Source organism: Phoenix dactylifera, chromosome 12, assembly GCF_051530095.1.
Source record: "Phoenix dactylifera cultivar Ajwa chromosome 12, Ajwa_hap1_PhDact_Kaust_v1.1, whole genome shotgun sequence".
NCBI classification, from domain to species: Eukaryota; Viridiplantae; Streptophyta; class Magnoliopsida; order Arecales; family Arecaceae; genus Phoenix; species Phoenix dactylifera.
The window spans coordinates 20,484,911-20,546,062 of NC_143201.1; the positions used below are offsets into that span (position 1 = coordinate 20,484,911).

The 61,152-nt window shown below is 39.5% G+C and overlaps 3 protein-coding genes across 9 annotated transcripts; all 3 read right to left on the bottom strand.

Moving 5' to 3' along the window:
- Positions 1-4,776: 4,776 nt before the first annotated feature.
- On the bottom strand, positions 4,777-40,161 carry LOC103701791 (protein ALTERED SEED GERMINATION 2-like). 6 transcript variants are annotated; one of them, XR_015972160.1, is made up of 21 exons: positions 39,769-40,152; positions 34,922-34,990; positions 30,810-30,887; positions 29,147-29,281; positions 28,959-29,066; positions 28,590-28,718; positions 25,255-25,370; positions 25,018-25,135; positions 24,646-24,751; positions 22,645-22,787; positions 22,379-22,549; positions 22,191-22,301; positions 21,940-22,051; positions 19,069-19,415; positions 18,443-18,533; positions 12,621-12,716; positions 12,469-12,539; positions 12,273-12,400; positions 5,648-5,957; positions 5,466-5,572; positions 4,777-5,151 (listed from the first exon to the last, which is right to left on the bottom strand). XR_015972160.1 is itself a non-coding variant. In XM_008783963.5 (20 exons), exons 1-19 carry the CDS (start codon positions 39,838-39,840, stop codon positions 5,491-5,493), a joined length of 2,283 nt encoding a protein of 760 aa, XP_008782185.3. In that variant the 5' UTR covers positions 39,841-40,161; the 3' UTR covers positions 4,777-5,151; positions 5,466-5,490. The 6 variants fall into 6 exon arrangements, 3 of the variants coding, with proteins under 3 accessions (XP_008782185.3, XP_008782186.3, XP_088565060.1); XR_003384644.3 differs by lacking the exon at positions 5,648-5,957 and adding an exon at positions 10,060-10,186; XM_008783963.5 differs by lacking the exon at positions 5,648-5,957 and having other exon boundaries at positions 39,769-40,161.
- Positions 40,162-43,438: 3,277 nt separating this feature from the next.
- LOC103701792 (transcription factor SAC51) lies at positions 43,439-44,889 on the bottom strand. 2 transcript variants are annotated; one of them, XM_026802495.3, is made up of 2 exons: positions 44,749-44,889; positions 43,439-44,662 (listed from the first exon to the last, which is right to left on the bottom strand). In XM_026802495.3, the coding sequence occupies exon 2, from the start codon at positions 44,624-44,626 to the stop codon at positions 43,676-43,678; it is 951 nt and encodes a 316-aa protein (XP_026658296.2). In that variant the 5' UTR covers positions 44,627-44,662; positions 44,749-44,889; the 3' UTR covers positions 43,439-43,675. The 2 variants fall into 2 exon arrangements, with proteins under 2 accessions (XP_026658296.2, XP_026658297.2); XM_026802496.3 differs by having other exon boundaries at positions 43,439-44,651; positions 44,749-44,886.
- Positions 44,890-51,131: 6,242 nt separating this feature from the next.
- Positions 51,132-54,670, bottom strand: LOC103701895 (DCL-like protein). The gene is made up of 2 exons (XM_008784112.4): positions 54,091-54,670; positions 51,132-51,663 (listed from the first exon to the last, which is right to left on the bottom strand). Exons 1-2 carry the CDS (start codon positions 54,583-54,585, stop codon positions 51,334-51,336), a joined length of 825 nt encoding a protein of 274 aa, XP_008782334.3. The 5' UTR covers positions 54,586-54,670; the 3' UTR covers positions 51,132-51,333.
- Between the last annotated feature and the right edge of the window lie 6,482 nt (positions 54,671-61,152).

Genomic DNA, 61,152 nt, shown 5'->3' on the forward strand with positions numbered 1-61,152 from the left:
ACTCCGAGACTCCGCGACCACAAAGAAGACAGAAGACCAAGTTACTGCCTCTGAGATTCGAGTCGACTCCCAGACAGCTAGAGTCGACTCCAAGGCAGCTTCACATCAAAAAGGCAGAAGACCAAGTTTCGGAAACTGAGAGCCGAGTCGACTCCGAGGAAGTTCGAGTCGACTCCAAGACTGGACGAGCCAAAAAGACAGAAGATAGGGAGTTCGGGCTCTGAGCGCCGAGTCGACTCCCAGGATTGACGAGTCGACTCGAGTGGACCAAATTCAAAAATAAATCCACGGACTCCATGGGATGAGCCGACTCCGAGAAAGCCAAGTCAGCTCCAGAAGTTGGCGAGTCGACTCTGGGTCAAGACGAGTCGACTCCCAATCGCGAAGGCAACTTTAATTCAAATCTGGAACAGTTGTCGAGTCGACTCCGGAAAAGTATGAGTCGACTCCCGCTACAGACGAGTCGACTCCTGATCGCGCGAGTCGACTCCAACCCACCAACGGACACATTGTCAGGCTGTGCAGAGTGTGCAGAACGGGCAGAAAAAGGTGTCTAACGGCTAGTTTCCGTGGGGGTTGGTTTAAATAGCCACAGAAGACTGTAGCAAAGCAGAGAACAACCATTCCACTCCAAGTATTCAAGCATTCAATCTCTGCAACCTGTTCTTCAACGAAGAAAAGAGGGAGAGCTGCATTAACTGCATCCACCTACATCTTTCCAGCAATTAAAGAATCCTCCTCCTGCATTCAAGTCGACTACACATTCAAGAGGAGACCCGAAGTTTAAGAAGCCATTCCTCTTCTCCAACTTAAAAGCGTTTGAGGGCTTCTAAACTCTTTTCAGATTATATTGTTTTCCATCTGCTTTTGAGAAGCTTAGTTTTCTGTTTGTCTATTTTATTTACAACTTGTATCTGCTTGGTTCAATCGGGGGATTGAATCAAGGGTATTGAGGTTGGTTGGTGAGCCGAGTGTAAAACCAACGTGTGTAAGGGTTCGATTGTGATCCCGGGAAAACAATCGGGGTGGTTCTAGTCGGTGAGCCTGGAAAAACCGACCGAGTTCGTTGTGAGCTCGTAAAACAACAAGTTTGGTTGTGAGCTTGGAAAACAACCGGCTGTAATCCAAGGGGGTTATAGTGAATTCCCAAGTGAGACTTGGGGAGTGGACGTAGGAGCAAGGGTTAGCTCCGAACCACTATAAAACTTGGTGTTTGTGATTGATTGTCTCTCTTCTTCTTCCTCTCATATCACTCACAGCACATAGCAATTAATTAAACAACTTACAATAGTTTTAATTAGTCATTCACAACGTGTTAAATAGCTAAATTATTTTAAAACCCAATTCACCCCCCCCCCCCCTCTTGGGTTGTCTATCTGGGCAACAGAGGAAGATGGGCCAACATGGGTGATAGGCAAATCTGAACCATCACCAATGACTACCTCGTCGGTGCCATCATATTCTAAATGAATGGATAAGTTTTCCAGGTCAGACGTTATATTGTGGGAGGCAGCAGAATCCACCAACCATTTCTTTGGATCAGCCATAGGAGAGGTGGCAGTATAGTTTGCATGAACATCACCAGCTTTGGCTTTAAGCATCTGACAACAGGTGCGAGCCGAGTGACCAAACTTATCGTACCACTGGCAGATGATTTGTGGTCGAGAATGTTTGGAGAAGGATGGTCGTTGGCTGGTAGGAGCAGGATGACAAGACTGCTGACGAGAAGAAGGCATGTTGGAGGTAGGCTTTCGATGTGTGTTATTGGCATAACTACCAAAGGATTTACTGGACTATCCAGCCGTCGAAGATATGCCTCATGGGACACCAAGAGATCATGAAGTTCTTCGAAGGAGAAGGGTTTCTCCCTGGCACGAATGGGTGCAACAATATCACGAAAATCAGAACCCAAACCATTCAGAATGTAAAGGGTAAGATCATCAGGAGACAAGGGAGAGTCAATGGCTACTAGCTCATCTGCAAAGCCTTTAACTTGTTGTAAGAACTCTGTGACAGTCGTTGTTCCTCACTGGGCCAAGGACAGGGACTCTTTGAGTTGCATCACCCTGGAACGAGATATGTTCGCATACAGGCGAGTGAAGGTCATCCACGCCTCATGAGAAGTTTCGCACATTGCAATTAGTGGAATGACTGTCTCAGAGACGGAGGAAAGGAGAGCATGGAGGATCAGCTTATCTTGCCATAGCCAGTGAGATTGAACAGCAGAAGAAGCATCATTTTGAGAGAAGGAGACACCAGCTGGACGTCGAACTGTGCCATCAATATACCCCATCAGATCATAACTAATTAAAAGGGAAACAAACTGAGCACGCCAAGACGGAAAGTTCAATGGCGTAAGCTTAAGAGGTAGTTGTGAGGATGCATTCACAGCTACTAAGGGGATTGTGGTATTAGCAGAAGGAGGGGTATGCAATATGGGATGGGTTGAGGAGCTAGAATCTGTCATGAGATAAAGCCAAGGATCCTTGTTGTTCGTGGGAACTTAAGGTGGCTCTGATACCATAAAGAGGAGGAGGAGAAGATGCTTTCTTATTCATCAGTGAACTGTTACAGTGAAAGATATATAGATGAACATATAAACACTGGAACCGTGGGAGAACAGAATGACGCGTCTGGTGCAACTAATCCATTAGCTTCCAGCGAATATACCACAGGAGTAAGAGAGAGGGAGAAAAGGTTGTTACAGTGAACAGCTCATTAGGTTAGATCTCTGATAGGGTGGAGATTAGCTTTTTAAAGAGGTTGGTCGTGACGCTCGCATCAAGATGCAAGTTTCTGGTTAGTGGTATCAAATTCATCGATAATTAATTTTAAAGTTCATGGAAAGCTCCATCAACTCAAGTATCTTCACTTTAAGGGGAGAGGGGGACTCCGGTTCTTTAGAAATTCAATACACCAAAGAAAACAGTGTTTCTTGTCATACCCGTGATCGGATTTTATTTACTTATATTTAGAAAACAATGACAGAAACATGACCCCTTTGAGCCGAACTCACAAGAGATTGGTGTAATGTGTCCAACAAGACTTTGGGTCCACTCATTGGCGCCGCTCTCAGTGTACATATTTTGAATTTGATTATAACCTTTCAAATCAAATGCACATATCGAGTTAATGCTTTCTTTTTGCTTTATTTTAAAATTTATTATACTTAAGTCATCACATTGACTGTTTTAAATAGACTAAACCAATTAGTGGCTCATTTGACATCTTGATCTTTGATGTCATTCGGTCTCCTTCCGGTTCAAACTCAGAAACTACCAACCTACTAAAATCTTCAAAGACTCATTTGGTTCATGAAAAAAGGTGTTAGAATAATTTTAGGGATCATGTTACAACCTTCATCACTTATAATATTTTTCTTTATCAGAATGATTTTGTGTCAACCTATATATTAGTTTTATTTGTTAGCGTAAACTTGCTAAAGTAATTTTAGGAATCACATGCGACATGTATTACGTATAATATTTTTCATTGTTAGTGAGATCCTGTATCAGCCTATATTATTTTCAATGTATAGAGTCTATACACGAATACATATATCTCCGAAGTTGTATCATATATGATAGAACAGAGAAATAAAATCACTTTTCTCTCTATTTTTTTTTAATTTTTTTTTCTTCTTCTTCATATATTTCAATATGGTATTAGAGCCATCGATCACATACTTGCTGCCATCATCTCTTCTACCTTTATTGTGATCGTCTTCACCGCTCGCAAATCCTCTATTTCTTCTGGCTCGTTGTCCTCGGCGGCTTTCAAAGTCCCCTCCTTCAAATCTAAGAGAAATCGAGCCTTTTCTTCTTCTTCCAATCTCTACTGCGTTCATCGAGAAGAGATGTCGGCCCTGGCCTGCGTAGACACTGCAGTCGCCCCTCCTCCCAGATCCACCGTCCCAAGCTCCCCCGTCAGGCCGTCGTCGTGTCCTCCAAGTTCGCAGACCATCCTGCCGTCAATGGGACGGTGCCAATCAACCTGACGAACCGACTCCACCAGGTGCTCCGGTGGGCCCCCGGCTCCGTAGAGATCTTCTTCTCCAAGAACAAGGCCATCGATCCTGACCAGCTCGCGCCTCAAGTTCCTCCAGCGCATCGCCTACCTCAAATGTTGGCATCCACCTCTTCACCTCCGAGCGTCGGACTCCTCCACCTGCCTCTCGAGCGCCTCGAACATGAGCTCGGGCTCGTGCTGCATCGCTCGCAGGACGTCCGCACACGACGGCCCTGGCACCGCCTGCGTTATCGTGAAGCAGTGCGGCCTCTCGCTCTGCATCACAGCTTGTGCTGGCCCTTGGGCGCCTCCTGCGGGAGGCTTGGTTACTTGCCCCCCGATGAATCGGTCTGCCTTGTCGTCGCTATCGCAGGTCAAGTCCAACAGCACCCCCTCAACGCGTGGCTGCTGGTCGAGCCGATGGATCGATACTGCCCGATCACCCAGAAATCCGGCATCGAGGTAAAGGACGAAAGATTCACATGGTACGTCTTGACTGGATTAAGCCCCCCCCCGATCTCGTTCGCCACCAGCTAGCAGAAGATATGCTCAGTGATTGTGTGCGGTAAAATATAAGGCATCCAGAAAGAGAGAGGAGAATGAAACTGCCTTGCACACATCATTCATCAAAAAATGGGCTTTCACCCATTGTTCTTCAACTATTTCAATTTCATTGATTCATTTGTACAACACAATCCTACGACACGTTTCATGCACCATCGCTTTGTCTTAATGAATGTACTATTCTTTTACACTGCTGTACAAAGGTTTGAGCGGTTGGAACATTAAAATGATAATCATGAAAGCAATGACGGTCTACAAACAAAAATTTTCCATGTACTTTAGAAAAGATACCGACAGATGGAAAAATAAACCAACAAAATCACCATGAAGATGTTTATAAACAACATAAGAACTCCACACTCACTGTACATGAACAACTCCAAATTCTAAGCCTTGGGATTTTCTGGAAACATAATCATGCAGTTAGCACTTATTGTATTATCATATTGTCAAAATGCAAAAAGCATATTGAGTGGATGCTTTGCTCCTACTGCAGCAATCTCAAATGCCAGATTGCTCCGTTCCTTTTTTTCCTTTCTCCAACATCTTCAATTATCAACAGTCAACTTGGTTCAAGTCCTGCTTTGGATAAAAAATAAGGAATACCATATAAGCAAAAGACAATGAAAATCATTGTTGATAATAAATCAGGTCTTTCCTCTCGGAATTGCATCACTGCCCAACTATGCCCTATAAGAAAAACCAGGAACCCAGGTAACAGGAAATGTTGGTAGTTTTCCTAAAATAGTGAAATTATAGTGGAATTGCCATTTGAGTAATGGCAACACTAGCGTAACATCTAAGAGACAATATATCATCTGGATGTCGCCCGAGTTGAAGTATGTTCAAGGTAATATCTCTTCAAAAAGAAGAAAAAAAGAAAAGAGGGATACCTGTGCGTTGAGCAGACATAACATATTAGCTCTGGGCACACTCAAAAGGATGTAAAGTTCCTTCAGCAAACTCATGCATCCTAAATCGCTCCAAGAATTCGAAAGACCTGCACAATATATGACCTTATTACTTAAAGGAATATTCCGATATGGAATTATCTGAAGAGAGGAATTATATGAACCAAGTATTCTGTGCACCAACGAAGGCAAAACTCTCATGAACCATCAGGTTTGGGGCATGCCAAACCAAACAGGTGCAGAACCGGAATGGTACTTGGTTTTAGTTTGGAATAAGCCAGGAACAAATCCGAATTTGAATCAGTTCCAGCCACTCCCAGGCCTATCATAGACTAAAACAGAGGCGAAAGACCATCTCCATGCCTTTCTACTCTCATTTATCATCGACTGGCACCTGTCAATATGGTACAGTATGGTACCATAGCAACCTGTTCCTGCCTGGTACAACACCCGATAACAATTCAGGAAACCTTGCTGCACACATACAGATCCAGCCACAAAATTAAAAGGGATTAATGGAGAAGTATAGGGTGGGGCAGAGTTTATTTATAAACTCAGTCCACATGATGACACCCTGACATCTTTAAAATAGATAGCCAATCCATACAAGATTTATGTCCGTTTACATTTAAAAAGGAATATAACCAGTCAGTAACAAAATTATATTTCAGAAAGTATGAGAGTTGGGAGTCAGGACAAGGTCAAGGTGGTAGGATTTATTTTACATCAAATTCTACATAGGATTTAATCAATAACAGGTTCACTATAAATTTATACCAGAAAGAAGTTAAGCTCGCTTTATTGAAAAAGGAAAAAAGAAAACAAGAAAAAAAGAGGATACAACAGAAACCTCTATCAAGTCCAAGGGCAGAATCTTGACTAACCAGAGAAACTTCAGAAACTACAGCGAAGTAAAAAATAACATTAATGCCAGCAAGGAAGAATTAGGAAGTTTATCGACCTCTGGCATAACCAAGAAGCCAAGACAAATACTCTCCAAGAAAGAGAACTATGCCATAGTTTGGAAATCATCAAAGTAACAGCACATGATCTAATCATGCATGCCGCCGATGGCTTGTTTTGCACAAGTGATCAGGCGGCATGATGTACTTCAGATGCTTCAATATACTTCTACATAGGATATAATTATTATTAACCGGATATAATTATGTATGAACAGTGCATAGAAGTTTCATAGAAATAACAATTGAAATGAAAAAAGTACAACAGAAACCCTACATAAACAACGAAATATAGTAACGGCTACTGGTTCTCATGGATTAAAGAATGCCATTGCCATCGAGGGGAAAAAGGATGATCATGGAACTCTGGCATTATCAAGGAACCATAATATGAGCAAAACAAAAGCTCTGCGACATTAAAAAAGATTATCCTAATGATTTTTAAGAAGAACTATCCAGTTGATGATCTTAACAAATTGCAGAAAAGCCCTTGGTTAAAAGCACGGTCCTCATGTTGTCTAACTGCTCTCAGTTACATGCATGGTGAAGTTCATAAATCAATTAACATGCCTGTGTCACATTATTTAGCAACAAAGAAAGGTTAACGATTATAGATGGAGCAAGTTAAACCATATACAAAGCAGTTTGAAAAATCCTGACCAAGATTACTTGCTTGACATAGTGAGGCTTGGTTTGATACAGGATAATCTATGAGGACTGTTTACGAAGGACTGTTCTCATGACACATGGAATATGGAGAACTTCTGTTCAGCCAAGGATTAATTGTAGCATACTTGGTTGGAAATCTTGGTGAATCAACTTGTGACTTGGCCAAGTCTCATTCTCCAAGGATAAGTCAAATTTCACTTGAATGGGCTAGCTTTTGCTTTAGAGAAGAAACATGAATCAAATGACTGGGCAGGTTACTTGTCCAATTTTAAACAATATTTTTTTTACATGAAAAACACAAAAAACATTCAAAACTCACCAAATCAAGTACATATGCTCTTCAGTGATACGTTTCTTTGTAATTGTTATGTTAGGTCTCTGGTAACCATAACATTATTAGATGATTGTCAATTTCTGCTTGGAATCTCTTAATGTTCAACAGAGGATTCAGCTTTGCCTTTTCTTTCATTAGATTAGATCATGAGTCTATTTTATATTTGTAATAGTCTTCTACTTAATAGGTTATGGTTATACTTGTCATTATATATGTAGCAATAATTAAAGAAACACTTAAAAAGTATAGAAGGTTTTTGCATTAACCAATTGATGATTTCAGCATGATTCAAAGCTTCTTCAAAACAACCTGTGGATGACCAAGATCAATCAGGTGAGTCTTCCACTGTTTCTATAGATGATCCTTCCATTTAAAATCTCTTCCAAAACAGTACTCCTTAAGCCAGTACATTCAAACAAGCAGTGAAAACAAAGAGTGGGCTTCTGTTGGATGGCCAGTTACATGGGCTCCGCCCTTATGATTGGCATCTAGAGGCCTCTTCTCTGCATGGTCAGAAGGAAGGATGGAAGAGAGAGCTAAAAGCGGGGAGCTTTACAAGGAAGTTGGCTACTTAATGAGTTCCAAAGAAAGAGAATCAAAGGATGGGTTCCTCTCAGTCCGAGAGATGGAGAAACATGTGGCTTGGTTAGCATCATTCCTTCAGCATCTAAAATAGTTCAAGAAAAAAATATTCACCAAGACATCCGCAAAAAGGAACAAACACAAACTTTGAGCTTTCTGCTGCATGACTGATAAGGACAAAGAGAAGGCCAGCACAATGAGGGCTAACACAAAGCAGGCAGCTGAAAGAGAAACCTAATCACAAGCCAGTCCTCTCCTGGTACCCTGTTTTATGTTCTCTATTATTTCTAGGAGTAGGCTCTCCTATAGAAAGGTACGAGTCAGGAGTCCCCTTGGAATGTTGTAGAACGAATTTATGTTGAAGTAACATGTTCAACAAAAGAAAAGGCCATGTTCATATGGGCACATGAAAAAATAAATAAAAGCTAAAAGTTCTTCCCCTCCATTAATGATTTGCATTCATGAGAAGCACTACATTGGTGATGCGCTTCTTAGTATTTCGCTATAAAACTCATTTGAGCAGCATCTGCTTGACCTGAATTGAGTTTCCTTTAACTTTTCCTCTTTATCAAGTAGTTTACTTGTTCCACCAGCTCTAAGACTGATTCAACTTAAGAAATAAATTTTGTTTTGAAAATAGCAGCGATCTGACTGCTATTTTTGCAATTTCAGCAGTCTTACATATCAGGCAAGGTTTGCCGAACCGTGTTGAATCAGTTACCTACATGGTTCGCCTCTTATATTCCGTTCGGAATCCCCCCCCCCCAATAGAAGACAAGGATTTTCAAGCCCTCTCTCTCTCCCCCCTCCATCTCCCCCTTGCTACAACAGGAGATTGCCCCTATTTCATTTCAAAATAAGAGATGCCTAATTTTTTTGTGTAAATTTCAAATTGAAATTGACAAATGGTTTGTTGACTTCACTCCAAAGAAAGTCGGCAAATAGTTTGCTGATTTCACTTCAAAATTTACAAAAGAAATAAGGCATCCCCTGTTTCATAACGAAATAGGGGCAACCCCCTTGTCGATAAGGGCTTCCGAGCCCCCTCCCTCCCTCCCTTCCTCTCTCTCCCACTCCCTCTCCAGCTCTCCCTAAGTCGGTATGCCCCGGAACGGCACAGTACAGGTACCGTGCGGAATTGGTTCTTGACCAATACCCCCTCTAGTACCGGTTCGACGAACCTTGCTTTTCTATTATCATCTCTTAAATCAACAATCCATAACTCTCCTATCAAACATTCATGGCCGCTAAAAGTGCAAGTACATCTTATGAAATTCCTGCAACCTAAGTAGTAGCTGCAACTAGCATGATGATCACAAGAGTTAAGATTCAGCAAACTTTTGCCATTTGGATCGACAAAATTCTCGTAACACGGGCACTAAAATGTTGTGGCACACCAAATCTTTAGGTAAAAAGCAATCAGAAATTCTAAAATTACCCAATAAACCCATTCCTTTTGTAACTGCTAGTCAATGACCCTTCAAATTTATGTGAATAATGGATTTCTTGTTCAACGATTCAAATGCAGTCTATTCTTCACCTACAGTTTAGAGGTCACTGTTCTGATGCCTCTGGCAAATCCCAAAGGTCCGCAGGATCAATAGTCCCTGAATTCATGGCTTGTATTTGTACTAGAAAGTTTAGATACCATCATCGTATACTGTTCTAACATGTACTGTATTGACAAATGACAAGCAACAACACAGTAATACAAGCCACTAACAGAAGAAGTTTTCAGATAAAATAAATTTTCATTGCTACTTGTGATTCCTTTACAGTGATGCGTAGACATGTTTTGAACAAAGTAAGATCTCTGACCTATCTATGCATATCTATCATTTTAGGTCATAATAAAGATGCATTCCAATAAATGATAAATAACTAAAACAATAGCCACTATAATTCATTAAAAAAAAATCTAAAAATAAGTTGTGATGGACTAGAGCTATATCAGATAAACAACAACAAAGATGACACACTCAAGGAGATGAGAAGGTTCAAGAGGGGAATAAGAACTAAACAAGCTCACGAGTGAAATAGTAAACTTTGGGTTGGTCTGACCATCTTACTGGCCCTTGTAAACTAGTATCCTTCTAGTTGAAGCTTACTGATATGGTTCAAATCAACACAAATCCCTTTAATGTGCTGGTCACATCCTGGAATTGTAAAATCAAACAATGTAATATGACATGGACCAAAAGCTCCATACCAGTTCTGTAGCAAAAAAAATAAATCCAATTGTACCTCATAAAACCAGATGTCTATGCATCCATAATTCGGGGTGGATTACAGTTGAAGGAGATTAAGAAATTGGAACATTCAGCTTGACAATTGTAGCCAAAGACAATGGTGTTCAGAATTATATTCTTAATTCACAGTGTTGGGCTCAAAACTATATTCTTAAATCACAATATTGGGCTCCATATTGATGCCTTATCTGTATGGTACAGTATGCTTTAGTGTGGTTGGGCACACCCCCATTGAGACATGCCTTATCCGGCAAAAAAAATGGTATCATGTGTCAGTATGCAGGCATAACTGGCCCCGTACCAGTGCCAATACCCTTCTGGGATGGTATGCACCAATACCTATCAGCTCAGTTTGGTGCATACCGTACTACCCAATTAGAAGGGTACTTAAAACACTGATTCAGATATTTCCTATTTGGTTATGATTTCTCTTTTTTGGGGCCTCCTATCTACAAAAATAGCAAGAATCAACATATCACCTTGCTTAACAAAGAAATTTGAAAGCTATAGTTGTTTTAGTCTTCTAAAATGATAGCACTAAGCCCCAAGATATAATAGCTCTGAGTGAAGAAGTTTTAAGCTAAATAAAATGAGCGTTAAGATTAAAGATTCGGGTACTGGACAAACTGACTGTACAGCTCATATAGTACCAATCTGGTGAAAAAACAGTACTAAACTGGGTGTCAGTGCCTTGTTCCAGGGCATACCAGGCTGACCCGGTTCATACTAGTCAGTATCAACTGGTATTGAGTGGTGCTGATTGCTAGCTGCCAATTCCACCCAATATTGGTTGGCACCAAGTGAAGGACCCTTTTTCTCTTCGTTTGCTGTGTTTAGAATGATAAAAAGAGATGAGTGAGGGGAGCAAGCGAGTGCTCCCATTTCTTCATATCCGACCACCCAAAGTGCAAATCAACATAGGAGAAGCCTAGAGCTGATTCTAGGAAGGTAACTACCCTCCTTCCCCTCTTTTTTGCCACAAAAAATAGCCAAAATTCTAACAAGAAAGGAAGGAAATCATGCCAAATTTTCTAACATGCTAGTTGCCAGCATCAAAATAATATAACTATTGAGCAAGGTACGCCGTCTCGGTACCAGGCCCTGTACTGGAGCCACCCTATCACTGTCAGTACACCCAATACGAGAGCCAATTTGGTGTACTAAATGTCGGTACGCCACCCGTACCATATACCGGTACCAGTACGGTATGCCTCGTACCACCCGGTTCAATACAGTATGGAGGACCACGGTATTAAGATTGTTGTTTCGGTTGCAACAAGATGACTTAGATGCCTTATCATCCCACCGTTGGAATTTAAATATCCTATATAATGTCATTGTAACTATCCAAATATGGTCACCCTAGAGAAAAAATACACCATAATTCCAATCGGACAAGTATAAGAAGGAAAATCACTGCATTGATCTCACTTGAAGAGTGAGTGCTTTCTAAAAAGAACCTCTAGATTCTAAAAAACACATCTAGAAAAGTGTTTTTGTAGAAAGAGCATGTGCTCATATAATGTATTTGCTCAACTGTAGTGACAAACACTTTTCTTAATTAGAGTCTTTATGAAAGAAAACATTTGCTTTGTAAAATTAAGTAGGTAATAACTTTCTAACTTTTCACATTAAATAAGTTGCTTTTGAATATTCTGAACCAGATGTAGACATTCTATGGCTAAGACATTTGCAAGAAACGAGCTTGTGGCAAGAGATGTGCACCAAAAAGCTCCTGCTAAGGCAAGCCACAAATCCTAATGTCTCCTAAATCCTAATGTCTCCTAAAAGTAATATAAAAATCTCTACTTTTTAATGATGCCCTCTTAGAAATAAGAAATTACTTAGCCAACAACAATTTTTTCCACTAAAAAGGACTTTTTGCCCCTCATAAAGTCCCAAAAACACCTTTATAATCAAGCCAAACAAGCTCTTACAAAAATACGTCAAAAGTGTGGATTTTGTATTGGAGCAGCAGTCATGATAATCTTACAGCATAGCTTCACGGTTGCGGCACAATTTGCGCTGATTGTTTTCTATAGCACTCAACATATCAGCAGTCTCTGGTTCTGCTGTTCCTCCTGCAACCATTGATGGAACTTCTGCATGCGGTGTCCACATCTGCAAATTCTACTGTTAGAATCTCCAGCCAAAAGTACCCATTGCAGATTCCAGTTTATCATACTTACCTTAATTGTGTCATCAATTCCACTAGTTGCAATAGCACAATCAAATGGATGGCACTGTACACAGTTCACAACTAGAAACGATGCAAAACAAGTCATGAAAGAGATAGGATTTTTTTAAAAAAATACAACTAAAACAGAAAGGAAGTTATTACCATGTTCATCACCAGCAAGCATTTTAATTAGCCTTCCTGTTCTCTTCTCCCAAATAAACCACCTACCATCATCACTTCCACTAGCAACATACTCTCCTACACGAGTAACATAATGTATGAGATGAAACATCAGCAAGCATGACTACCTTAGTGGTTAATTCATTAATACACTTCCAATCCTGAACATTGTTCTAGTGCCAAGAATAATGCAGCCAATACATTAAGCAGAGTAATGGACATTTTGCATGAGAAACATTGCACTTATCGAATATGAATGAAAAATAACGAGTGCAATGCTGTCTGGATTTACAAAATCTACACCTCTTTGATGGGAACACATGGACATCGGCATAGATGGCGAACTTTTAAGAGGTCGCCTAAGCATTTGTTGTTAAACGTCAAGAGATTATCTCGTCGAGGAGTTACATGCTGGGGTACAGAATAACATTTTGGATGTGATAACCATTGCCTTGTTTGAGGACAGTTACTATTGGGCTAGCCTCAAGAGGGTTGTGGCATATATTCTTTGCAGTTTAGCATAGCAAATTAGAGGAAAGGAGGCATGACATGGGACTCACTACCAGTGCCGCAAACCCTGTAGCAAGACTTCAGCATGGATTTTGTAATGGGATTCAATTGTTGTTATAATGACATGCTTTTTAAAAAGTGGCATTTTTTGCATCGGTACCGGTACGGTACCGGTCCGTACTGACTCCGTACCAGTCCTGTTAAATGGCCTAGTTTTTGAGTTCCACATATCAGTCCCGTACCAGCCAGTACCGGTCACGTACTGGCCCGTACCGGTTCCGTACCGATTCTCCAACGATAAGCTCCCGGTACCGGATTCCATGCTGATCCGGTACCGGTTCAAGACGATACCGATACGAACCGGTATCGCAGACCTTGGTACTTAGCAATGTATTTGGCATGCAAGATTTAAAAGCAAGCAAAAAAAGCCTCAACTGATCCCTGGAATGGGTGGGTACCTACACCCTGATTTTTCAACCCATCCTTGTGCATCCCATCCAGCATTATACCATCACTCCCATCCATACCTACCCTATGTATATATTACTAAATTATTTTCATAAAGGACACCAACTGGAGACACCCTAGATTGCAGACCATCTCCACACATACAGAAATACACCTATATATATTACCATACTATTGTTATAAAGGAAACCAATTGGAGACACCCTAGATTGCAGACTATCTCCACACATCTAGAAATACACTTGAAGTTTTTGGTCAATTGGTAGGGTTGGTCTTTTCTAGAATGTTTGTTGATCAGAGAGGAGCTAAAAAGACTCGACCAAACTGTACATGATGTACTACTATAGGTTCCATTTCACTGGATAAATATTTCCAAGTCACGAAGAGTTGATGGAGATTGTCTGTCACACCTTTCAAGAATATTAGAGGTGAAATTAAATGGCGAGCTTTTGACCTTGTGATAGAGAGGCCAAGGGTCACTTTAGCTTAAGTCTTTAATGTGAACTTAGCCATTAGAGTTTCAGTTATTTTATTTCCTTCTAGAGCTCTTTATGTTACTCTATTGATGGTCCAGGGACTTAATTTAAGACATCAAAATGTCATATGGTCAGGTTTCAGCCAGGAAGGGATTTTGAGAAATGAACCTTTTCCCTACTTTATGTAGCAACGCCTTTCGTGTTTTACAAGTACGTCGATGAATTTTAAGTTATTCTTGAGCCTTCTGCTTTTGACCTTTGAACAAGGTGCCGGCATGCTGAGAGGCCACCTTCAAAGTGAATCTGAATGTCTTCTTCCACTCACCCTCCTGTCTCCTTTCACCTTTCTATCTTCTTCTCATCCTTTCTTCTGTATGCCTTTTCCTCCACCTTCATCAACTGCATAAGATCAATCCTCATATGGCCATCAAACAACCCTGCTTCATGCATCTTTGCAGCCAGCTGTTGTTGCTGTTTGAAACATAGAAGCTGGCCCTTAAATTCATTAGATCATGCCCATAACCAGTCCATCCAGATGCAGGACAATTTGGCCACCAATTTTTTTCTAGTGCCCTTCTTAAGGAAGTACTCCCTTTCAATTCCTAACCAGCATACCATTAGCCCTAAAGTCAACGACCCCTTCAATTGTTTTATTACCTAACCCTGATGCCTCTTCACCACCCTATTCGCCATTTCATTCCCTTAGATCTCTGCCATTTCCACTATTTAAACCTGAACCCTGCTGATCCCTCAAACAGCAAATTCATAACCCTAGCCATCTAGCCATCTAATCATTTCTCAGACCTGAAGCCAAAGTTTTAATACCTCTTGTCATGATTTGAAACAAACCCCAGCAACCTGTCCTAAGCACTAAAAATACAACTTGATCCAATACCGTGTCTTCCCTAGACCACTTGAGGAGTTTGAGATCATCTAAGGCTTCCATGTTTCAACCAATCGCTTGACAGCTCAGCAACCATATTTATGATTCAGGAGAAAATTTGGTCACATGTTTGAAGGAGGAATTCAAAGGAAGGGCATAATCGACAACATACCGCAGTCAACTTTTTTCTTCTTTTTCTAAGGTGGGAAACCTTTTCGACCCCACTCAATCGGGATAAAACCCCCTTCCCTCGATGCCTGAGGCTGCGTGCCCCATCCACATCCAACAACCCCTTCAGAAAGCTCCCTTTCCATGCAGCAAACCTTTTAGCAAGCCGCCGCCTCCTTTGGCAACCTCCCTTCCCCTTCCACCCCTCTCTCTTCCTTACCTCCTTCCATCACCATGCACCACTATCTTCTCCCCCATCCATTACTAGCCACATCTCACTCTATCTCACACTCAGTTCAGCACCTCCAGCTGCCCAATGTTGTCCCCTTCTGTCTGCTGCTGCCTTCCTCCACCACCACAAGTTGCCCACCTTCATCCTCTCTCTCTCTCTCTCCACCCTCTCTCCCACTGCCTTTCTCCACAATCCACCACCATCACCCACCACCATCCTCTTCCCCCTCCATTGTCAATTACCTCTTTCCTCGTCTTCTGCCTCCCCCCCCCCCCCCAAACATCTTTCCTTCCATCATCGTCTTCCTCCACCATGGCCAACTGCCTGTCATCCTCTTACACCTCTTGCTCAAGTGATCCGATATCAAACATATGACCAAACAACAAGAAATGCATTTGTAATTATAGTCACAGGTAATCAAATAGAAACAAATTTGCAAATACAAATAGTTTGCAGCATTTCTATGTGCAACTGCGAATCCTTTTACATGTAAATTGGTTTGCGGGCAACCAAACAGCCCCCAAGAGTGTTCATAGTTGGTTTTTTCATATGCTAATCTGAGCCGACAACCATGATTGCATCATATTAGGTTTCCTTGTTATCTTACAGAATATTGCAGATATTAGGTCATGCTTGTTGGGATTTTTTATTCTATTTCATGCATTTCATCCTATATGGCATAAGTGTTTATTTAGGTCCATCCCGCATCAAGAGATAGCAGTAGAGCTGATCACAAGCCTGACAGCCCAGCCTGCTCGCCGAGCCTAGCCCAAAAGTCTGCAAGCTTGGACACTAAAAATAGGCACAAGGGACAGCCCTGGGCAAAAAAAAAAAAAAGCCCAATTTGAGAATCGGGTCACGCCTGAAAAAAATAAAAATTGGCCCAACCCGAGAAAAATATATATATTTAATATGTATATTATATGTTAATTATATTAACTAATTAGATATTATAATAATAAAATCTTATACTGTATGTTAATAAATATCAATATCAGGTTTGTTGGGCGGGTCTAGTAATGACCTTTCAAGAGTGGATGGGGCTTGGACAAAAAATAGAGGCCCAATGTCCGGGCTGGGCTTGCCTGGCCTGGGCATAAACATCGGGCCTAATTTATACCGGAGATCTCATCTCGGCCCGGCGTTTGATTAGCTCTAGGTAACAGGTATAAAGATAATATATATTTATATATAATATAATATAATTGTAACAACCCAGGATCTCACCCAAAATGGCTAGCCGGAAGTTACTATTTGGGTTCCTTGATCCTGTATAAATACCCAAAATCTACCCAGCGAATAACCGATGTGGGACTAAACACACGCCCGCACGGGTCCTCACATACTCCTCCCGTTCAAGCCCTGACGTCCTCGTCAGACTAAGGGTTCAAATCCATTCAAATCTAATCACAAACACCATCGGCTCATGGTTAGCCCCAATGGATCCGTGCTGCAGTGTCCCCTAGTCCACATAGATTATGGGCCGGGTCCGCTCTGATACCATTTGTAAGAACCCAGGATCTCACCCAAAATGGCTAGCCGGAAGTTACTATTTGGGTTCCTTGATCCTGTATAAATACCCAAGATCTACCCAGCGAATAACTGATGTGGGACTAAACACACGTCACAATAATATATATATATATATATATATATATATATATATCCATTAATAGCCAAATGATATATTAAAATGATTGGAAATACAAATCAAGAGAATGACAGTGCTGCTTGATGATCTCATCTGAGGGAACTAAATTGAATTTACTAATGTTAGGTGTAACACTGATAACATGAGTACAGCCTACACTTGCATCAGTAGCTACCACATTAAAAAAAGGCAAGAAGCTTTTTTTTGTCAAATAGATGAAGAGAAGCCTATGAGAATGTAAATGGGATTTAAAAAGAAATGAGAAATTTAGGTTAAAAAAAATCAGTATCATGGCTGCTTGTTGTAATGTTCTTATCATTTGGAACTAAGACAAAATCTTAAGTTCTAACAAAAGATCACAAGCAAGCAGATCCATCATTTTCCTCTTCATGTATGAGAAAGCCATCATAATAAATTCTATAGAAAGGATTATGATCACAGAACTAAAGCACTAATGGGGGGTTTTAGTTGCTTGAATTAGTTAGTTCCACATGTTGTCAATATATTCATGTCTTGCATTTGACCTTAGCCAAGAGACCAATAAATAAACCGTAAGTACGTTTATGTTTTTTTCACAAAAAAAAAAAAACATTCACAACTTGCAAAGACTCTCTAAAAACAAATTGGTAATCTTTGATTTTGTTTTTAGGTGTTTTGACAGGTTTGACAGATCAAAGCTGCCTTACTGGTCATCGGGACAAACGAGATTAAAATTGGAGTGACTCATGAGTTGTATGGTCAAGAAAATTTTATTGGGTAACCTTCCTTATCAGAGACCTAATTGCAGAACCAAGAACCACAGCCATTCAATATAAAAGCCATTCCTGCCCCTTCCAATAAGGATCCACTCTTGTTCATTCCAGATGTCCCATTAAATGATGTGGAAACCCACATTACAATGGGTGCATCCTGATCATCAATGAAAATTAGATAATTCTATGCAGTGTATTGTATCTTCATCTATTAACTTTGTAGGTTGATCTCCATGAAAATGGTGGCAAGAGCAAGTATATGTAACATGCATACAGCGTTATAGATAGTTTTCCACAAATATAGTGGTGCTTGGGCTTCCAGGTCTTAATGCTTGGTCTTAAAATGACTCTTGCTCTTTCCCTCTTCCAAGACCAAGTATTCAAGAAAGTGTCTTATTATCTTTTCTTTTTGTTCCGGTGCAGAGAAGTGGCAATTCATATTTACATGAAAATCTAGCATATTTTATTGAAAAAAGATACACGGAGAACTTAATTGTTGGATGAACCTAATCCAGCACTTATGAACAAGAAGAAAATGTAAATAAATAGGCAATCCCTTACATAAAAAACCTAGAATATGAGCTCCAAGAAAAGTTCAACTATCTTAAAATGTAAATTTTCATTTATTAATAAAGAGAAAAAAAAACTTGCTTATATTGTGCACCTTGTTGACCAAGAAAGCTAGCTTGCTTTATATCTGTCCCCACATTGCAATGGCCCACAAATCTTTGTTTCATATCAATCACAACCTCGGGCTGCAGAATATAGAAAAGTCACATACTGTCTGAAAATGAAAAAATAAAATGAAAGGGAAACCAAAAGGAGAACAACTAAATATCAAAACAGCCATTGCACATAAATAGTGCAGTACAAATTTCCATTCTTACAGGCCACTGGACAATTATTTTAATAGTATGATGAGCAGCTGACTGTTGGAACAATGAATAATGACAGTGAATGGTGGTACAGTTCCACATGTAGCTTTGTTAAAACCAGCTTTTTAGGTCATTCATGATCTACTGGCACATGAATTTTTGAATGGATGTCCGCAAACTCACATGAAATTTGAACTGAATAAATCTCTGTAATAAAATAATTATTTTACTCCAATATGCGGCCAATATCGGGAATGAGAGAGAGAGAAGAAAAAACAGCCAGGAACAGATGTATCCCACTATGGCAGAAAAACTTGAGATGTATGGCATGCAAATCTAAAGGCATCTGCAGTGCAAACTACTTGTCGTTACTAACAAGTGAGATTCAGTTAAAAGTTTTTGCAGGATAGAAAACCTGATAAGAAGAATTTTCATGTTGAGAGGAAGATGAAGGAGATCCATGTGAACCATCCGTACTGCAGTTTTCTCTAGCTGAGTCATCTCTTCGATGAAACCTCAAATTTAAACTTCCTCGAAGAATGCTTGGCTCATTATCACGACCCTCATCTCCTGATATTGATGTTTCAAAGTCCAATTCCATTTCTTCCTCATAATCAGAATCTTCTCTGTCATACCGAAACTCTTGAGACGGGCTACTTAGCTCTGACCAGAAGAGTACATCACTCAAGGATCTTAACCTTCCATGCCGTGCTTCACTCTTAGCAGCATCTTCATTATCCTTTTTGCTTTTCTCAGCTTCAGCTGTATCAAAGTAACATAACACATTTAAGACAAAATTTTGTAGACACAAATACACATTTGTCCATGCACAAAAGAGTGTGCTGTGTAGACATGTATATACGCAATAAAAAGAATTCCTCAATTACAAGTTGCATAGAGAATTTATATATGCAATGGACCTGTAGCCATAATATATTTAGATAGTTCATATTACAATGATCAGGATTCAGGACTGATCACACTCATAGAAACAATTTGCGACAAAGTTACACCTCCACTATTTCATGAAATTGTAGATGTACGCAGAAGTAAGTGACTGATTATCATCCATCCATGAAGAACACCTCTCCAACCCACATGAAGAACAAAAAGGAAAAAAGAAAAAGAACAGGAAAATAAAAGAAAAAAAGAAAACAGCTGATGCATGTAAAAACCTACCTAGTATAGCAGACTTCAACATCAGAACTTTAGATGGGCAATCAAAAACACAAGAAAGAATGACAAGTATTATAAGTTTTAGACATGGAGAATTTAAATATAATATGGACAAAAGACTTGAGAAAAGAAAAACAATAGAGAACTCAGAAGAAGAGAGTGAAAGGGATACGATGGTAGGCAAAATATATGGATAAAGGAAAAGGGCACAATGATATGTGAAGAAATTCCAAAAAATGTTTAAAAAAGGTTAAATAGCAAGCGCCATCTTACCTGGTAGGCTACTCCAGCCCATGAATGGTAATTCAATCTACAAGGAATGCTAAATGTATATCATTTCAGATAAGTGCATGAAATAAAGAACTGTTTGACATACCTCTGCCAGTCATGGGTTGGCATGGCATGCTATCATACTGTAAAATATTGTGCCAACTGCCAAGCATATGCTTGGTCACGTGCAAGGACTTGTGGCACAGAAAATCAGCCTACCAGTACACAATATCAGACAGACTGACATGCAAGACACAGAGGCACATTCCTATGTACCATGCCCAAGGTGGGCCGGCGGAACCATCCCGAACCGGATCTTTCCGGCCATTCCGAGCCGTACCGGTGGCACACCGTTACAGTTCTGGCAACGAAAACGAGACCCGTTGCTGGAGCCGGAAAAAGAGAGCGAGCGGGGGAGGGAGGGGGGGCGGTGGAGGCCGCAAGGGGGCGGCGGTGGCCGCAGCAGGCAAGGCCACGACTGCTTTCCTTGTTTTGAATGAAATAGAGGTCCGGCTGCGGCTTAAAAAACTTTGAAATTTTTAAGTAAAGTCGGCAAATCGCTTGCTGATTTTACTTAAAAATTCCGAATTTTTTTACGCTGCGGCTGAACTCCGGTTTCGAAAAAATTGTGAAATTAAAAGCCGACTTCACTTAAAAATTCTAAAATTTTTTGAGCCGCGGTTGGACCCCTATTTCATTCAAAACAGGGGAATCAGCCGTAGCCTCGCCTGCCACAGCCTCCACCGGCCCCCCACGGCCCTCTGCTGGTATCCGCCAACCTCTCTCCCTCTCTCCCCCTTCTCTCTCTCTCTCTCTTCCTCTCCCACGATACCCTCATCGATACAGGCCTGGCACGGCCTGTACCGACTCGTGCCACCAGAAAATCGATACAGTGCCCGGTACCGGTTTCTCCGACCTTTTCCATGCCCATACGGCCATATCTATTCAGCATAGTAAAGAACATACGATATGGATTAGTACAGTACAATATGGTGCCTTAATCCGAGTTGCATATTTCCTCCTAAATAACCAAGCATTTAGACATGATGATTGTTTCAATTGTAATGAGTTTATTAAATCAAAAATTTAATAGCATGGCCTCTCCATATTGGCAAGAAGTAGGCTAATTCCTCTATCGTATTGTTCCGTGACTACAAATTTTGCATACAGAAACAAATAATTATGATGCTAATAAATTCCATATGGTGAGTGGTACAAAAAACTACCAAAAAACAATATTAACAGATAAAAGAATGAATGCATGTGAATGTACAGTTACCTAACATGAAGAGTAACTTGTAAAAGATCATCAAACTATCAGAGGAATAATGAGCTCTAGATAAAAAATAATGGGCTCTCATAAATTAAAAAAATGACAGAAGCATATAAAAGGTAGCATGAAAAATCTAATCAATCGGACACCAGCACTGCAACTGTTCTTATGCAATCCTTGACCAGAGGGCGGCAACTACAGTGTAAGCACATATAAAAGTGACTAGCAGGAGTCCCACTTATCAGTTGAAGAAAAGGATGAACAAGCATCTATTACAAGCCTCAGGGGAACAACAAGTAATGAACCCCCTGAAGTAACATGTCAACATTCATTCAGTCAAGAGTCAGAGAATCATCCTGTTCCAACTGCAGTTACAGAACGTGCCCTCTATTTACAAAGATTTTGTCATACCAAGCACAGCAGGTGTTGTTTCTCAAAGGTCTCTTTTTAAAAATGAGGCAAAATAAGAAAATGGTGGGAAAAGCGTGCCAACAATGGTAAAAGCATGAGAGCCTTAAACTAAAATGCGAAAGGTAGATTTGGAATATTCAAATTCTACAGACTAACCTGCAGCAAAACGATCTTTTATTCTCTTTACCATTTCAGCAGCATCAGAGTTTAATGGAGCCAAATTATGAGCCGCCTCTGCATACTCCAGAGCTTCTTTATTTTTCCCTAACTGCACCAAATTTCAAGCAATTCAAAAGAAATCCATCTAGAAGGATCTAACATCAAAGTCAAGTGATTTCTTTGAGAAGTTTTTCATTATCTAAGTCCACAAAAACACTTACTGATTTACATTAGCTTGAAGGAAGTACCTGAAGAAGTGCTTCTGACATGTAATAGTGCGCATTAACTGATGAAGCATTTATAAATCGAGCTTTGTTGCAATCCCTTATGGCCATATGAACATCATTTTTCCACTTCCTCTGAAACCAAGATGTCATGTTTGGCACATTCTGACAAAATTGGGTGTTATACTTAGAATAATAAGATTATGCTGAACCTTAAGAAGCAATGCTGCTCGAATACACAGGCACTCATGTCGTAGTGCAAGGCCAATCTCAGGACCTTTTCCATCCAGTACTTCATTACACGCTTCTATTCCATAAAATAAGTTTGAGCCTTCATCCAAAGCTTTTGCCGCGTCTTGAACCAATTTTTTGCACATGTCAAGCTACAACTAGGTATTAGCATAGGCATAAAGATCTATATACAAACAAATATAGATATTGAATCATCATTAAATAGAAAAAGGTCAAACTTTCCCACCCTGCGCAAATCATATTTTCTTTCAGGCAAGTTGTCTGAGGAAACTTCTGGTGGTGAAGGTACTTTCATTTCTTTAAATAAAGGATCTATATACAATTGCCTTGGAACATCATCAGCAGTGTATCTCATAATGCTCTGACCATCTAGAAGTTATAAATAAAAGGTACATTAGCAGTCAGATGTGCCAGATGAAAATATGAATTTAAGTACAAATATACTTTCTCAAACATATTAGTATCACCTGCAATAATTTCAGCACCTAAACTAACAAAAGTTTTGATACTGAATGTCGCTGCTATTCACAACCTCACCATGCTTTCAGATCAAGGAACATAGAAAAATGTAGGTCACCCAGTTCCTACAACTATTGAGTTATCAAGATAATGATGTTTTCCACCTTTTAAATGACACTCCATACAAGAATCAAAAAGGAATATCATAATTAGATATTTACATGATGTCCACCATCCCACTGATCATGCCAACTTTTCCAGTGCATGCCAACTTACACAGGTATTCCCTCTTAAAAGTATGAGCATTCACACATGCATACACGTATGTATTTATATGTAGTCAAGTAAGCAAAGACATATTTTGTAAGGGATTATGACAACCATATGTAGAGATATTAACTACTTAATGGCCTTCTGTTCAAGAATTTTGTCTTAAGAAATCATAATGCTGCTAAGGGATCAACAGTGAGTGTGCAATGTCAAATTACTAGCACATATTGGTAGGGAAGAATACAGAAAATGATCAAACTAAAATTAAATATACATGGATATCTAAGGTCAACTTACCTTACTACATTTATGAGATTAGAAATAGGTTTACTCTGTGCAGTCCTTAAGAGGTACGAAATGGGAAGACAACAAGCATTCTTGTATTTTATTAGATTGTACCTACGTTATGTGACTTGGAAGAAGTTTCTTAAAATTTCTTAGAATGTTATAATTTCAGTTGAAAGTTAACTAATTTCATGAATTAATAGTGCAGGGAAGCTCCTAACAGCAAACCAGCAAACTCCCTCTTATTTCTCTTTTCTATCTTCTCCTTCGTACTATTTTTTCTTAATAAATTTTTATATACATATATACAGACTTTATCCATATTATACATGGAAATAAAGAGCGCTGGATTATTATAGAGATGTATGTCAACGACAATGCAGCGCGTTTCACCTTGTTGTGCAGGCACCATGCAAAGCAAAGACATGATAAGTTTCACTTTTTTAACCTACATGCCAACTCATTCTAGAATTTCTCATCTGAGATCTTGCAATCATAGCCAACCTGTGCAAGGACATTAGGTTTGTCAAACAGAAATTTGACAACTTGCATCAAATACTCTGATACAAAAAGAGCAATACCATGATACAAATTCATTAGTTAACTTCAAACAAAGATGAAAATTTTCTCACGGTGAGACATTTCAAATAATTTGATCTCACCTTTTTATCAACATTTTATTAAAGGACGCATATGTGCTATAGCAGTCAATCATTGTAATGATAGAGTTCTTCCAATTCATGTATCTCCTTTTCCTGCTAAAACTCTTGGCATCCCATTTCTCCTATCAAAGAACTTACTAGCTCCCCATATCTACCTTACCAGCCACCATCTTTAAGCGTGTAAGATTCCCACATTTAAAACCATGTTTTCACCACATTGAACATCATATGAAATTCTCAAAGCAATATTTCAAATGCTTTACATACTTGTTACCAACACATCATAGGGCAAGAATGAACAATACTAACAGTATAAATTGTGTAAGTTAATTGTTAGAAAGTACTTTGTGCATTTAACTTTTCATCTACATATGATATGCAAAACATGAATAATGCCGTAGATAATAGACTTTGACTACCTATCATGCATCTTGGCACAAGGCACACATATGTTAGTCAATATACTGGGAACATTAAATACGCACACATGTTAGTTATGCCTTGGAAGGATATAAAGACTTGAAGTAGAGAGTGCAAGATATAAAGCATACCATAGTTAACATCCATTAAGTAAACATGTTCGCCGCTATAACTCAAGAGCAGCTCTTCACTGTTTGGGCTGAATGTAACATGTGTCAGGTGCAATGTTGACTTTCTCTGAAAATAGACAACTTTAAACTTGAAAACAACGGGTTTGACTTAAAAAACAAATTATAATAATCTGATGCAATATCGTGGAGGAAGCAATTCAAAAGGCTAATAATTGTTTCAAAAAAATAAAACAATCATTAAAAAGACAATGATTAGTGTAACAATCATAATAGGTAAATAAGATATAGCGACGAACTGTGAATGCCAAATTTACAATGTCATACTTAGAACATATATAATCAATACATAATGCTGAAAGCTTCTAAACATACACGCTCAGAAAGATGCATTGGGCAGAAATAATTAACACAAGGAGGTGGCTTCATTTTCAACTGGCAAGAGCTCAAGGGTGGAAGCATTCTTCGATCATACAACCGAGCAAACGCATCACTGTGCAAGCACCAACGGCAGGAGAGCAAAAACATGAAAATAAAAATTATTTGAAGTAACAGTCCTCATTTTAAAGTTCAAAACAAGTGTTGTGGGCTGAAGGAGCCCAAAAAGGTTACCTGCCACCAACAAGGAGTTGATGGGGACGAGTGGTACTGATGTCACAAGACTTTAATGCCAGACATTGCTTAGGAGAATCAGCCAGCGATTTCTTTGCTCCGCACCTAAGATCAAGCTGCCACAACACACCAAACATGAAGGGAAAGAAATTAAAGCAACAGCTACAAATATAAAATTAATTTGTAAACATCAAAGCGTAAGAAGGCCCTTGTCATAGCAATCCTTTAAGCACCAAAACAAATGTATGACATAATAATACACAGGCTAAACACATGAACAAATAGCATCACAAGACAGATAAGCTATGAAAGACCATTTAAGAATCCTACGTTAAAAAAACCATAAAACATGACTAACTTATGAAAATCCAAGCATCTCCACCAAGTATCTTGATGTTGATAACTATAACAGTAAAAAATCTGGTACACCACATTAAAAAACAAAATTACAACCAGAATCAAACAATTTCATCCAGTATTAAATATAACAAAATATACTAGATACTCAAATGCAAATTAATACAATTCTCCTTAACAAGAGCAAGTTAACAGCTGCAATTCCTGGTGTATAGATAGAATAAAACCCTATCTAACAAAGTCAGAGTAGCATAATGGCAAATGAAGCACCATTGAATAGGTTAGTTGCATGTTGAAAAGAACATCACACTTTCTGAAACTTAATCACTGGTGGACAATGATAGACAGAAAAAGTGATAGGACTGCTTGTCTGTGGATCTTCTCAGAGCCAATAAGGCAATAACCATAATAGAGGGTCATTAAGTCTTACCTACTTTGGCTAAATCTGGAAAGTTTACTTAACAGTGGGCAGAAACTTCACAAAAAAGCACAAAGATGAGCTAGAGGATGAAGCCAATTAAGTGGAAGTAAAGCACCGTGTAGCCATAAAAGTATCCCGATGCCAGTGGGCAAGCATCAGATAAACAAGAGAGGCCAAGCAAGTTTCCTTCATAAGTAGCTCAACCAAACCTGACTCCATGAAGAAAGATACAAGAGATCACCCAAAAAGGGCTCAAACTTGAGCCACAGGTGCACCAAGAATGGGAGAAAAAATTAATAATCTCATTGATAATCTATAATGCAACTTAGTAAACATACTCTACAATTTCATATTGGGAGCCCAACATTAAAATGCAAAGCTGCAGAATTGACAGCTCACCCTGTTAAGCAAGGCTCGCCGAACTAGTACCAATAGGCGTACTGGTCGGCCACCGGATCGGTTCGAACCGGTACCACTGATTCGGCCTGGTTCACGCATCCAAAAATCCAAAAAAAAATGGCCTAACTGGTATGGGCCAATACTGTTTTTTAACGCCGAACCGGACCGGTTCAGTACGGGCTGAACTGGCATTCTTTGCTGTTAAGCAAGTTGGCAACAACATGTAAACAGATATTATTACATGTAATTTAACTTAAAACAAACCCGTACTTTGCCCACACAGTATGTGCCATACAAAAAAGATCCGCATAGTAATATACTTTCATATGTTGTCTCTGCCCCATGCATGAGTTTGGGATGTGCCTCCATCTCAATTAAGGGTGGAGTTTGTCAACCAGTCCTCCTTGTATTCCATTTGATTTTTATATGAAGAGATTTACAAATGTTTATTACAACTTTCCTAAATGTTTTTTTAAAAAAAATTTAACATTTCTTTCAGGACCTACTCTTATTATTACATTATCAATTCTATCCGAATTGTTTTTCAGTATGTTTATGGCTTTTAATGGTCTTGTAAATACCCAGTCGTCATAATTCCATTCAACCAAAATCAACTTAAGATAGAAAATATTTCAATTCTTCAATCTGAAACTCACAAGCTTTTCCATCGAATTTGATGCAAGGGTTGCTTTATTGATAATAACAACCTAGCTAGATGGTTCACCTACAGCAGTATAACCCTATAGTGTAAATAGTAACTTCATCATTTTGGTAAATCTCCTTTTAGCAAATCACAATTCTTTGTTTAGTGATACTCTATTTTAGTTCATTTTCCTTCCAAAGCAAGCGAACATCATCCTTTTTACTGCATAATTTGGCACTAATTTTCAAACTTTTAAATATTTTTTTTTTTACATGCATCAAGGTAGATCTTTAACCTCTTACCAGTAGGCCTCAATCAGGCAACCAACAATGAGTTGCATCATAAACATGGTATCACTTGTTGCAACTTCTTCCAAAAGAAAAAAAAGGTAACATATTATGGCATGTAAATGTCAATTTAAGAGACAATCGTAGACCAAGTTACAATTATCTCCAAATTACAGAAACGTTCCACAGTTGCCCTTGAATTTGTTAATCAAAACATTCTTTTCCTAATTTTTTTTCCCAAGAATATATATAGCATGCCATTTGATATTTGGCAACTTCATGAATAATCCACGATTTTAATGAACAAACTGTCATTTTTGATGAATTGTTCTGTATCTTGTTCAATTACGCCTACTCATCAAATTAACCAATTTCTATACTCATTTGTTTCAAAGCACAAAATTTCCAGTTTTCCTCAAAACTAACAGCATTTTGATAAGAAGAATTTTGATAAATCCATTGCACAGTAGCCTAACAGCATTCCTGTGGCTGTAGAAAAACCTTTAAATGACAAAATAGAACCTAACTTGATGTCCAGTTCAAAGGATTTGGCAATGTATAGGAATGACTGGGACGTGGCATCCAATAAGCCAACCCCTTGGAAGTGAAGGAATTATTTTTCCCATGTTTCATGATAAATAATATTCCCATTTTCAATCTAATACTTTGTACTTCTCCTGCAACTGTTATATAGGGCATATAAACTGGAGTTCCCAAGTTACTGAATAAAAAATGAAACAAAGAAAAGGAGAAAAAGAAGCATTCGGATGTTTATCGTTGTCTAATGTTATCCATATAGCAAACTTGCCTCCAGTTGAAAGAATACCTCCCATAGAAGGCATTTATCATATAAATACTATCCATATAAGATACTGTCCTTTCATAAACATATGTCAAGTGTATAACTGTATCTGCTTGTCAGTGAGTACATTCATTCTATAAATCAGACTTCATGTATTCTTAAAACCACATAGGAAAACATTAATAACAGAGGGGAAACGGCCATTAGAAACCTTTGATAAAGCAAAAAGGTCAGTAGGACCATTTGCAGAATCGATTGCTGAAAATATAAATCTCCTCAGTGTAGAAAAACTAGGTTCCTTTCTGAATTGGCTTGACAAGAAAGATGCACCTAACATAACATTAGTAGGAATGCATACTTCTCTTGCAGCGGGGATGGTTATTTACATAGACCAATTATAGCATACTTAAAAGATCATTTACTTACTAGTACATTACGGCATTCCTGGTTTGAAGATCCAGCAGGCGGGCATGAACCACTTTCACGTAAGTCATGCTGTCTCACAGTCCCGTCCTCACTCGCACTCCATACTACATTAGGATTTCCAACTTCCACCTAGATAACAGAAGACGGCAGCATAATAACGGCCATTCAACATAAATTCAGAAAATCCAGGTCAAACCAAACAAGTCCGACACATCAAAAAGACTGCAAATTGAAAGACATGTTTAAATATGATGCTGATGCCTCAAGGAAAAGTAGCATTTCCAGATCATGAGTCATGGAATGACCAATCTACAGACAAACCATGAAATTTCATATAACCACATATTATCTATAGAGTTGGAATATTACAGCTAGCTTCTTGACCCTCCTCGAGTGACACTGGTACAATGCTGCAGGTTCTAGAGCAATTTCTTTAGATCTTTTCCCATTTAAACGAGATATATTGAAAAGCCGAACCTACAGCAAGAGTTTAGTAATTACATACTAACAATCTCAAACGACATAAACAAGAATACTTTTGGCAGTATGCGTATAACCTCTGCATCTCCAGCCCCTGACACAACAAGTTCATCAGATGTCTCGGGGACAAATTTTGTGCAAAATATGTTGGCAGAATGCCCAGTCTCAACACTATGCAAAAGCCTCCAGTTGTTGTAACTCCATATATTAATCTGCAGGAAATAATGCAGAGGTAATCATAGACATGGTATGAAACTTCTTTTCTTCAGCTACTTAATGAGGTCATTGTTGGTGAATGAAGCAAACTAGATTAAAAAACACAGTAAAGGGTCATCATAGCTGGAAGAATGAACTAACGTTGTTGATAGAATCCATACGATAAAATGTTATTAGCATCAAAACATGCAAAACACAACAAAGAAGGTGGGAAGGAGGGGGAAGAAGATACACACACACACACACATATATATATATAAAGAGAGAGAGAGAGAGGCAGTAATCTATGCAACCACCTATTGATGGTGAACAGATAAGGACAGATTTTCTGTTCCCCCCATGAAAGATAGGCCATCATTGTAGGAACGAGGAAAAGAAGAAGAATCCGACTTAACAAAAAAAAGTCCTTATCTGGTGATCTTTGTAAAATAAGGATAGGTTTTATTGAAGTTACAAAAATTATTCAAATTTGATATTGCTCATGGTTCAAAGTAGCACAAGAGATAAAAAAACAAGAACATGGTTCTTATACAGGTTTTGACAACATTGCTTAGCAATCTCAACTTCTAAAAATCTACACTATAAATTGCAATTAATAAAAAAAATTAGGATTATGGAAACATACAATAGCTTTTTAACGTTTCATGCATATCGGGCATGTCTATATGATTCAATACAAAGCAGTGTTGATTAATCAAGCAAGGATATGAAAGCATGTATCATGGTGATGACACCATAATATGTTATGTATGTAGCAATATCTGTGGCAATCTTGACATAATAATATGAAAAGGATAGCATTGCCTGAAGCCTTTTAATCACCACCCAATCACAACTCTGTGTAAACAAGGCAAGTTTCAAGTGCCAGCATATGTGGGGCCAGAACATGAACTCAGCATGGGTTGGCACCGCACCTATTAATTCTTCTCTTAAAACACTTTCGTTTAAAAAGGGTTCCAGCCTTCCAGGTTCTTTTTTATTATTATTATGACATGGTGCAGCATGCATGCTAATACAGGAAGGCCAGTGGCCAGCACGCCCACTGCTACCAGAACCTAAATTCTCACTACAAGGCTTACAGGAGTATAGCACTACATCTGTCAAAGAATCAACTTTAAGAAGAAAAGAAAAGGTAACATCACCCTATGATCATCAAATAGTGCACATTGCTCATGTCTTAATAATTTTGTGGAAGAACCAAAAAAAGACAATTCTGGCCTAAAGAATAACCTTTGCATTCTTCTATACATATGTAGGATATCATATGGGTTATTTAGTTTAATTTTACCAGATTTCTTGCACAATCGATACATATATCACAAAGTGTTTCAACAGTATAAAATAACATTCATCATATACCAGACAGAATTGCATAACTCACTTTAAACTTTTAACTTAGTCAGGAAAAATAGTAAAAAATACTGTAGCATATAAGCCAACATCAAAACCAACATATTGACTTAATGCTTTCAGATTAGTTAACATGAAATATTTCTTTTGACAAATAAGTTCAGAGAAATATACTCTTGTATCATCTGATCCAGATATTAGAAGAGAGCCTTTTGAGTTCCAAGCAATTGCATTAACACAGCCTTGATGGCCCTGTCACGAAAGGCCATAAGTAATAATTAACAATAATGGCAATGAAAATGAAGGCAATGTAAACAAGTACAATTAGTTGCTACAAGAAATGACTAACACTACTCAAAATCAAAGTAGGCATTGCAGAAGAGGGTTACAATTAAGCTCAAAACCAAATTGTTCAAACTCAAGATCATATGCTTGAAAGGAATAAACAATAAATGTTAAGCAGCAACTCACTACCAAATGGGAACTAACTCATTTTAACTTGTAAGAAAACAAGTGCTATAACTTCTTGATGCCTGCAAATCGATTTGACTGTAAAAGGATTTGCAGTTGCACAATTTGCAATTGCAAGAACTGCTTTCTTTAGGGTTGTCGGCAACTATAACTGCAATGCATTGGGTGTTGTTTCATTGCATGGTTAAGATCAGATTCCTGTACATATATATATATATATATATATATATATATATATATATATATATATATATATATATATATATATATATATATATATATATATATATATATATATATATAAAACACGCGCACACGCGGAGAGAGAGAGGAGGTGGCAGAGAAGGATGATGGGCAGCCTGCGATGGTGGCAGGAAGCGGCAGTGGAAGAGGAGGAAGGAGGTGTTTGCCACTGGAGGGAAAGTGGATGGTGGCAGACAGCGATGGGAGAGAGAGGGGGGAGCGAGCGAGCGAGAGAGAAAGAGAGAGAAGCATAAGAGGAGGACGATGATGCACAGTTAGTAGTAGAGGAGGAGGCAACAGTGTAAGAAAGAGAAGAGGTGGACAAGAAGGACAATAGTGTGTAGCTAGTGATGGTGGAGAAGGGAGGCAACGGAGAAGAGAGACTGATAAAAAAGGATGAAGGCAACTAATAGTGCAAGGGGAAGAGGATAATTGCAAATGGTGGTGGAAAAGAGAGGAAAGAGAGGTGAGAGAGGACAGGGAATCACCAAACAGGTAATGGGGGGAGGGGGAGAGCATGCTTGCAGCCTGGTGTGCTACGAGAAGGGAGAGTTGTCTCGATCGTGTGGGTGGAAAAGGTTTCGCACCCCACTTGCAACTTAAGTTGGAAAAGCTTTTGCTATCAATTTTACTGCAAAAGATCCAGGAAATTTTTGGCCCCCTTTTTTGGTAACCTAGTTGCAGCATCGCAAACGAGTTGCATATAATCAGACAACTGCAAATAGCTGCCCGCCACTCATTTGATGCAGTTGAGTTTTAAGACTACCAATTGCAAGAAACCAAAAGGCCCCTAAAATCATAAGTGCAAAATGTCCACTGAAAATCTCAAAATCCAAAAGGTTCTTAAACATCAAATGGAAGTGTGGAACAATTCCACAATTATGTTTCAAATATCAGAAGGGATCCAGGTCTAGAAATCATTTACTCATATTTTCTTCTTCACTATTTCTTTTTCTTCTACTTTGATGCAGTTCAAACTGAGAATCACAGTTTCAGACTAAGGGAAGACAAAAACCAGCATCTGGAGGTAAACTTTTAGGCTAAATGTTCTACTTGAGCTTATGATTTTTTTTCTTTTGATGATAAGTTTATGATTTTATAAAATATAAAAAAGTTTATGATATTATATAATTTTTTAAGTGTTCTACTTGGTCTCTTTTATTTGTCGCGGTCCATATTTGAGCATTGGGCCTTAACTTACCAAGTTCAGGATATCAGAGATTAGATGCTTTATGATGGACCCTAATTTTTGCAAAGCAAGGAGGTGCATGTTTGCTATCAATTATCATACCAGTGATAAACATGGGAAGCATCCAATCTCTCTTTGGTGCAAATGAAAAAGGATGAAAAGAGAAAAGAAATAAATATGGGAAGTGAAGAGGGAAGAGAAAGAGAAGGGATGAAAAGAGGAAAGAATAAGTAGAAAGGAAGGTAGCCTACTCGATCCAGATTTCCCTCCCTTCTAATCAATCATGCATCTCCAAAAGGCTTCCTTTTCTTCTTATTGTAGCCATCGGGTGGGTTCTAGGAAGTCTATGTTGTAGGCTCTTGGACTATTTAGAGTTGTAGGATTTTATTATGAAGTGTAAAGTTCTATACTTCTTCTTTCTCCTTCCCATGCATGCTGCTTCCAATGTGTTTAACTATCTAGAGCTTGGAGGCTGGAGGAACCACCTAATGAACATAAAATTATTCCTTGTTGCTGGTTTCCAGCAAAGAAGATCAAGACTGTCAGACAACTATTAATTATGGATAAACCTAAATATTAACCACAATCTCCAACTCGAGGTCCTGGACAAGAGTGGTTGAAAGATCTGTGATTAACTCAACCTCGACAAAATATAGCCAGATCCTTCAATATAGCCAAAAATACCCGCATATGACGTAAACACGGAATTTGGTAAGACACTCAGACATGGCTCCATAGGAGAAATTATTATATATTGAAAGATCCAAAACTTAGACACACACTCAACACAGGAATCTGAGTCTATGTAGCTTAGAATAAAAATCCAAATATGAACTGCAATATCAAACCCCAGGTTGTGGGCCAGATTATTTCAAAGATCAGTGATCCATATATATAACTCAACCTCAACATGATAAGTTTCCTCTCTAAGTTATTAGTGTCAGTAATAAGAAACCAAAGTCCATATATATGACCAAATAACCCTACCTTCAACAAGAATGGCATTATCTGCATTGATTATAATCATGTGTAAGCTAGAGAACTTTCTAGCCCGATGAATAAGCAAAACAATAAAGCAGAATCTTCAAATAAATCAATTTGACAGGCAAATTTAAGGAGAAGCTAGGGTGCTCTACTTATAGCAGGAGGGCTGTTCAGCTGTTCCCTAAATTCCCATTGATGAAGCCTCATATATACCCATGGAAGAAAAAATACAAAAAGCTGGGGCACAATGGACCACACCACTGCTTTTTCATATTTAGACCGACACAAAAAGGAATTGATCATAAAATTGGCATGTCATACTCTATATGATTATAGGTTGATTTACGACATATGAAATAAAATACCTTGGCAAAATTCTTACATGCATGGCAAAACTGGGTTAAAAACTTAAAATTTTATGATAACAGTGTAGTTTTGCTTTTCTAGCACAGACTTACAATTGCAGCAGAAATTTTTGCACAATGAATTGGAAGCAAAGAAGTATCAAAAAGCCTCTTTCCTCTTCTCTTAGTGTTCTCGGTGAAGGATAAAATAAATATGTCATGGCCGTAAATAGGTACCTCGTTAGTGCAGCATATAAGACTACCTTTCCTGGTTGAATTTTTAAGTGCTCCACATAATGCAAGGTAGAGCCATCTGGAATATCTATGACTAGGGATCTTCTAAAGAGTCAGAAGACAAGCATAAAAAATATGGTGGCAACACTAGGAGAAAAAGATCGACTACATGTTCAACCCAGCATGAAGTGTAGATAGAATCACATGATTAAACTTTTTTCCATATAAGTTTGGACGTACATATGTTCAGGTCCTTTTTATGAATATGAAATCAAGTTGTGATAGAGTATTTTGAAAAAGAAAGGTTGTCTAGCTGACTTCTGATTACGAAAACATAAGTACAAATTTAAAAGATGAACAATGCTTGAAGCACTAAATAAGACTCTAGCCCATTGTAAAAATGAAAATCCAAAGTAAACTACAAATAAAGCTAGGAAAACGTGACATTACATATTTAGTGTCTTATCTTGACAAAGTAAATACCATTCAAACTTGTTAACAGCTTCTCTTTAAAGTAACAAATTCCTTTTCTCGGCCCCAAGACCCATAAATTGTTCTAGGGCTTCATTAGTCAAGTCATCACATAATAGTAAAAGCTATGTTAGCTATGTTACCCAACTAAACAATTGATAACCAGAAATACACGAGCAAGACATCAAGCATACAAGGCACAAGAAATTACAAGCAAATAAAGTCAATCTCATTATTATTTTTTTGCCATAGCATTCACTTCTTAATGTTTACAGGATCCAGGAAAGTAAACATTGCTTGGACAAAAACACCATAGAAAAGCAGAATAGAACTTCTATAACAACTCATACCTCCATAACTTCCTCCAGGGCAAGCCTTTGTATCAAAGATGAATGAAGTTGCAATCTGCGATTCACATCCTACATAACAGCACGAAAATTGTAACTCCGAAGCAGCAATACAGTCTACCAAGATCAAACCAAGCTACAAAACTTCAGTAAGCCACTGAAATAAATAATAAGGTTGATGTCCTTCAAAGTGGCTAGAATTCTGATAAATGTATCAGCATGCACTACAATGCCCACAAAAAATAACCACAGTAGGGTGTGAACCGTGAAGGTTATTTGTATAAACAACACCTAATTTTTTACATATTTGGAAGAAACAGCAATGTTAACTGGAAAGTTCGGCATGATAGAGAAAAGAGCTACTTGCATTTAACATTAATTGCCAGGAAAAGCAAATGCTTTTATTACATAAAGAAATTTAAAAGAAAGAAAAGACAGGACAGCAAATCAGGAAGAAAGAAAATTAAGTAAGAAGTAAGGTCAGCACCCAAATTATCACTAAAACAGGAAGAAATTATGCAGCTTGAGAACCTAAGGCTGCTTCAGAATATTTTCATACCTAAAATGACCATAAAAACTACAGAACTTCTATGATTGTTTCCCTTAATATACGAAGAAATTAAAACAATAGTAACGGCAAGGTATTTCGAACCGGTACTGGTAGCCGTACCGGTGGCCTACCGGACCGGTTCATCGTTCTCGGTACCATTTCGGTACCGGGCTCATACCGAGGGCCGGAAGCCGGAGAAGACGAGATGAAAGAGAGAGCGAGCGAGGGAGGAAAGGAGAAGGAGAGGCCTTCGCCAGAAAGAGAGAGCAAGCGAGGGAGGAAGGGAGAAGGAGAGGCCTCCACCGCTAGCGGAGGGCCGCAGGGGGCCGGACGCGGTTGCGGAAAAAATTTTGAAATTTTTTAAGTGAAGTGGGCGACTCGCTTGCCGACTTCACTTAAAAAATTCCATTTTTTTTCCGCGGCCATGGCATCGGCCTCTACCGCGCCCCCGCGGCCTCCACCGCCCCCCCCCCCCACTAGCATTGTCACCCCCCCTCGGCCTCCGCCGGCCCCCCGAGGCCCTCCGATGGCGGCGGAGGCCTCTCCTTCTCCCTCCCTTCCCCGCTCGCTCTCTCCTTCTCTTCTTCTTCCCCGGCTTCGGCTAGGTTATATTGGCACGGACTGTGTACGGTTTTTCATGGCTGAACCGTACCGGTCAAGGCCCAGACTGGTACAGTACGTGCTGAACCGGCCAGTACCGACCGGTACGATACGAACCGGTTCAGCATACCATGGTCAAGGATCGCCAAGCCGATACCTGTAGGCATACCGGTCGGCCACCGGACAGTTCGGTATCGGTTCGAACTGGTACCACTGGTTCGGCTTGGTTCACACACTCAAAAGCCCAAAAAAAAATTGGCCTAAACGATACAGACCAGTATCGTTTTTTAACGCTAGATTGGTTCGATACAGGCTGAACCAGCCAGTACGGATTGATTCAGCATTCCTTGCACACTATGAAACATCCTTCTAAATACAAATATCTAGAATGTTTATAATAAGTGCAACAAGATAAGGCTTAGTGCGGTCCTTGGTGTAAGCCCACTATGACTGGAAATACACTAATGATCGTTAGAGCTCCAGCATACATGTCCCTAAATATCAATACACCAGTTGATTGAATATCAATATACCAATTAAGAAAACCTCTCCTCCTAATTTCTTATGACCTACTTAATTAACGCTCTTGGTTTCTTAGACAACGTCCAATATCTATTACATCTCCAATGTCTCTTGCACATGTATATGGATATATGGGTGTAGTTATAATAAAAACAAGGAGAAAAGAGGTAGGCCCAAATTCATTACAAATGACATATTATCCTTCTTTCGATCCTGTGCATTTGAAATATAATAAGACTATAAGAGTAATCTCGTAACCTAACCGGGCATTAAAATTGTCATCATTTACCATGTGATTAACATGTTTGGATGCACCTAATCCCCGGAATGCCTTTATCCCTTTTTTTCTAGAGACATAAGAATAAAAACATGATATTTAGGTCATGTGGTTATGAGTTTAAACCCTCATTCCCAACCTACTTGCATTATAATTCTGCCAAATAGAATGCATGCATATACATGCATCCTCGTGTATGTACTATACCCATATATTGTGGTCTTTATCATTTCCTCTTAGCGCAATGCAATGTTAAGGAAAAGATTCTTGGATGCCTTGCTTCTTAATATGAAGGTTTTCAAGACATTTTAGAAAGGTCATTGTATAATAGAAAACACGAATTTAACTGCCATGGACACATTATTATCATGCCAATCCTTACAAACACATGGCACTTGTACGACAACCATGCTAATGCATGCCAAGAGTGTCAAGAACCAGCACAGCAAGGCACAAACTGAGCCAATGCCAAACTGGCCCACCACTATCACATGATACCTCAGTAAATGGTCTTAAGAGAATCTGTTTACCTTTATCCCTTATGCATCTCTCATAGAAATTATTTACCATTAGTGAACATTATGAAAAATTAAAATTGTCCAACAAAAGGATTTGTCAAAAGCGCAACTTTTGGTGACTCAGTGAAGTACAAATATTGATCATTGAAAGGCATGCAGAATCGGACTTGAGAGAAGATTTTTCCAACAAGGGCCATCTGGCTTAAGGAAGCAGATAAGCATATTTCCTTCTTCCCGAAAAATGCCAATGGATTAACATCAAATCAAAATTGTTCAGATATGGAGAATGGAAGGGCCATAGGTTTCTTTAAGAGCTGTCAAACATCAAAAATAATTTTATCTGAATCAAGAATTAGATACCTGTGGGAACATATATGGTCTCAAAATATTGATTTTGGAGCGTAGAGAAGGATTTTGGAGAGAATTAATTTAAGACTTTGTAGACAGAATGGCTGGGAAGTAAGGTTTAAATCCTGCTTGTTTTATTTGATTGAACTTCTAAGCAACATTATAGACCCATGACGGTATAAGAATTTTTAATGATGTAAATGCTTTGGTAAGATAAGTTAAAGTGGCTTCCAAGTTTCATCACTCTTATCCTTAAAATGGAGGTATCGGAGAACATCAAATACTATTGACCAATTACTCTTTGAATCGGGTTTATATAATCAAAACAAAGGCCTTGAATTGTTCAATTTAGACTCATGATTTGCCTTTAAGGGGAATAACAACAAATCCTTTTGTAAACAAAAAGATTTGCCTCTGTAGTTTAAATGAAACAGTTCATCCCTAAAAAAGAGCAACATACCCCTATACCTCACTTGTATTTTCTTTTATTTCATAAAAAACCGCCCCCACTAGATTTGAATTTACAAAGATAGGCTCATAAACCAGATAGTTTTTCATCATAGTTTCAAGAGCAATAGCATCATGATAAAAGATTCTCCATTATATTCCATATGTCTCCCGTTCATAGCGCCCCTTAAGTTTGTTTATATATTCAACACTAATTGAAGATTACCATTTACTACTAAAAAATGGAGGTAAGAAAACTTTCGCAGAAATAAAATGTCCCCCTAGCCAAACTAATGTAAAAAGGGTTGTTGCGCAAGATACCTTTTGAAAGGTGAACAGATAAAGTTGACAAATCTTCCAAAATAGCTTTAGGATCAAAGCACAAGTAAACAATTAATTTGACAGCAAATATACAAGAAATACTTCACAAGCCCAATCAAATAAGTGTTCACCATACCTTTTCACCAACAAATGCAGCCTGGCATGTATAAATAATCATCAACTCTTATAACGCTATCTATCATCTAGATGGCTGAGTTGAAATTGTGGGAAATGGTTTTATTTAGCATAAAAAAGTCGTGAGCCTACGACAGTCTAGTTTTCTTTAGGAATATCGTGATTACTAGGCAAACATAGCCTCCTAGGCTTGACAAGTGTAGCACATAAATGCATTGTTTCATAGTTAGCAATCCAATGTGACAACAAATCCATACTTGATGCTTGCAATCCATTATATAGATCTATGTGATTAGTGTATAACCACTTGAACCAGCTGCTTCAAATTTTGAAAACATTAAAAAACCATCTATAGAACAAATGTTAGCTTCGACGACTTTTCAGATATACCAACAATGAAAACACACAGTTTTTATGTATCCACATATGCTTCTACTAGTGAGCTTTTGCTTTCTCCATGAAACACCTCCAAACTGACATCCCCTTCCACTTTACATCCATCATATCCCCCTTTGATCGTTCTCAAACTATATAACAACCTAAAACAGAGATTGGATGCTCTATGAACAAGAATAACCACAGATGCCTCGGCTTTAAAGAACCATAAAGAAGCCCTCCAACCATAAAGAAGCCCCCCAATCATATAGCATCTCCATTTTTCACTGTACCATCAGTCCGATTTTAACCCTTCAATGGAGTCAAACACTAGCAGACCTCTTAAAGTTGAATCCAGAAACAGTAATCAATGCCAAGAACCAGAAAAATTACACAAACGTCGAATACCCACTCAACTCGGAAACATTTGTACCACTTAAAGAATCATCCAGACAGGCCCAATTTTTCTTATCATTCTGCCCAGCAGATCTCAGAAAATCAAGCAATTGAAAACTGATAGTCCGACATTCTCTTGGTGGCTCCAGGACAGAAAAGAACCCAGAACCAGAAAAGAAAAGAAAAGAAACACTTCCAGATCACAAGAAAACCCAGAAAAAGAAAAGAAAAGAAAAGAAAAGAAACATGGAACGAAAACAAGAGCAAGAGCGAAAAGCGCTAAAGAAACAGAAAGAAAAGAAGAATTGTAATACACGGCGTGGTGGAATGAGGTGAGATTAGGAGGGGAGGGCGAGAATACCGGGAGGGAGTCGATGCGCCGGCTCTCCACTAGATTGGCGAAGTTGCCGTCGGGGAAGCTCCACGACTCCATCAGCCACGAAGCGAGGACCAAGATGGGGGTGGGGAATCCCTAACCCTAGCTCTTCCTCCCTCTCCTTCAAAAACGAGCGAGAGGGCCTTATTCTCTCTGTAACCCTGCCGCTTACTCTCTATAAATTCTTTTCTTTAGGTCGGTTTGGGCGCGGCAGCGAAGCAGAGAAGGGAAGAGAAGGGAGAAGGGAGAAGGGAGAAGGGGACAAGATGCCAGTCTCCGGTCTGACGCCACCCGGTTCGTGGTTTGCTCTCATCTACCCCTCCGGTTGCCTCAACCTGCTTCCAGTAGGTACGATCGAGCACTCTTGACAATCGGCCCACCGGATCGGATAGCGACCCGGTAGAAGCAAACCTTTCATCCATTAGTTGACACGTGGCATATTTATAAGGCCCGACAAGCGAGCGACCTGGGCTTGGATATTGGTACTGTGGACCCGACCATTGAGTTACTCAAATTAGAACAGTGATTGGCTTTTAGGTTTCTGTAAACCTAATTGGTTATTTTCAATTACATAAATCAATGTTTAAATCGCACTCAAAAGTGGAGTATTTTCTTTCGCTATAATATTGAAGAGGCCATTATTTTGAACTATGCTTTTGGGAAAGAGTGAATGTTTACTAATCCTTGCTCTTGTCTGCCGGTTATTTTCATTAAGCATATTATGACAATTTAGAGAGAGAAACTTTCTTATGTACTCAATTGAGTTGGTCAAGTGAAACTCTGAAATTTGCAACTTGCAGAAGCTTAAATAGATATCGAGCTAACTAATCTTACTCTGAATTGCATTTTAATCCCAAATATTTCTATAATAATTCATGGTTAAAGAACAGAGACTATTATAAACTTGGTAGCTGGCCAGGAGTATTTAAACAAGAAGTCGGTGTCATAAGAGCCAAACTTATTGAAAATTTTAGGCATGAACTTGAGGCTAAATTTGATAATTTTAACGACGTTTGTACAAAAATTTCGAAGAAACAATCCCCTTCCGATCTAAGTATGATCAGTCATCTGGATGCTCTGTTCGAAATCATGTCCTAAAGGAACTAGATAATGTCTTCCAAAATATCCATTTCCAGATCTGTTAGAATGACTCCTCTACGTGACTACGTCCCATAGATCCCCATAGATCTTCTTATATTTGGTCTTAACTCCCAACACTTCACCCCGAAGAATAGCGAACTTCACGTTCTGATTGCTCAATTGACTATGATGTTCAAATCATCTAGCCGTACTCGCGAGTACTGTCATTTGTGTGTTTCCACATTTTAGGGTGATATTGTAGTTGGATCTCCTAGAAGCTGATTTACGTCTTGGTTGTTTAACTGATAGAAAGAAGTTTTTTTCGAAAGAAAATAATGACTGAAAACTGAAAAGAAGTTAGCATAAACTCTATCACAAGCATCTGATTCGTGTAAAACTTTCCAAGTTTCACTTTTTAACACTTCTTATTAGATTAAACTGTTGCTGAAGGGACAAAGAGAGAGAGATGCCTACCTTGCAGAGTATATTCGAGAAGGTGACATCGTCGTTACTGAAAACCACAAATGATGCGAAATCAAGTAGGGACGAGCAGATGGAAGAAACTAAGCAAGGTGACAAGAATCACCAGCATGGAGGACAATGAGAGGAGCTAAGAAAGTGGTGCTAAGATAGTTTTATAAAAAAAACTCAAATTGAATGACTTTCATAAAAATGAATGTTTGGTTGGTTTCATAAAACCGATTTTTCACAAGATCTATTTTAAAGAGAATACTGTTAAGTTTATCCGTATCGAAAAAATTCCCATGCAATGAAACAATCACTTGGTTTGCACTATTATTTTCTAAATAACCTTATATGGAGCAACCAGCTAGCTAGACTAGTAACACTCTTATGGTTGCACCAAGAGATCTCAGTTCAGATTCTATCTTAACTAAGGCATAGGGTTGCCTGCGTTTAGGAGGGGGTTATTCTCCAAATTGCCTATCAACCTTTTTTATCCCAAATACATAAATAAATTTGTATTTGACATTTATACATTATATAAACACAGAACAGAGATACATACTTTCAAAATAGAGAGCAAAGAAATCGAAAGTATACTCAATCCCAAACTTTCTCATTAAAATTTAAAAGTCTCATAGTCAAATTTATAAATTGCCACAGCATACAGAACTCATCCCGTATGATTTTGAATAACACCACCGCACCCATACCATTTGGCCAAACTGAACCATTGCAATTAGCTTTAATAAAATCTGGTTGTGGGGGCTTCCAGACAACAATGGTGGTTCTTCCTTTAAATGAAGAACCTCTACCTTATTTGCCACTCTTTATGCCTCCCACTAGGCTCTCTACTGGACTTTCCTCGCGTGTTGTAACATAGCAGAGATAAATTAATGAACTTTACCTAATAAATAAAGTTGTACTTCAACTCATGATAAATAGCCTAACATCAAAAATAATTAATGATATCTGTCTGGAGCCAGGATCTGATCCATAAACAGATCTACTGGCAGAGCCAATGGGTTTTGTAACATTTCAGTATACGAACCAGAGATTTTCCTATGCACAGTTTGCGGCCCAACCCTGTGGCTTAGAAATCTCACGCCTCAATTCGCTAAGAGCAGTCGAAAAGAAATGAGAATTTCTGGAAAATATTCATGAATCAAGACAAGATCACACTCAATCACAATTCGCAATTTCTTATGAATCGAAAGCGATATTAAAACAAAATCATCATTCAGACTTGAAGCAGTATCAATTGATCAAATTGGTAGTGCAAACCAGTAACATCGATCAAACAGCTGAACCACTCAAGGTCAACACTACAGAGGGGACAAATGATTAAGACATGACAAATGACAGTGGACGCAGATAGATCGACAAACATAGATCACGCAGATGCAACCGTGGAAGCCAAAGTGGCACTCAGCCAATAATAGTCCTTAAACCATATATATCAACGACAATGCATGGGCACCCACTTTTCCCAGTTCCAGCCCTCGGCCATTCACTCCACAAATACCAATCAGGCCTTCCGACAGGGTCCAATCATGCCACCTCGCATTAGCTCAAAAAAAAAAAAAACATGCCAGTTGGATCACCATCTAGGCCACCCTTGCATCCATGCACGCAACTTTTCTTCATCTAAAACGCCCCCCCAACAAAGGCAAATCATAGAGTCTCCACGTCAAAAGAGAAACAGAGAGATCACCACTCGACTCCCCTACTAGAGACCACCACCAACCCACCTTCCGCTAAAGCTAGATCACAAGCCCAGCAGGGCATCGAAGCTAGGCTGCGGCCCCCGCGCACGCCCTTCCGGAATCCACCGTCACACGCGCACTGCCTGAAGCCCCCCCCATCATGCCCTTTCGGTCAAAAGAAACTGCTCTCACTCTCTCCCTTCGTCACCCATAGGCCCAGCACACGCACGGGCACACAAAGACACTGTAGGACTGCTTTATTGCCCCATCATCCTCCCTTCTCCCCCACCATCAAAAGCCGAGGACACACGCAGAGAGAGAGAGGACTCGCAACCCAGCCAAGAAGTGCTCTGGAGTGCTGATTCCCACCTTCAATCGTTGGAGACGTGTGGAGAGAGCCCGTTGGCTTCTGTCTTTCTCTCACTCATCATACATGGGGAGAGAAAAAGGTCCATTATACTGTTTCTACTGCTGCCAATAACACACACTAAAACAACCACATACATACATACACACACACACATATGCACATATATATATATATATATATATATATATATATATAGAGAGAGAGAGAGAGAGAGAGAGAGAGAGAGAGAGAGAGAGGGGCACTGATAATGGTGGGGCTGCTGCTGATGGTGTTGCTACAGTGGAGTAGCACCCAGAGCCTTGGTTTTCAGCTCGAGGGACATGAGGTAGCGAATGGCTTCGTCGAGGATGGTAGCCACGTCTTTGCCCTTTCCGCCCGGAATAATTCTTCGCAGCACGCCGACGGTCTCTTGTATCCTCGCCCTCTTCAGCCGTTTGTTTCCATGGTTCGAGTCATGGCGTTTTTCCAGCTCTTCTTCTGCCACTCCCCTTTTCTCGCCACCCCTCACGCAGCTCGACTCGGCATCATCGCTGCTATCTTTGGTCCTACAGTCTGCGTGCAATTCATGGTATTGGTCCGCTACCGCTACCACGGAGCTTGCCGTGTCCGCGAGGGATGCGTCAAGTTCTGCATCAACTCTTCTTCTCTTGGCAGCTGGGACGGTAGAGCTAGCAACCTCCTCGGCGCTCCCGCCCGTCATCTCAACCGGGGAGTGCCCCGTGCTGGCTTCTTCTTCCTCGCGGTCATCGTCGGAGTCCGAGTACAGAAGTGCATCGATTTCTTCAGTGTCTTCGTGCATCTCCTCGCCGCCGTGCCCATCGGAAACACTGGTTTCTTTGCTCCCCTGCAGGTCCAGTCCTGGATTCAGGGGACCCGGACTCATAAACAGGGTGCCCGACGGGCTGAAGATTAACCTCGTTTGATCCCCCGAGTGATCGAAAACCAGGAATCTCTTCCGAGGATTAGTGAATTCCGGCAGTCCATAAGCATGGATCGAAGGCGGGGTCAATGCTGTTGTCCTCGCAAGGGATTTGTGCTCTTGAAACACAGGGAAGGGGGTGGCAGCATTGCCGGAGAAGGCACACCCATAAGGATTGAAGAAAGTTGGAAACACCGTGGAATTCGTGTTCGCACCCGGTTGCCGGAGAGTACTCGCCCAGTTCGAGCTACCAAATCGCCATGGTGAGTGCAGCAAGTGGATCCAAGGATCAAAGTCCTTCCCCATCAACAAAAACGAACAAAGAAATCACCTAAAACACCACTTTGGATATAAACACCAACCAATCAGAGGAGTATATAAAGCTACACAACGATTTAAATTCATGAGCTGAAGAAAGCACGAATTACCAGGCAGAAATCAGCTAAGACTGAATGTCTTATCCACAAGAATCCCTTCCGGAAACTGCAAAATTTCCAGCTTTATTTGATGAAGCGGAAGAGAGGAAGCTAATCTACGTAACGGGCTTGAGGAGGTGGCGGAAGTACTGGGCCTGGAAAAATAGAAGGATAAGATTCTTATGCAATTAAGGAAGGCTAGAAAAACTTCAGCTTTGATCTTTTCAACCCTGAAATCGGGTTTTATGCTTCTTTGAGTTCTTTCTCTTCTTCTTCTTATCTTTTACCTGGCAATCCTGTAATGGCTGGAAGCAAGCTATGATCCTAACGATTATGGTGGCGCTACCGGCGATCCCATTCTCATGTTTCAATGCTCGGAATCTCGACTGCGTCGCTGCTTGGCACACCATTACTACTCTCCTTTCCACCGGAAAATGGAAAGAAACCACAAGAAATGGGAAGAGAAGAGAACCCAGTAACTCTTCACAGAAGGCAGCTTAGACGAGTCTAGTAGACCAGAAGAAGAAGAAGTCCCCTTGTTCTCGTCTTTCTCTTTTCGAGGTTTCGATGAGTTAGAAGGGAATATGGCTTCGATGCCGCGTACCAAGAGAAAGGAAGGAAAGCAGTAAAAAGAGGCGAGCAGGGGAAACGGAAGCAGAGTTACAGAATAACCCTACAATACAAGTTCAAGGAAATAACTTTCCGGAGAACATCGACGGAGAGGCTCAGCCACCGCATGCTGTTCAAACTCTTCAACCACTCTTAGATCCCTGCAACACCGAACTCTACATCAGAAGAACACCAAAACTTTCTTCATGAACGAGAAATCACAGTTCAAACCACTTCCAAACCCTTAACAATTGAAAGTAAACAGCTTCGGAGACGGCTAAGCCCCTAAAAAGTTCCAATTTTGAGCGGAAGTTCCAGTAGAATGCCAATAAAATTTCGAATAACCAAGCACAAATCTCATGGAAGGAACCAATTTACTAACCTTCGGCCAAAAAGCTTCACATATCCATCAACTCGGAGCGGGAAAAAAAAAACCAAAAAACAACACGAAATTCTTGAGCATATGCACGAAAAAAATCGATTTTTAGCTGAGAATCCTCAAAAAAAACCAATAAAACCAGAGATTCTAGCATAAACCACAAGAAAAGAACCGATTTCTTGAGCAGAGATCGAAAGACTTCAAACATCCATCAACTTACACCCAAAAAACACGGGAAAAAGACCAATTCCGAGGGAAATCCTCAGATCGCTTCGCCCAAAACGGATCGAGAGAACCCAAGATCCAATCCACGCGCGGAACAAGAGAGGAGATCGGGAAGCGGGGGAGCAAGATCGCGGAAGGGGGAAAATCGGAACCAGAATTAATAGAGAGGGGCGTGGATTTTATCGGTTCACCGGGACTAAACTACCCCTCCTCATTAATAATTTTACGAACCGTTCAGTGGTTCTGAAATGTAATTTTTAACAACGTAGTTGCCCTCGTCGTTTAAATTAATAAATGGGGTGCGGTCAAATAAGGTGTTGACCAGAGGGGAAGGCGTGCTCGGACCCATGGGTTATTGTTTGGGGGTTGGCGGAGGGGGACACGAATCTCCCCTGCGGAAATGTAATCGTTCGATCTTTTTATGCCCATAATACCCATGGGATTATCAACCTAATTTCTTGGGTGCCACGGTAAAGGAGCAGCAGGGTTCACGTGAATGAGTGTGTCCACCACACTGGAGAATTGATGAGAATATGTGATTGCAATTAATATATATTTGGGGCTAGATGAAAATTTTTCATCAAATGATGGTGTTATTGCAGTGCAAGGTGATTGGATGATATTTGAATCTAACTCACCCAATGTTCTTTTGAGACTAGGTTAAGTCTGAGATTCCAGTGAGAATTAAACTGTTCATTAGACAAACTGCACTAGAGCTAGAGCTAGATTCAAGTTTTGAAATGAAAGATTTTTCAATGTAATCGAGCTAACATGTGTCTAAATTCATTAGATCTAACTTTTATAAAAATCATGTGCCGCCAATTTCAATTCAAGTTTTAGTCAGCACCTTCATTAACTATGTAATATGGGTTTGGTAAAAACCAAACCAAATCGATATCGTCCAACCACTTCGATCCTCAGTTTTAGTGGCTCCACTTTTAAGATAACAAAAACTATTGAATACAATAGTATTCTCTGAGACATTTTTTTATACTTTGGTGGATGATAAATTTAAAAAAAAATTCAAAATAATTTTATGATCAAATTAATTAATTCATGCACCCTAACTTTTTCAGCTGTAAAATACTATTTCTTGTGAAATGCATGGAGTATACGGCTATCGGTACAAGAAAATTCACAAATATCTATATAATTAATTCTTAGCCATTTGCTCTATATGAAAGTATTATGAGGAAGGTCATAATGAACATACTTAAACATCTTTTAGGCTCAGTAATTTATTGGACAGAGATTTTGAATAAGATTATTTGAAGGCCAATTTTTTCTCTTTCAACAAACTTTCAAAAAAAATTTAAACAAACTATTGTACATATTCTGATCTTGGTTAATTACAAAAACTTAACTCAATAGGATCAAATATATAATTGAATAGATAAATTGAAAATGCTAGATTTATAACAATTGAAACCACATGGAAGATTTACTAATATAAGGGTAAAATTTGGCCAGTTGAAACGGGAATTCATCAACTATTACTTATTTCTAAATTAATACGATTTATTTCTTTCCTTTTGAAAAAAACTCAGAAATACAAGAATAATCTAAATAATAATTCTAATGTCCTTCATTATATGACGTACGTGATATTAGTTCTTCCGTATTTAATTTACATGTCTTGAGAGTGAAAAATTAATCTTGAAAAAGTATGTGTACGGCAAAGTCGCACTACTTATCCTGGTTTGTTTATTCATTTAATGTCTAGTCTAGTGCATGGCTTATGTCCACTTTGCAGTGAAAATTATACTAAAGGTTTAAACTGCATGTGGTTGTGCAATACTTGGCATACATAGAATCAATCTAGTCATATGATTACATAACTGGATATTTCATCTTTAATATGGAGCATCCATGAGTCAGAAAATATATTTTATACTGCACTCGAGATCAAGAGAATAATTTTCTCTCTCAAAAAAAGAAAAAGAAGATTCAAAAAATAAAATTCCTACTTTGCAATGGAAACAAAGTCAAGGACAGCTTTAGAATCACTTGGTGGCAAGAAAAATTTCAGAGAATCTCTTCGCATGAGGAGGCTTTTCAACTCTCAAAAAACATGAGAAAAATGAACCCATAGAAAATGTCAATTGGTCATACTTGTTAGATCAAGCCATTAACGCACTGTTTTATTTCTTCCATCACATTTGACTCCAAAAGCAGGATCATCACATCATTTTCAGTGTATCAGACTTGCACTGGCTCATTCTCACACTACCCTATGGTACCTGGGGTTGCAAGAAAGCTTTTTGGGGATTTGATTCCCCAAAGGCAAATGGTGACGTTGCACCCTATGTAATAAACAAAGCAAGGAGTCACAATATAAAATAGGAGACAGAATATTGCACAAGTACACATGCCATTATATTAAACCCTGCCGAATCTTAAGGGTTTGGAGAAGATCTGCTAAGAAATAGTTCAAGATCACCTATAATACTAGACTACTACTGTAACTTTAGCACGATCTTTTAGTTTCACGCCCAGAGGGGCGTCCTTTTAAGCTTAAATAAGGAGAGATTACAATGGGGTTCATCATTTATTTTTAAAATTAAAATATATTTTACCTTCTATATTTGATGGTGGATGGCTGGGATAGATATCTCTTCCAAGTTTTCATATATTTTATATTCTGATGCTCATAAACGTAGTTATCCTAGATTGGTATAATAAATCTATTTTATCAAAAACATATATTTTTATTTGTCACATATCTACTACGTAAATTATGGTTAGTAGGCACTCTGTTGGTACGGTTGTTGTGACCCTATGCATGGTTGTACGCAGACATTTTATGAAATCAGGAGGTGTTACCCATCCATTTTTTAACAAATCAAAACATTTCAAGTGGATGATCACTTAAATTGGTATATGATAAAGATTGTTGCGTATTTTGCTATTTTAAAGTTTGTTAAGTACACATTTTGAAGCCATTGGATTTCAGTTTGGTCAATTAAATTCTCAAATAGATTCACTAACATTTGCCCAAAAAATTTAGTTGCCAACTAATTTATATTTCTAAAAACCTCGTTTCAACTTGTTTCTTAATACTTAAAAATTCAATTTTGCTTGATATGTTGGTGCACTTAAAAGAAAGCAAGGATTTTTTTTTTTTTTTTAATCCCGTTGTTTGATAAATGCACCAAGCTTTTAGCTAGTAGACTAGTCTTGTTTCTTCTTCTTAGCAAAAGTAGAACTGATTGTGGTGCATTTTAATTAACGTGGTATCTGTAGAGAGATGGAAGAAGTAGAGTGATTCGTGTTATTAAAGATTTGGGACACTTGAGATGTAGTGTTTAATGCTATCAACATTATACCAAAATCAAAGCAGCATCAAGTGAGTATTTTTCATCACAAGACAATATTTTCAAAGACATAGGGAGATAATTACAATAAGATTGCTTAATAATTTATGTTTAGAGAAGTATTGGGCCTTTTTAACTTTTGGTATATTAGTCGTTCATTTTAAATTTCTATGTCCCAAGTTGGCTTGACCTTGCAAGCAAACCAAGTAAAGTCATGTTGCCGACTAAAGACACACATGACAATCTTCTCTAGGCTCAGAAGTAACACCATATTATACTTGGAGAGGGCCTACCAATAGTGCATACACTCAAACACATCTCGACTCATGAGACTTGTGTGTGAGGCCCTCAGATGAGAATTTATTGGGTGGATCATGTCCACCATAGATCCAAGATGAAAGCATTCTCGTGCATATTGCTATTACACATAAAAAGAAGAAAAAGCAACACGAGCTAGGATGATTTCATCCTAGGTCTACGATGATTTTGTTCTACCTAGTAATTTCTCCTATCAGATATTTTGAGAAAGTATGGAACTATTTAGTTCATGGATTCTCCAACAAAGACACCATACTTGTAAAGCCATTTAACCATGGCCCCCTCCATCATCACCATCAATTATTCGATGTTTTAAGTATCGGGGTTATATCGCATCCTTGGATCACCCACAGCATAGATCTCAAAGCACTTTGAATTCCATCATTCACCCATTTGCACAGAACTCAAAGTATTCGGTGGATGATCTACTAGCAGATCCGCATAAAGGAAGGTGAATCGTTCTCTCTTCCGCATGAAAGGTATAACCCCAACCCTAATATTAGCCGGCCAATCGAAGAATCAATCAGTGGACCCTCGGATCCGTTCCTTCTCTGCCTTGATATGCTTCTTGTTTTATATACGTAGAAGATGAGGCAAGGAGGATGGTCAGCCGACCCGAAAGCCTCCATCATCACACACGTGCAATTTTTGTCCCAAAGGGCATGCTTATTAGTTCGCACGTGCGTACAGAGGAGGCGTTCATGTCAAAGGCTCGCAGTGGTCGTCTTTGTCAAAACTTACAGCGGTCATGATGATGCTTAGGCTCCACAAGTCAGCAGGAGAGGAGAGCATTTGCGCAAGCGTGAAGAATTACCTTGTATTTGTGACTCTTTGGTGCCAAGCAACAAGCCATCATTCGTTTCATCCATGTTATAATTTTGCGGGCGAGGGCCATCATCGTTGGCTTGGTTCGAGAGGTCCACATCCACATGTAATACCTGCATGAAACCAGGGACTGTCGATCGCAGGATGACGAAGCGCGCGAGGGGTCCTTGACATGCCCACACAAACTCTTCTTCTGGTCCCGGCCATGCTGTGAGATGCCCACATCGACATGTCACGCCTGAATGGAACCATAGTTTTGAACAGTAAGGTCACATGAGCCTATGATATGGGAATTTTGCTGTTGATCATGGCTTGGCAAGTCTTTTCTCGCATTTCCAAGCCTCAGGCCATTTAGCTATTATCATAGGATAGATTAACATTACATTAAAAATTTTATTTTTAGGTTAAACCATATGAGAGATTATTCTCCTGTATTTAGAGGAGGTGGGAAGCTATTATCGTCCAAAACTAACTACCAAGTGAAACCCCTAAAAAGTGGGAGACTACTATATTCGAAGAAATTGTTAATTAGGCTTTGAAGGCTCAAGAGAGAACCTCACCCCAAGCCTATCAAACTCTTGAAGTCAAGCAAGGGGGAGAAGTTCAAAGGATTTTTCTTTTTTTTTAATATCCTTCAACTTTCTCTATACATATATACAATACTTCGCCAGTGAGATTCTGAAAACTGGGCAGCAAGCAGTAGGCTACCAGTGAAACTCCAGAAATTAGTCAGCAAGGTATTCTGATTTGGAGAGAACAAAACATAACGTCAACATACAAAAAAAATAGATATATGTTTTAAGTCCATAGAACTAAAGCTGGCATGACCCTTGTTTTAACATGAAACAGCAGAACTCCAGAGCTTTCACTCATAAATAAGCACCAAGTACCTATTGGACCACTTTGTGGCTAAAACAGGATATGATCCTACTTCCTGCCTCTTTTGCCACGGCCTCGCCCACCTTGGCCTCGCCCACCTTTGCCTCCACGACCGCCGCCGCCGCCCTTCTGATGGCCAACCTTCTTGCCATTTGAGGCTGACGGGACTTTCATCTGGTCAGGTAATGGGAGAATCCGATCGATACATTTACGGAAGCTGAAATCATCATCAGTTCCATCAACCCGTACGATGAAGAAGCAACGACTCTTCCATGTCGGATGGTAGCGGACCTGGAATGCTTGGATCCCTTCTCCAATCTTCTTGTCAGGCTCCGGATGGCCCTTCTGCAGTAAATTCAACAGCACCATGTGCTCGTACTGCACAAACAAAAGGATGTGAGTCGAAACATCTTAAACTTAAATCCGAACGCAGTGTGGGAGAAACATGTTATTTAACTTTCAGACATTAGCTTGCAGACAGAATGACGAAGTCAGTTACAGCGCAGGAGTTCAATAAAGAGAAACTGAGATTATTTTATGCATACAGCGACATCTTAATATTTAGTTATATAAACAACAGCTGGGCAATGTCAGACCTATATGGACAAGGATCCTAGGATATGGGAGGACCTGATGTTTTAACCTGAAACTGGAGGGAACAGTATCTACATGAAAAGTAATGTACAAAGCATGGGCAAATAGTGAAGAACAGCAAATTAAATAAGAAATTAAGCAACTATCGTAGCAAAGTATTCACCAAATCATGGAAGAGAATACTGTGGCGAAATGATAAGAACATACTTTCAAGTGTGAAGGATGGAGCTATTTGATACGATGAGACATAAGCGAGATTTTAACAAAATCAAGTAAAAGCACAGGAACCCAAGCAAAAAATATTATTCCCATCTTCCATGCTGAGTCTCGCATATGGTCATGACTTGTGTTGATTTGTTTTCCATCATACTCCACTAATATAAGGTAAAATCTAACATGACATGATTAATTAAATGAGTTGATTACAAACACAAATACAGAAGAGGCATCTGAGCTTTACTAATAATAATTCCACAAAATTTCCATTGGCACTTTACTTTCCATTTGCTTCGCCTTCTAAAGAGGTTGTCCAATATCACATTAAGCTAAGAAGTAGGTAAAAAGTTTTCTTTTCCCCTAACAAGTTCAAATATCACATTAAGCTAAGAAGTAGGTAAAAAGTTTTCTTTTCCCCCAACAAATTCAAACATCACAAGGGAGAACTACTAATACTTGGCAGATCCCAAATGTGTTGCGTTGATATAAGACATCACGCTCTTAGGGACATGGGAGAATAGCAACTAACAATACTTCAGAGAGTGAAAGCACAAGGACCCATCCGTGATGAAGAAACATGTATTAGCAACTGTTTGGAATGCCAAAGAAGCATATCAATCTAACAAGCTATATTCTTCAATAGGCTATCAGTTTTATTAAAGTCTTGAAGAACATTGGTGCAATTGTTTAGATTGTGAATTAAAGACTAAGACAGGTTTAAAATTCTCAAAAAATTTTTTGTTAAATCTGATGGCCGATGATTAACAAAAATTTCAATAGGTGTGGAAATCAACAAACAATCTAGTTTTGAACCCATAATTAATTTTTTTTTTGTCTATTGTTTCTTCTAGACTCCTCGCAAAAATTAGAAATTCATTTTACTATTAAAACAATAGGTTAAAAAAAGGCATATGTAATTTTCATCATGGTCCACTAGATGCATGTAATATCTTTCAAATCTCAAGATATTATAATAAACTATAAATGAAAAATAATGATGTTACTACTGGAAATAGATATAAATTAGGTAATATATCTTACCTTCAGAAAGCAATAGCACTTGTCAGCTAAAGAAAGTTTGGTGAAAAGATTCTACAGTACTAAAACCCAATAACGAATGAAACAAAAATAGCACTTCCAAAGTAGAACATACAAAACAATATGTAGCCATGATATCACGATATTACAAACAAATTAATGAAAAGGCCAAGGTTGTGAGGAGCCACTACCATTAGATTGTACCTTAATCAAAACTATAAACAGAACATGACTCTAAACAGAATTATGTGCCAAAGAAAGCCATGAAATAAGGGGAGAGTGTACAGCAGAAAAAAGAGATAATAACTAAAATCACGGACCAACTGAAAGTGCCATTTACAAGTGCTCTGAAACTCCATTTAAGCAAGATTTCTATCACATCAATCCAATCAAGTCCTTATTGACAATGCAAATTCTCTGATCTCAGTAAAAGTTCACCCTCTGTATATTCTATTTAGGCATGAAAACCCAGCAAACTTTCACCAAATCGACTTGAACAAAGCACGATTCTGGACACCGTTAAGAATTACCGACAAAATATTAATTTTTGCAATGCAGAAAACATATAAACTCATCAAATCCCATACCAACAATCCAAGGTTTCTTATCTAATAAAAGACCATTCACTGTAAATTCTATTTGGGCATGTAATTCCAACTGGTTTGCAATGAAAACAACGGGAAAAAAGCATGAATCAGAAGATTGCAAAGAACAAACAGAAAATAACGTAAAATTTGTACTGTAGAAATTCGAATTTCACGAAAACCCCACCTAATACTGCATCAACAATCCAAGTTCCCTGATAAAATAAAAAAGCACACCCTATAAATTATATTTAGACATGTAATTCCAAAAAATTTAACTCAGCATCAATCAGGAAGCCACATTAAATTAAAAAGAAGTTGGTAACTTGGTCGCTGCAGAAAAACTATAAGACAATTTTCCCAAAAAAATCACCTTGTTGATATCGAGATTCGGAGACCAGTGATGAAGGAGCTTGAAGAAGTAGTCGAACATCTCCACCGACGAGGTAAACACCTTCGGTCCCAGGCTTGCCGTCATCGAATCCTTCTCGTCCCCACCTTCTGCACCTTTCTTCTCCTCCTCCTCCGCCGCCTTCAATTCCTCCCTCTCCTCTTTCTCTTCCACCTTCTCGAGCCTCTCCTCTTCCAAGGACCTCTCGACCTTCCGTTTCTTCGAAGCTCCATCCTCGTCCTCCTCCTCCGCTGCCGCCGCATCGCCTCCCTCCTCTCTCTCTCTCTTCGCCCCACCTTCTCCGCCCACCTCCGCCTGATTCTCCACCCCGTTAGGCTCGTCGTCTGCGCCCAGGGGCTCGGAATCACCAGCGTTTTGTGGAGATGAGGCCTCCAGCTCCATGTCTACGGCAGATCCGGCTTCCACCGGCGCGTCTCCTTCGTCGGATTGGGGGTTCGCCGCGAGTTCTTCCGCCATGATCGAAACTCTGATACCAGAGAACGAGCTCGGACGTATGGGAAAAACCCTAGCTTCTTATGGGAAAAACCCTCGATCCCCAAGAAACTGGGGGTTTTAATCGCTCCTGTAGGGTTTTGAGGAGGGAAATCCAATCCTGACCCGGATCCGAACTGCATCAGACGCGGACCCTATGACCTATCCCTACCAATCCAATATCTGCTAACCCGACCCGGTAGGTACACCTACATGGATCTTTCAACCCATGATCTGAGGCATAAATATTCCGAATAGATCTTTCAACCTGTGGTCAAGCATCACGCTCTTGGTTTTGGGTGGAAATAGAAAGCAGTTTTTGATCTTCATTTTTGTTAATTTGTTAGTATGGTAGAACTGATTTGCAATGTGATCTTGAAAAGTTTCTCAAAGAGGTCCGGTGAACATGGACTGATATTGTACTCTCATTTTTATGCCACGTATTATATTTTGACTTAATTGGTTGCACTTACGCCTGATTAACATGGGCGACCGTTGTACCAAAAAATAAAAAAAAACTTCTCAAATTGTAGAGAAGTTATGCAAGAATACCACACAGCTTTCATTGCATTAGATGTCTTTAAATAGTTAAATATACACGTTGTACAAGCATGATTCTAGGATCTTATTATGGAGGCTAGCTGTACAAGCATGATTCTAGAATTTAATAATGGAGGTTTGATATGTGGAGTAGAATCTGCATAAATGAATTGCATGATTTTAAGATCTCAATATGTACAATGGAGGCTTGATATGTGGAACAGAATCTGCATGAATAAATTGCATGATTTTAGGATCTAATTATGGACAATGGAGGCTTGATATATGGAGCAGAATCCGCATGAATGAATTGCGGTGGAGAGTAATCTGCGTGAATGGATATATGGCTGAAACCTTGTTTATGCTGGCTTGTCACGCGTATGTGAGTTATTGCTTACAGTACTCCCATCTTTATGCCATGTATTGTATCTTGACTTAGTTAGTTGCACTCACGCTCGATTAACATGAGCGACCGTTGTATCGAAAAAAAAAAAAGCTTCTCAAATATTTGCCCTCTCTATCTCTCCATATGTGCGCGCACGCATGTACATACTCGCTTATCCACCAACCAAAATGTATGGGAATTTTGTAGCCAAATTAAACACCTTTTGATATTCTCCAATGTCATTGTTTCTCACCTAGTAATATTTTACCTTATTTCTGGGTCCAATTTCGCTTGCTGCAGTCTTTATGATAACGTTTAGAAAATCATTTATAAAACGTTTTGTTTATGACATTTTTTTTATTATTTGATATATAGACATCTTTGACTGTGGACTATTTTGCCTCCGTCGGCATACCTGCAATGAGAGGCTTTACTGCATGGTAGTTTGGTTTCAGCGCTGTAAGAGATGTATGAGAGTAGCTCTTTCTTGCATCATGTAAGCAATTGATTCTGAAATGTTCTGCTAAGTTTTTTTTTCCCTTTTTTTTGTGTGCATCCGTTCGCACGTACATGTGAGTGCACGCGTGCGTGTCGGTGTGTGTGTGTGTCTGTGATATCTTGACATCTTTGACATGCAAATGATTTGCAACTACCTGTACACTTGCCAGAGCTTACTGCATGTAGTTTGATTGTGCGGTGCTGCAGGAGATGGATGCTTTGACACTGCTGTTGAGGCAGCACAAAGAGCCATAAATCTGCGTATATGGAGGTCCAAAATGGTGTCAATTGCTATTGTTTGATTCTCCTTATATTCACTACTAAATGTACTATTATCATCGAAAATTTTTTGCGCGGTGTCGAGAAGTGCTTAGACAACTTACAGCATCCTGCCAAATTCTTTAGTTTTATAATGCATTTTCATCATCTAATTATCGAATTTCTTCATTTATTTCTAAATTTAATTGCAGGCACATAGTGTGTACCATGACATTGGTATTATGAAATCGATGCATGCATCACTAGCTAGTGGACAGTTGATATAGGGTTAATCCCAGAGGTATGTATGCTAGGAAAAGCAGAATGTTTCCAACTAAATTGAGATTTTTTAATGACAGCAGCCAGATTTTCTTTCTGAATATCTCACTGAGACAGACACCAGCTGTAGTTTGTGCAGCTGAAGGTGCTGGACAAGTGAGTTGTATATTTTATTTGCGGTCATTCTTGACAAGTTTATATTGTGATTCAACATGTTTGATTTCCTTGATCTGATTTTTCAGCTAAAAAGCTACTGCTGCATGTAGAGTTAGCACATTATAGATGCACTGCATTTAGTGAGAATTCTAGCTGGGGTCAGTGGTAATGAGTGAACTACGTATCTCCATTGTCCATGCTTTAATACTTGAGTATGTTTGGCTATCATCTCCAATTAACTGAACAGCGGAGCTTCAAATAAAGAAGGCTATGGCAATACAAACTCCAAAACAGCCTCTAATTGATTTTGTTGCCCAAAATTTAAGATGCCCCTAGTGTGTTGAGCTAAGAGAGGATTCCGATCCTTTATTCGTCTAATGTCAGAAATCTTTGATATAATGGAATTTTCAATTTGTACTTGTAAGCGAATCTCTATGACATCGCAAAATTTGCTCCAAAAGACAATGCGAGGGATCATGCACTTGGAAATGTCATACTTGGATATAATGTGTGCATATTCAACAAGAGGTTGGTAATTGTATTTCCACATTCAAATATTGGAGAGGTTTCAACTCATAGTGGATGCTACTTGCAACAAAATGCTTCCCCATTGCTTGCAGTTACTGCTTGTTGGGGCAGCTGAGTAATGAATTTTTAATAAAGAATCCAAACATCTAAATTAAAAATTTAAAAAGGAATAGGTATCCTTTTCAAAGAAAGAAAGAAAGAAACAAGTATCCGCCTAGGGTAGGGTAAGAACTGAAACTTCAAAAATTCTATGTTAGCATCCAGTACTGTGCAAATTTCAACATAGTCTGTTTAGGCCCCGTCTAGATGCTCAAAACTGTTATCCACTTGATGTTTCTCATGGAGTTGGGGATGATTAAGATGAGAATGTTGACAAAAAGAGAGAGACAAAGCATTGAAGGACTGTGTCAACTCTCTAATTTGCAAGCTTCTAATATGTCTGCAACTACGAGCAGGGGCTTATCCAAATGGCCAAATCCTTCCACTTAGCAATCAGAGGTTTCAGGTTCGAGTCTTGGGTGGTGAATCCTCTAGTATTCAGTCTTAGGCTATTACGATCCTGGCGGGTCTTTCTTTCTCTCTCTCTCTCTCTCTCTCTCAAAACAAAAAAAAAAAGAAAAAAAACAGAGAGAGAGCATGGGAGTTGGCATACTAAGATTGGTAGGACTTGGTTCAGCTGGTTGCCACCTTCAATGTTCAATCCTGGGTGGAGGCATATTACATTTGATGGAAGTTTATTGAGTTCTAGCAAAAGCTAGTGCCATTCGTTTGCATGTCAAGGTACATGTCAAGATGTATCATGAACCTTGAATCAGGGAATACTATCGCTAGATGTTTCTGTCTTGAGTGGTAAATAGCTACCATATTCGAAGTAACTGTTCACTGCAGCCACCATATTCAACTCAACTGGTCACTCTAACCAACAAAAGATGCATACTGCCTCAATCCTTTCACCAACCCAGCACATTAAGCTTGTGGCTTCTCAGCTATTTGTCTATTAAAATGTAAAGGTTAGGATTTATGGCTTCTTGTTATGCCACTTTCTTTGAGCATCATCTTCTCTGTTATTGTTAGCTTTCTGTTTCTTTACTTTGTCCCTCTTATTTAGCTGGCCTGGGTTTGTCTTCTATTTCGTCAGCTCTTACCCCTGACCCCTCTCCTCTCGCTCCTACTTCAAACCATTCCACAATTTTCTCCGGTTCACACAAGGCATGTCAGACTCTTCTAGCTGTATTCGTACCCATATAGTATGAAACACCTGCGTTAGCAAAAAAAACAAACACAAGGCATGTGGTATTGATGTATTAACGGATTTGGGTAGCTAGTGGCTTAATGTCCAATAATTTATTCTCGGGCCGATCTTTCCCTCTTTGAATCCTCCTTTGAAGGTTGCATCATGTTCACGAGCAGTCATTTGCTAGGGAGCATTCTTAATCTGAAATTTGTTGCTACACTTTTAAGGCCAGGCATTGCCAAACAAAACCATTTAGTTAGTTGGTCTCATCACCTTGTCTCTCACTCAGACATAACTTTTGAGTTTCGGCATATCCACTTTATTATTCTGTAATGATCATTGTTTCATCGGCCAAAAGAAAAAAAAAATAATCATTGTTCCTAAGTTGCACCATGATTGCTCTCATCACCTTTATCTAGTTTACTAAGCAGTTCTTAGCCTGCCACAGACTTATGCCATCAGGTGTTTTTATACAATTACCAAGAAAACACTGAACATATAATCGATAAAGAGTGGGAAAATAAGGGCTGTGGGGGTCTAACTTAACATAGTAGATGCATATATATGGTGCCTAATTTCCTCTATAGCAATTTTATTGCATTCTTGCAACATGTGAAAGTTTGCTCTTCAAGTTGCATGCTCATTTCTATCCTTTTTGTTGAAACATGCGTGCAACTAAACATAATTGGTACATGATGCATACCTTAAAATTCAGTGACCATTTTTATTGCCTAATGACCCATATGATATTTTTAACTTTATGATGTTATTACATAAATTTCTTTCACGTTCCAAATCAAGCAGGATAAACTAGAACAAGGCCTATTAGTATTATATCACTATACGACAAGTTGTTGTATTTATTTATTTATTTTTTGCTGCACCGGACAGCTCATAACAACCTCGTATGAATACATCTAAAGAAGTCAAAATATGACAAGTCACTGAGTGCTCTAGGCAACTCTCTCTCATCAGTCCAAAGGACCCCCTCGGAGTGATTAGCCATAAAAGAAGCCACTCAGTCTGCAGCTCCATTAGCTTCTCTATAAACGTACTAAGCTCGGAAGGTAATGTCACCGCTAGCCATGCCCCAAATGTCCCGGAGCAGGGGTGACAACCACCAATGTCACTAGTACTTCCCTGGATCCAACCGATTACTGTGGCCGAGTCACACTCAAGTAGGATAGCGTTGGCCACCAGCGTTAGTCGAGCATGACACAAACCAGCATAAGCTACCCTCATCTTCACCTCAGGAACCGCAATGTCGGGCACCCTCTGGTAGCCACCACTCTAGAGTTCAAGCCTCTAATCACGAAACCCGCGCCACGTCTCTTGCCACTATCCAAAACACATCCATTGAAGTTGATCTTAAAGAAACTCGAGGATGGGAGCTCCTAGGTATGGTACACCGTCCGAGGTGCTACAAAAATAGAGAAAGAGTCTCAGGTGTCCCGAGCTATAAAAGGTCTATCCGATGAACCAACATAGGTGATCGCCATAGCTTGCACTTGGGCCCTCTCCATGATAAGCCTTGGTGTAGGACTGCTCTCATTCAAAATTCAGGCATCCTGGTTAGCCAAATATGGTAAGTAGTGCAAGTTGATCTAATAGCCACATGTCGGATCTGAGGCATGCCAACCCATCTCCTAAGCGCCTAAGTGAAGGAGCCGAACTGGCAAAAGGCATCCGGCGGGATCTCAACAAGGCTCCACACCCTCAGCGCTCGATCGCACTGGAACAAGACATGGACCACGGTCCTCTTCACCTTGCACATCAGGCAGAATGTTAGGATGCTCATCTCATGCCTACTCAGGACAGACCTCGTCGATAGTTGACCCCAAGTCACTTTCTAGAGGAACAAGGCAACCCTTGGGTGAAGACCAAATCTTCAAATTTAGGCGCAGTCCGGCCTCTATTGCTACTCACTCTAAAGGAGATCATTGATGTCCCTAACTCTAACTTAGGGACTATAGGACGTGCCCCAAACCCTAGCATCCGGGCCAGCATACCCAGGAACTGCTAGTGACTACACTCTCTCTACAAGGTACTCTCCAAATAGGTGGCCAATCTGGCTAGAGTCAGCAAACCTACGGCCTCAATATTGACCATGGTCGGTGAGAGCCTCAATGGAAGGGTATCCACCTAAGGGTCCTTCACAACATCCATGCTACACTCATTACCAATCAGCTATCTGGTGCTCGCCAAGATGGTAGGAACATGCTTGTAAATCTCCCTCCATATGAAGGAGCTTGTTCCTCCCCTTGATATAGATTCCTAGCAGCAGCGGCGCAGTGGCGTCAATGGCCACCTTGACCCTAGCAAAAGCCATCTTCTTCTGCTGGTCGGTGATGCCATCAACGACCACTGGCTGACCAACCATAACCGCGATATGCAATATGGTCTCCCTCTCCCAGTACTCCACTGGGAGGTTCGGCCTACGAATCCGCATCACCGCCATTTTCACCGTATCCGAGCCCGAGATGAACTCGGAAGCCCATGACTCCATGGCAGGGAGCTGCCTCGCCACCACGCAGGGGCCGCCGGCGAGGGAATTCTCCCGATTGGCTTCCGTTTTGAATCTAATAACTATGTGGTTGTTGGCTAGTGGGAAGGCTTCCACCTCATACTGAAGCTTTCCCCGCACCATCACATTTCAGGCCATCCACTCCGCCGG

Excerpts from the sequence above, each read along its gene's own strand:
- LOC103701791 (XM_008783963.5), bottom strand. The coding sequence starts at position 39,840 with ATGGAGTCGTGGAGCTTCCCCGACGGCAACTTCGCCAATCTAGTGGAG. Across the intron at positions 29,282-30,809 it reads CTGGATCAGATGATACAAGA|ATTAATATATGGAGTTACAA; the intron begins GTATATTTCTCT and ends TATTTCCTGCAG. Across the intron at positions 25,371-28,589 it reads AGGAATGCCGTAATGTACTA|CTTGATCTTAGGTGCGGAGC; the intron begins GTAAGTAAATGA and ends GTGTTGTGGCAG.
- LOC103701792 (XM_026802495.3), bottom strand. The coding sequence starts at position 44,626 with ATGGGGAAGGACTTTGATCCTTGGATCCACTTGCTGCACTCACCATGG.
- LOC103701895 (XM_008784112.4), bottom strand. The coding sequence starts at position 54,585 with ATGGCGGAAGAACTCGCGGCGAACCCCCAATCCGACGAAGGAGACGCG. Across the intron at positions 51,664-54,090 it reads CGAATCTCGATATCAACAAG|TACGAGCACATGGTGCTGTT; the intron begins GTGATTTTTTTG and ends TTGTTTGTGCAG.